Source organism: Argopecten irradians, chromosome 2, assembly GCF_041381155.1.
Source record: "Argopecten irradians isolate NY chromosome 2, Ai_NY, whole genome shotgun sequence".
Taxonomy (NCBI): Eukaryota; Metazoa; Mollusca; class Bivalvia; order Pectinida; family Pectinidae; genus Argopecten; species Argopecten irradians.
The window spans coordinates 6,994,462-7,052,046 of NC_091135.1; the positions used below are offsets into that span (position 1 = coordinate 6,994,462).

The following is a 57,585-nucleotide window of genomic DNA, read 5'->3' on the forward strand; positions in this document are numbered from 1 at the left end:
AAGAAAATAAATTCTACGTTATCTTTGATATTATAGCGGGGGACCCATTTGTGTTGTAAATATGAACCTTATCAATTAACAATGAGGACAAAATGTCTACATATGTGTCATTACCACCATCAAAACCTATTAATATTAAATTCAGTATTTCATACCAGTGTTATTCGTCATTTTGCTGAACAAGAAGCTGCATACAAGTTTGAATATAATGCCTTTGTTTGATAAAGTATTCAATGCATGTATATTGAAATTGTATCAAATTCCAAACACTAATTATTGATGTGTATTCATGCATATAATGAAATTTGTGGTTAGAAAAAAAAATTAATTACAATGTTTATTAAAATGTACATCAAAATATAAATATCTAAGCATTTTTTGATAGTAAATATGGCTAAATGCGTGTAGATTCCTTTTGAAGTCGTGAATTAAACCACTTAAGTCAATAATGTTTCCCTTCAAAATTTGGGTATTCGGTATTAATTGTTCAACATGAGATTAGTGCAGTGTTAAACCTCTTCTTATAGTCAAATATAAAAATAAAAACTAAATAAGTTTCAACTTAAACCGTTTTATCAGTAAACGTAATTAAATGCTGAGCTAATAAATCCAAATATCATTAAATCACATCGTGCTTAGACAACGCATCCTTGAAATGCTTCAGAAAATAGGGAAAAATTCATTACACGTAAAAGAAAAGATAAAACCGTTCTATCCATGTAATTCGAAAAGTTATATAGCTCTTGTTGATATTTTGTGATTATAACTACAATGGAAATTTGCATCGTGTTAACGTATTCAGTTTTTGTTGATTAGTTTGAGTCGACAAAGCGTCTTTGTGCTGTCCCTGAGAGGTAAGATGATAGCTTAGAGTCACAAGGCCGACAGGTACAACCGAATGATGGAATAACAGGTAAGACCCATTCAGCGTAAACTGACAATAAATAAAACGGCATTTAGGCAGTGTTTATTTATTTCTCATAAGCCAGGTAAATAACGGAGAGTCAGAAAGAGAGCTTAATACAGTCAATAGTTTGCGTTTACCTGACTAAACAGCTACTTGACAATGACATGTATACTTTTTTTAGCAAGAGTGACAGTGAAACTATGCGAAGTAATAAGAAATCTGAAAGTTTGTTTTTCATCAAACTCAAATAATTTGAAATCTAATAAGTGTGAACTCGACTTTCTTCTCAACAAATAACAATAAAAAAATTAATAGGTTTTATTTCTTTTGTATTTTTATGTGATGGATAATAATAAGGAAATAATTATTAGTCAAATAACGAATATCTATGATTAAATCGCATAGAAACCGTTTTCTTAAATACTGACATACATTAATTTTTTAATGATATGCCATAAATAATTTTTCTTTTTACTTTATAATTATTATTATTTCATTTTTATTAATTTTGACAGCAGAATTTTTTGCATGTTAATAATGCCTTGGCTTCCGAAATATTATATTTAAACATTACTTGAACATAAAAAAATAATCGTAAAAATTGTTTATTTGTATATTAATTTAACATTACTTTAGCGATATCAACGATATAAATACAATATTATAGAAGGTACCTATTAGTATGTATCAAAAATACTAAAACCGCATACCCCATCCATCATTGTTGACAATATTGGACTATAGAAGGTCCCTTGACGCCTTTTTAGCCATTGAATTTTCCGCACTGTCGCGCAAAGAAATAATCTATGATGTATACAGGCGAGGGTGGCCTTTTATTGGCCTTGTGGATCCATGTAGATATAATGTGTATATATAAACCACAAAGTCTTCACCAGCTCTCTTCTCACCTTCCGTTTGTGTGAGTCTGTGTGTGGGCATGTCCTGCGGTACATATCGTACACCTGTAGGTCGATCATGTTGTATATACACCTCGAGACAGGTCCACAACTGTTTTAAATATGTCGTAATGTAGACTTTATAACGTTTAGTAATTTTCTGTAAAGAGGGTATCGACAATATCTTCAAGGCATACTTAACGCATGAAAAACCGTATGGCAACTCAATATGCATTTCTCTTCATAAAAGTCAGTTTTGTTGACTGTGTGTTGAATCTGTTATTGAAGAACAAGTGTGTCGAGGAAAAAATGATCGGAGCTATAATTTGATTATTGCCCAATAGTGATAATGCATACATGGACCTTTAGTGGATCTAAAATACCGTTGCCACGTATTGGAACAAAACGTTCTTAGAAACAATGAATAATACAAAAATATGTAAACAGAAATGTGTGCAAGTGTTTTGAAAAAGGTGTAATTCATGACAGTCGCATTAGGATTCAAGATGTAGAGATACTTAATTGGTCATTTTTTGTCGACCAAGGTAGCTTATTGCAACTTAGTCATACTGGCAAACTTAGAGCATTGGCGATACCAATATAGTAACGCATACTACTATCTAATTAAAAATGATAAATAATTAGTTAAATCAAGTTTTACAATATCATGACAATGTTCTTCTGGAAAGACTGACTCGATCGATTATCTTAATCGAATCTGCTTCGTAAAGCTACCAGGTTATCATATTAATCTCTATACTCGACACCAGTCAACGTTATTTAGAAAACGTTCTCTGCTGAATTGTGTTGCTAGATTATCCCCTGACTTGAAACAAAGGGTAAATCTCAAGACAAATACAATCTAGCAAAGTTTAGATTATAATACTAATATTCCTGAGACTGTTGTTAGCCATCAAAATAAATCCGTGTCTGTGGTTAGGTTCTTGTCAGTATGGCTGAAGAAGTAGACTGATCCTTCCAGTCAGAAGTTGACTACAACTCATAAGTGATACTGGTTTCCAAACGTACTGATCATAAGACGTTATCATATTTTTTTTCATCAAAATCTAGAAATAAGTCACATACATGTAATGCACCTATGGATTAAAAATGATGTTTTTTTTTCTTTTTCTATATTTCAATGTGACGAATCAGGGTTGGGGGATTCTTTCAAATCTTGTTCAGACTTAAGGTATATTTTGAAAGGATACTAAAATATATTAGTTTGGTTAATTAGATTACCGTCCTGTGTAAATCCAAGGTCATTTAAGCCTCGTTTTAAGGGTGATCAAAGAGTTCAAGTACGTTCCTTACACTTTGTAGAGAGGCGACATTTACCATTTTTCACTTAAATCGCATGTGCGACGGCATTTTTAGTCATATTAAGTTCATTTTGAATGTACATCTTTTCAAAGTTCGTTGTGGTGAAAATATAAAGCATTAAAGTGTGAAATTATAACAAAGGGGTCTTTTTATGATAATTTGTCAGTGTATTTAAATGAATTTGAATGTTTGGCAAGAAATGCTTGAAAAATAACAAATATTCTGATGGTACAAACATCAAGTACACTGCTTCTAATCTATATGGTGGTTTTAGATACAGTAACTTTTTTCTGAACTGAAAATTGTGAAAACGCAGTATTTTCAACTTCCAAATTTCGGGGGTTGGGGTGTCATATGCTGCTATTCTGAGCAATGATAGTGACTTAATCATATATTACTATTATTTTCTTAAATATAGCACTCATTTTGTCAATTATACAGTATTCATACCTATCAGATAATTAATTCGGAAAATATTACTTAGCTTGTCATTTAATGATCAAAACGGTGATATTTATGTCAAATCACATATTGTGTGAAATAGATATCATTGGTTTACAATAAATAAAATAAAGTACATTTCCATTAAAGTGAGGTTTTTTCAATTTCAACTTTGGTATGAACTCCTATTTCTAAAAATCTTTATTAGAAAAAAGTTAGTGATAAGAAAAGTTCGACTTCTAAGCAGAGACGATCCTTATGGACGGCCCCCGTGTGTGTAATGTGTTGCGATGAGTGGATGTCTGTATGTTTGGGAGACTGCGGTATATTTGTGTTGTGTCTCATTGTAACAGTGGAATTCTTATCCTTTTTATGTTGCTTTTATAGACTTTGTTGCGTCCGAGCAAAGGCCCGGAACATAACACAGACGCTTCGTAACAGAGGCGCGAGCGCTCAAATGAAGGCCAAACGGTGGTGTTAGGGGGGACGTTGGAAAGAACAAAGTCAGATAGGTAAAAAAAGGTCCTAAATTGAGTCGCCTTTTACAGGGCTATAATTACAGTTACAACGCCCTATACCTGCATATAGTATGACTGAAGTGGCATTCCAATACACTATACTGTAAAACCAACTTATTGTCATGGATACTTTATTTCGCGTTTTCATGTCAAACTACCTTTCGCGAGGATTGACTTTCGCGTCATATAGTTTTACTATACCTGCATTTCAAACATCTTGGCTGCTGTGGTTACATTTCGCAAAAAAAGCAAAATTTAATAGAAAGTGAAAAGATGTGGGTTTACAATACCCTGACTCGGATACTTCTCTCTATCAGCAATTCTAATGAAATTATCTGGTGATTTTGTCACCATTAAGTTCATTATATAGTTCTCCATCTCATTGAATATTGTGACTTGACTCCGAATTGCATGATTCTCAAAAAAATTGTTCCAATCTTGAGATGATTTTAACGATGTCTTTATACATATAGAATAATTATGATTAAATGAAAATATGAAATGAATAGTACAGTTTTTCAATTGGTGTACAAGACGAGAAACATGTAACACATTGAGAAAATCTTCAATGAGTCCACCAGCGCTATCTTATAAGGGCGTTTTATTGTAAAAAATATAAGCAATCATAGCGGCGATTTAATTCGAATTTGAAGTTCCGAGAGGAAAAGAAGTTCTTGGAAATTCTCATAAAATAAATAGAAATGCGATTAATTCGACACGCTTTCCAACTCGAGCTTCATAATTATTGTATAGAAATCCAATAACATTTCAATACGTTATCGTGATCTATGTAAAAATGAATTCAAACATTTAACAACATTGGTGTGAGACAGCAAACTTTCTGAAACTATAGAAATAAAGTTTTGTATCAATACAACTCCTTAGAGACTTACATAACTTATCTATAGATTAATGTCTTCATAAATAAGTTCAAATTAGACTTTGTGTTCAATTAAGTACATTGACATTGTTAATATATCTATAATTATCCTAACTTTACATTATCGCAATGTAGAAAGATAACAAAACTATCAAATAATAGTTTCTATATAATGGTTTAGGTTTGGCAACGAATACGTTAAATGGATGCCAGGAAATGATTGCAATGACATCGTTATTAAACAAAAACCACATGTGACTGGCATCAGTGCAATAATTGGTTCTTTCAGAGTTGTTAATATGTAATATCTTATTCATGAGATGGATGTCATACGAACGAATCTGATATATTTTGCATTACGAAGTAGCTAACTATTTCTTTGAGGCATGTGTCATGTGTGTATCGCCGCCGGGGCAATATGTGCTAAACTTCGAGTGTGCAGAAAACATATCTCCTGAAATAATTATTTGTGTATATATAAATGTACTTATCCTCTACTACACGCTGATAATTTCGGAATACATCGAATAACATTAAAAGTGCATGTGTACTTTTAACATGATATATGGGGGTTCCTAAGGGGAAATGGTGAATTCTAAATTAAAATTACATAAAGCTGAGCTGCTGTTTACTGCTAGCTTTAACAACGAATGATCTTAACAATCGCCGCATACCTATTTCATTATTATGTATATTGGTGCTTTTAAATCACACTATTGATTGACGATAAGTCAATATATTAATATTGAAGACGCAGCACTGCTGGATAATGTGCATGCTATGCCAAACCTAAATTGAGATTGTCATCAATTGTTTACAACGGCTTTCGTTCGATACAGATTCGCAAACCATTCATCACATATCTTATGTCTGACAATAGCATGTGCAGTGATAGTTTGTGCTACAAAATGGAAACATTTGCATTAATTGTATAACTTCAAATAATAAAAAACGTAATTTTGATTTGGGAATATGAACCCATCTGCTGATATATCATCACGATTTCCGTAACTTCATCCTAATCCTCCAAGGACAGAAGAACACTTTAAATGGATGTTCATAAAACTGCAATCAGTGAACTTGGGAAGCCATGGACATATATCCATCTCATGCATAATATCTTAATAATGAGACACAGTTTGCTGCTAATAAAAAATACCATGCATTCACTCTCGAAATGCAAAACAGAGATTTCTGGCAAAAATATAGCTAATAAAAACAACACAGTGGTCTTTGTGCTTTCACTTAATCATAACGGGGCAATTTTCAAATTGTTTAAAATTGCTTTTACGATTAGTAGTTATGGTACCAAAAAATCATCACGTATTTTATGAATTATGTTTTCGACCTTTGTGAGTCGTACCTGTCAATATGTAAGAATGTTTCTCTTCCATTTATGTTCGCGTATAACTGTGTGGAAAATAAGCCGGATCACTTGTGCTTAGCTCTACTATTACGTAACACAGTCAGAACTAACCAATAAAGCATGTGTTTGCTTCCAGGCCACACCAACTCACCATGGCGTCGAGTTAAAAGTGTTTAAGTTCAGAGATCAGACAACTGTAATAATTGATCGAGTCCTATTCGTTTTCTGTAGATAAATGTGTATTCCTACGCAGCCAGCAATGATAATGTCCTATCCTTTGTTCTAGTCTGTCGCTGGGTACCGTGATATCAGTAACCTTTTTCATGGAACAGTCTAATGAATCTGCTTGCAGTTTAGCACTAAATATCTCCAAACACATCTCCCTTCCCTATATGAAATAACGGGGATTGGCTTGCGTTTTTTATCAGATGGTGTGTAGCCAGCAAGACGGAAGTTTAGTTTTTTGTCTAAATCTGTAAAATAGTTTCCAGATAACCATTAGCGGCGGATTGTTCGCAGATCACACGTCGAAGTTAACCCTAAATAGGTGTAATAAGTTGTGATGATACTAAATGTGTATTCTGACATATCAAATTAATTTTCAGGAAAAGGAATTGATATCAGCTTTTAGCTTGTTTTCCCATCCTCGTTGTATGTATTGGTGTATAAGTATGTATATCTTTAAATAAAATATATTTAAACTAAACGAAAATTATTTATTTCATTTACAAATATCGTCATTTGCATTAGCAACAATTGGGAATGAGGAGAGTTTCAAGTTTGGAAAAGTCCTTATCTTCTGATACGAAACGATTTCCATGACTTGATATATTACTCAAGAAGGTAAAGTTGAAATGAAAACAACCTAGTCCCGATCTATACTTCTACATCATCCAAACTCAATAATGTGTCATATCATTAAATTAGGTGTATACTCTTCAGTGGAAGTGGGTAAACATGTGATTGATCAGAATGATAACAATTCTGATCCCAGAATTGATGACTAAGTCCGGCTAGCGTTACGACAGAGTGAATGGAATTCTTCTACTATCGCCTGTGTGGGCAACATATTAGAGTGTAACCATCTTTACATCGGAACGATTTTGTTAAATTGGCGGAATAATGGTTTAAAGAGTTGCAATGTAATTAATTTAAAAAATCATACAAATTTGTGTTTGGTATTCCCGCTAATGAGAAGCCCAGAAAACCGTGTTTTACAACGACCTATTTCCGAATGGATCTGTAGTTATGATGCTATTGCCATTTTTATCACGTCGTTCATAGTCTATTGAAAAATGAAATGAACTTTCTCTCTCTCTCTCTCTCTCTCTCTCTCTCGAGAAAATCTTATTGTGTTAGCACTATGACGAACACTACGGTAAAACGCTTGAGTATGGAATCGAGTGTTCTATTGTCTGACAAATGGTTGCAGCAATACCGAAAAACATTTGGTTACATCTTTCTTTTTCATCACAGTTCACGTCGGGAGCATGTATACATGTATATCGTAAACAACATCCGCCTTTTCCGTCTAACCAAGTTTTGATTAAAAATCCTTTAAAATATTACATATTAATATAATAAATAGATATAAATGATAAACAAAAGATTTTATTTTGAACTTGGCACCACAGCTTATTTTAATTACGTTTCTGTCATCAACATTACACTTGGTAACAATATTACACTGGAGTATCACATTGCACAAACATCACGTGACCTATATACAGCACATCAATCACGTGAAATATGCATCACGTGACGGAAAAGGTAATCGAGCTGGACGTCAACGTATCACTTAATATTTTATCACATGATAAAGAAATCAGGCGACAAAGAACATATCGGGGTATTGACAGTTATTAAACTAGGAAAGGAACACAAACAATTGGTAACAAAACATCACAATTTCAACATAATATTGAAATTAAGAAACGTAAAGATCACGTGACTTATCACGTGACGTAAACATGTTGCAAAGTATGTCTTAACATAAATATCAAATGAAAAACATCGCAAATAACATCAAAATACTCAGTACAAGTTTAAACATAAAATCAAATGTTACCATAAAAGTTTCTTGGTCCACATAATAGCTAAAAAGAGTATACGAGTGTGCAAACATAACCAAAATAGTTTGTATAGAGTTCATGACATGACAATCAACAGCGTATTTCGTAACATAAGCAATATTTTTGCATACAGCTGATTCTAGAAGCACTACTTGTGCAATTTCAATATAAAATGAAGCATGTAAAACAAGGCAAGAGTACATTTAAGATAACAAAATGACACTGTATCGTCTCATGTTACTTGCAAACATACGTTTCATTCAATACATACGTTAACTAAGTAAAGATGATTTAATCATTTATCCGAAATACACAGAAGTTTTGTTATAATTTTTACAACATTTATAATTATCAAAGTTTTATCAACTGTTTCCTCGGTCAAAAAGCTGACTGAGTTTAATGAACATATTTTCAGTGCGTGCATTTGATATTCACAACTTGTCATCTAAATATACAAAAAATATAAGAAAACATTTTTTTTAAATTTCGAATATGACTATTTATGGTTCAGATAGAGATACCACCCCATTACTGCAAAACATTAAATTCACATTCTAAAACCGCAGACCATTTTCCCTGTACCCAGGGTTGTTGTGGTTCTTTATCTATAAATAGCCATCACGGGTGGCATGTGTTCCATTTTATAGCACAACCATCGTTAAAATGCTCTAAAAAGGTACTTCAAAGAAAATTGATCTGTCTATAGCAATAAAAGAATTTTCGGAATGTGTACATGAGTGGTGAACAGGTGAATATGTTGTAAAGGTGGAAACCAAAAGGTCAGCGTATTTCTAGATAGCTGCATGATGCCGTAAGGCTTTCTGGTTATATCATAATAAAATTTTTAGCATAGACTTCAGAGCACTCTGTTTTAAATATGATGTACCTACCACGATGTATCTTAATGCAGTATACATAAAGGATGTTCACTTATCGTTCAATAACAAGCTGAATCCGATACACTTTCATTTCGCATGATTATTCCGAAATATTTCCATATTTCATTTCTTAATCCCCTTCTCTCAGGCAAAACAGCTGATTTGTTGATGAAATTTATTTATAGTCCATTTTATCTTGAAAAATATAGATTAACATATATCATGTAATCAATAATTACTCACGGTAGCTCGTGTTTACAAATGCATATTTGTTCGTGCGTTTTATAATCATTATTCATTTAGAACCAGATGACTTTGTAGTTGTCTTCAAACGAAAGTGTGTTATTGCATTGCAGTAAATATCTACTTGTAAAAGAGTTAATAATACACCATAGTTAACAATACACCATGGTAGCTCTCTCACTCTTCCTTTATGATCGTAAATAAAAAATAAAATGCAACAAAAATGTTTAAGAAATGCAACTTGAAAGGAAGCTATTCTACAAAATAAACGACAGAAATATATATTTATCGATATTAGAAAAGTATCAAAAGAAATATATGTTTAAACTTTCATCGGATCCGAGGTTATTTGTTTATAAAACCATTCATCCTCTGTCTTGTAAAATCGTAATGAATATATTTTAAGATGTATTAACCTTTGTACAAATGAATTTTGGAAAGATACTTTTAAAGCCTGGTATAAAGTGAACAGTTCCAAAGAAGTTAAAGATTTACAAAATAAATCCTTTTTAACAGAAAGTATCTGGCATAACAAAAACATAACTGTTGTGGTAAACCCGTTTTCTACAGGGCTTGGTATAGATTAGGAGTTCACACAATTGCTGATCTTCTGAAAGATCAAATAAACATAAATTTTTACTCTTTTGAAGAATTTTTACAAAAATATGATAATTTACACACCAACTTCCTTCAATTTCAAGGACTAATATCTGCTGTTCGTAAACGTCTGCCTAACCCTCAGCCACAAAATCTATTACCACTTATACGTCCATATGTTCCCCTAAATATACAGATTTTCTTTTCAAATATAAAAAATTCAAAATTTCTATATGCTATTCTTAATAAGTCAGAAACTGAACCTACAGGTAAGCAGAAATGGCAAGAAGAATTTTTATTAGATGAAGAAGAGTGGAAGCATATTTTATAACATTCCTTTTAAAGTAACAAAAAACACTAAACTTCAATGGCTTCAGTTTCGTATTTCTCATTATATTCTGACCACCAATTCAAAATTATTTAAGTATAGTATAGTAGCTAGCCCTATGTGTACTTTCTGTAATTCAGAGAGAGAAACAATAATTCATTTAATGTGGGAATGTCGAGAAGTACAAAATCTATTGCAAAACTTTGAAACTATTTTAGATGCTCTTTATATTCCTTTTTCAATTAACAAACAATCCTTTCTTCTTGGTCTTACAACTAACAACCTTAATGCACCAGTTGATAATGTTATACTTTTAATCATTAAACAATACATTTTACAGAACAAGATGTTTTCATAAAACCTTAAATATAAACACATTGGCAAAAAATATAAAAGAATATTATAATATTCACAGACACATATCAAATGGTCAAAATGATTTTTTGAAAGCAAAATTTATAAAAAGTTGGAGTAAGTGGACACCGTTTATACAATTTGATATATGAACTCTTTTTACGAAAATAAATTAAGAACCAAGGATAATTAATTTTAAATCCTGACAACTTACCGGTATTACTTTCAACAAATTCTCTACCATTAAATAAAAAATACATATTTCCACATCTCGACTCTATCCTCCTATACAACTTTTTCCTCTCTAACCTATCTTTCTTAACCTCTTATAAATGTCATGTATGTCTGAACGAATGTGGGTGTATGGAAACCTTTGAATGTATATAATAATTTAAGTAAACTCTTTGGTATATGTGTGAGGGTGAGTGTTTGTATGTGTAAAAGTATAAATGTGAATGTCATGTAAAATTGATACAAATGAAATACTTTTGTTTTTGTGTGTTTATGATGTTAAATTAATTGTCTTTGTCTGTATTGTCTGTAAAAATGAAAATGATTTCAAAAATAAAAAAATTATAAAAAAAAAAAAAAATCGTAATGCTTAATTAAAATAATTCTTAGTAGTTAAATTATAATTTCATCGTGGATATATCATTTACATTTAAGACAGAAATTTTAAAATTGTTATTGAAGCATTTCAAAATTATGAAGAACACGAAAAAAGTGTAAATTATTGTGGATACGAGAGTCTATATTTCATCTCATATTTTAAGCAAATTTAATTCTGGTCGTTGTGTGAAATTTCAAACTGTAGATATTATACCAAACAAATAACGTAAATAAATAACTGAAGATTTTAAAACATTTTGTAGTTGATACAAAATGGTTTTATGATAAGCAATTTCAATCTTATTGACAAGATACTTTGAGAATTTAATATAACCTAAGTGAACTTGCTTTGACAATGCAATTTCTTAGAAGTCGTTAAATGACAATCTCAGTTAGTTATAAACCATTATCTCGTTATTTTCAAGAAGCATCTAATTTGTTGTAAAAATGCAGCAAGACAATCTTCCATAACATTTCCCCAATGTAAAAATTGTGCTAATATTACACATGAACATAATTTGTGTCATTTTCTTTTAAAGGGTCCTTGAGAAGAAGTCAGAAAATACTTCACTTAAACGAGCACAGAACTTCATATACTTGTAATTTAAATAATAAGAGGTTTAATGTATTCAATACCGGGTATCAGCATGAAATCCATCAAAGATGTTTTTTCGAAAAATAAAACAAACTTGCAAAAATAATCACAACAAAGCCTACTGCAACTAAAACTGAAAATTGTCTGAGGCTTTTCCCTTCATTTAGCCCAAGCATTTAATTGTTTTTTGGTAGTTTTTTTTGAAAATAACAAACTTCCATTCGTAAAATTACACAGGGCATGGCAATTAAATTGCTCAATAGACACAACACACATTTAGTCGCCCATGTGTCCATTTAAGACATGATGCGTATAAATGCCGTTGAATTTCGACGATTTCACTTTTCCTTTCACACTAAACAAACCTTGTTTCTTTTCTTTTGGTATTTTGTTACTTTTAGTATAATCTTTCGTTACCTTTGGCTTATTTGTAATAATTTTGTCCTGAAAGCGTGATTCGGCTATGTAAGAGAACTTCCCACTGCTAATTTTCTTTTTCTTTCCAGCAGTTTGTTTAAAAGCCCCTCTACTTCCGTTGCTATCGTCCACAGAGGGCGCTGTAAACGCTGGTACAGGACTATCGCGGCCATCATTAAAGTCATAAACACTTCCGCCATTGTTACTTAAACTGTTCACGTCTTCCAAAGGTTTGCATCCAGCACTATCTATGGAGAGTTTACTCAAGAGTCCTTTGCCAACAGTGGCGGGTGCCTGGCACGAAAGTCTGTCCAAATATTTCGATGTGTTTTTCTTGATAACTGGGGCACTAACGTCCTTTTGCGTGGAATCCTTCTCGGATTGCTGCGGTGGTAAGGGAGATTCGGTTATATGTTGTGTTTCATCTCTAGTCACAGATGACATCGTCTGCGCAGGCGCGGGCGCTGACGCAGTCACAGGAGTGGCCTGTGATGGTGGACTTGCTTCTGTCGCTGTTTCCGTAGGAGATGGGTCTTTTTCTTCCACAGGTGTTTCTTTCCGAACGTCCTCTGGCGTTGGTGAATGTTTCTCCATACATGGTACTTGTGTATCCTCACGTTTTCGTTTGTAGTTTCTGGCTAATTCAAAAACTGTGTATACCAGTCGTAAGGGCGATTGCTGTAAAACAATATGAACAAATGCATTAATAAATGGCTTCAGATAATTACAACACAAACTTATAGCAAGTGTTAAAGTAAACGATCATCAAAACTCTGGAAATCGAAATGATATTCTCCATATTTTTTTATTTTTTATAGTCTTCACTGTTCTTCTCGGTTATACAATACAATCGGAATAGCACAATAACTGTGGATAAATAGTGTTACATTATTAAAGTGAACACTGTTAACGATACCGGTATTCCTCAGGATTGCATTTACAATGACGATGCGTGCAAAGCAAGAGCATAAACGATTACAGTTGTGGAGTTTTGATCGTCTTAGCTAGCGGATTACACACAGAGATCAATGTTGAACTAAAACTTTAGGTGGTGAAGAGGGTTTTCAAGAGATATATTACACCTTTTGCAATATACCTTACTTTTATTCTGTAATAAGGAGATAACAAGTAGAATTCACCCTCTACTCCAGAAGGGCACATTTTGTCAAAAGTGAAACAATCATCGGTAGATTATCCTAATGTATTAATTAATCCCGAAAGGTATTATAAACACATTTTAAAGATGCTCCACCGCCGACAGAGCATAAATGACATTCATCATTTTTGGTGTTTAATCGTGTATAGATATGTCTAATTAACACACAAAAAATATAAATTATTTATTTTGCCTTTGGTGCATGCGCAATCAGTACTTCATTCCATATAGAATATAGTGCCACTGAATTTTTTCGGGATGCAATTAATTTTTTTTTTACCATTTTTAACTTGAAGTAAAATTAGAAGCTCAAACTTTTCGATGATGGTAATGGTGTGAATTAAGTATCTTTTGTAACTGAAGAAAAATACTTAATCGTCTGCTCCTGTTTTTAATAGTGAAAAATACCATTTGTAAGCGGTGGAGCATCTTTAATCAAATAAAGCGCATGCTACAAGTTGAAAACCCTTACCCTTCTCCATGTGTAGATATAAGCCACGTCCATAAGGGTAAAAAGATCATCCAGAGGTTCGAAGGAGTGGAAAATGTCGATCTGAAAATGCGCACATCTATGGTTAATAACAAATGGTAACAATTAAAGCCAACAATATGCGCATGTTTGAATTATTCTCTATTTTAGTATCTCAAACTCAAAAACAAAACAAATCATACCAAATGATAATTTTTTTGTTCAACCATAACTTTTTTTTGTTGCTTCTTACCTTGATATTGAATTTATTTTACCATAACTCTGAATGGAATATAAATGGCGTACCTTATAGCGAGATGGCAGATCAAATTTCATCCGAATGAATTTTTTGAGATGACCAATGGTCACAGCAGCTGGACATTGTAGATACCGGACATCCCGTTTCTGTAAAGTAAATAGCTATACGTGACTGAACCGTTCATGAATAAGCCAGACCAAGGAACAAAAAAATCCATAAAGGTAATGTTGTGAGTTACATAATGGTAACCGTATGGAATAGTCAAGAAATAACAAGAAATAACAACATAAAGTAAGGATTTGGAATGGAAAGATGAGATGATAGAGATACAAGACATTATTCATTTTAAATAATTTTACTCATACAAATCTTTGAAATATATCATTTTTTGAAACGTGAAATTTTAATCTAGACCGTCTCAAGCTATCTACTACCATCGCAATGTAGTATATATCCATAGATTTTATATATATCACATCTCTTACAGTATTTTCCTTCACTTTTTCAAATTGACAATGAACTCTTGAAGCCAAGTTTGCGTTTTTAATTTTCGTAATCCGAATATATGATGACTGTATCGTAAATTTTGCGATTTTCCCCTTTGTTGAACTTACTTTCATTCTATCTGGGTTCTCTTCATCGGGAGAAGAATCAATGACATCTTCTGGAATACATCTTCAACGAAAATACGATATTTATTCAACACATGTGTTTCTACAACAATGTAACTACAGAACCTTCATTATTTAGCCGTCCATAATCTTTATGACATTACATTTAAAATTTTAATCAAATTTGTACAGACCTTAGCATACTTGTAGGAAATATTCTGCGAGTAACTCGTTTTTTTTTGTCTTTTTAAATATCGTTTTAAACAGACGCATACTTTACCATGAATTACCAATGTTGGTAAAAAAGCGTTTAGAAGAATAATATTTGAAATTATAAGTAAAATAATTTTCAAAGATATCATGCAACTTCAGTTATGCAAAGAACAAAATAATGTTATTTTAAGTTGTGTAAAACGTCCAATGCTTACTCAGAATACAGTTCAAGCGATAAGCTTATCTTTTCGTCGTATGTGTAAATGAGCCTATCCTGATCCTCGTCGCCCTTTTCCTCGCTAGGCCCAGTGCAATTGTGAGCTGGCAACGAAAATATATCAATGTGTCTCTATTTTCTTGTATATACTTCACATACAATGGATTCGTATTCGATTTATTGCCAATTTATATCATGTCTAGACGATATTCCAAACCACTAAGTAAAACATATAGGTGTAGGGAAGGCAAGATTCGATGGTCTATAAATATCCCAAGAACATATTGGCAATTCGTCCATTCCATCAAATTTTTTAGTTTTTAAATTCATGTCTGTGCTCAACTTGGGAGCAATAAATTTAGCATTGATTTAAATTACGTCTATCTCATTAAACATAACCATCCATTTGTTTACCTATTTGTTGAGTGGACGTTATTTTGTTTATACTTATATTAAATGGATTCCTATAGTGAAATTAACCGCCGATTAAAGTTAAATGATAATCCTTTATTTATCTATCATATATAATGTTTAACCGTCTTCTAAATATTTGTATTACAAATATTCTTTTCATTTCTTTTCTTTTCTTTATTATTCATTTTTTTTTGCCTTTTTTAATATTTTAAACATTTAACAATGAATATATATATAATAAGCCATATAGGTTGTCACTGTAACAAGATTTGGTGTCAGTGCGCCCACATACTTAGAATGCAGAAATTTGACATCACCAAGTCGAAAAAATAAGTTATCCCTAAAATATATGTTCGTATGCAATATGTTATGCACCGAGTCATAGGGTGTAAAATCTGACAGCCTGGGTGGTGAAAATAACACCGATCTAAATAGGACGTCCCAGTAATTAATCATCACTCAATGGCTACGTAAACTGATATCAGGTTCCCAACGACACACATATCACATTACGTAACGGCTTGGATATGTAAACAAACGATTTGTCATACTGTCGTAGCATAAACAAAGTTAAACCCGTTCAGGCGAAAGTGTCAAAACAATTATCTTTACAATGCAACCTTTTTTTAGTTTATGTAATTCGAATCAATTTTTTTTTTTTCAAAATTAAGAATTCTTTTTCCATTAATGGAATTCTTTCAATGGCTTCAGCAAATAAACGAGGGAAACTATATCAATTTATTTAAGTTTGTTTAAATCTTCTATAACAAAATAGAGAATGCCCTTTTGATGATATATGTCTTTTCGCAATTGAAACTTTATTTTTGTATTTTTCGTTTATGTTAGAAGAATTCAAGACTAGTAATTCTTTGAAGTCGGCCTTACTTGCTTCAGGATGGGCATGGTATAGGTCCCGTCTGCGCTTCATTTCACCTGTGACGATACAAAGATTATAAGAATCACTTTTAGTAGACAATACCCATAGACATTGGTGGATGTTATATGAAATAAAAAAAGAATTGTACAACAGAGACAGCATCCCCTTGATTATATTTAAACAACAAAATATGGATGTCGCTATGGGAAAAATAACTGGATAACGGGATATAAATGCACAACCAAAATCGAAAGATGAAAAGGCAAAACAAAAGAAATAAACGTTGAAAACTGCAAAAATGCCGGACATTTAAATATTTGACTATTATTCGTTTCAAATATTACTCAACAATTTTGATCATCTATATCTATCTATATAATAAGTAAGTACTAAGTTTTAAACAAAGGGAGCAATTTTTTAATATAAAAAGGTATATATCAGCAATATATTGTATTATCTATTGTAATGTAGCTGAGATGTGTGTTCTTCGAAACAGCATAATTCAATAGATATCAACACTAGGTTTATATAGGTACTGAATTATTGGAGGCATTACACATATATGAAAGACACCAACATTTAACGCAGACCGATATCGTTTACATATATTTTTGCCAAAATGGCCAACCTACAGGGACGGCCCAATTAATCATAGCTGACAGGTAGTGTTTCCTACCGCTTTACACTGCACTGTGTGTAATCGACTGCGAATGGACAACCACGAATCAGTTTGAAAGAACACATGTATCTTCTACAAAGCTTGAATGACAACTCGCATTAATTATGGGTCATGGCATGAGACGGTTCGGATATGTTTATAAATAGTCAAATCCCCTTTGGTCGGCTTGGCGTAAATCACTGCTATCTGCTGTACACAGTTAAACATGCTTCATAATGTAGGTAATTACATTGTGACAATACATTTGATGGTGGACGTTACTGCGTGTTTACAAATAACAACAAATCCGTCGCTTTCCATGGCACGGTTATTGACAAGCACACCTTTGCTGGACAAATAATTATATATAAGTAATCTGTTTCGCTAGTCAAAATGGGAGTTACTTTAACAAGTTCTAAAATGCTTAGTCTACAATTTGAATGGGAACCTACATTATGTTTAAGTTGTTTAAATTCGTATATGCTATTCAATTATTCGTATATGCTATTCAATTATGACTATTCGATGTATCAATAGTATTCACATGTACTCACTATTTTAATATCAATTTACATTTATAATTAATACATTAGCCTTTGTATCTTCTTAGCATAATTTCGTAGTTTGGTTTCATCAAGTCATAATTACGTCATAGTTATTTTTAGTAACACACTCGAAGGTCTCAATAGTGAATTAAACGCTGTTCTTGAGCTCAAAATACCTATTGTGCATGATATATTTTAACAGTGGTCATATGATTGAACAATCAAAGTTATTATGCACTGAATACAGTTTCACTTTGTATTCCAGGTTTTGCGTCAACATATTTTTCAGTAAGACATTATGGAATTTATATGAATGTTGACCATACATATTTATTACCAGTAATTAAAAGCGGAATTTACAAAATTGAAAACAAGTTCGTTAGATACTTATAATAATTTTACGAATTCGTCATTAGAACCCAAATTCAATACAAAATCGAGTGTTTTGCAAATCCATCAGCAAAATGAAAAATTAGAATTTGAATTCACAATGTATTTTGTCCTTCTGAAAATTAAACTATGCTTGAGAAATGTAAAGTACTGAAATAAAATGTGCGGTGTCACCTTAATCCAAAACATAGCTTGTACAGGGGGAAGTGTATCATGTAACTCCAGCACTGAAATAGAAACTTCCGGTGTTCATTTCAATGGACGTTTTGTTATAAAACCAATTACAACACCTGATCCCAGTCACAAGTTATGCTCGTATGTAGTTTTTGTTTAATTTTTGTATCTCAACTTTAAATACCTGTGTTTATTTCCTTCAAATATGATAAGATGTTTATGTAAATAGAAGAAGCACATAAGCTAAATTAAATGGTGCAGTTTAGCAAGGCTGGTTCATACATGCAGTGATTGAGATGAAAGTAGGATATGTTTGCTCTGTCAAAACACTACAATTTAGTGATATCATGAGTTCCAATAGGAAACAATGGATACAGGACTGGCGTGTCCAAGTTCCATGAAATACAGTTAATTTGTGTATGAATATATGAGTTATATGAGTATATGTTCATGTGCGAAATGTTATAAGTATTTGTAATATATTTCTTTAGAGTTGCTTACTTTTGTACAAACCAGAAACTAACTTGTATACAAGGTCTTGTAGCGTTTTGTCCGATCTGAAAGTTAACAAAATAAACCATGAATATAAATCATCAATGTTATTCTTTTGACTAATAGCGAAATAATGTTACAAAACACTTCATCAATATATTCCATTTAACAAGTGCCAAGGAAATAAAGGTCATAGTTTTAAGTATGCATTTTTTCGTTGTGTCTCCTTTAGACATTGATATGTTTTCTGAACATTTTCACTCACATCTAGCAATAGTCTACTTCCGAACATTTTTAAAATGTACTTTAAAATGAAGGATAGCTTCATAAACGTCTGTGACGGACGATCGGGTAACTTTAGAACAATGCTTTCACGTCTCAGTGTAAATGATTTGTTCCTTTATTCCCGGAGTAGTATGGAACCTGATGGATTGAGAGACTGAATACACAGCACCTTTACAAACACTGCACAGAAATCAATTTTCAGTGCAGTACATTTGTTGTGGTAGGAATGTGAATTACTTACTTTACATTCTGTAGTGGTTTGGTCTTGTGAACCATGACATCACAGATAGGACAATATTTGCTCGATTCCAAGTATCGAACGATACATGTTCGGCAAACTGAAACAAACAGAGATGCATTTGAAAGAATTTAGTGTCCTTTTCAAAATATATATGTGCTATAGTGGCGAAGATGTTTAAGTGACCTTTTAAGGCAAATCAGTTTGTGGGATATCATTGTGAAACATCGTAGAAATGCTGTTATTGCCGCATGATAATGCTGCATCACTGAATCGTAAGACCGACAAGGGGCAAACAAAAGAACCATGGGTGACAGTATTACCTATAAGTATTTAAGCACTTTATTTCATAAGAGTAACAAGTTTTCGCCTACTTTTGTGGGAGAGATCAAACGCGAATTTAAATGTTAACATATATATGGATATTCGATTGATAGCAAACGTTCAAGATCGCGAATTTATGTATTCGCAAATACGTTGAAAATAACGAAAACGCAAAATATTGTACGCAAAAATAAAGTGCTTTACAGTATATACAGGAATAGGATTAATTTGATCACTGGTGATTAATATCTCCTCGACCCACTAAATATCGAATGACATCAATACGAAAATGTCTGCAGCCAGTCTATCTCAACGATAACTGTTTCCCTACATAAAAACACTGTTGCTACTTATTTCTCGTTTCTCTTTAAATTTCACAAGAAAGAGTTAAATGTATACATTCTTATATATATGAAACATCATGGGATATTGTTTAGTCGATAGCTCCCTTACCTCTGACTTCAGTTCACCTAATAAATCTTTGAATATTTCCTGTTTTGACATTTGTGTAATAACATTTACCATACGTTAAAATTTAAAACCAGACGTTGTCAGGACAATGGTACTAGCATATTACTATGACAATACCACAAAAATGAAACTCAGCAGCTCGTAATATGTAACTTGTTCTAATGCCACCAGAACAGTGGTAGTATACTTACATGAGTGAAGACATTCTATGATGGTAGCGGCGTCGATGTAGTATCCCCCACACAACACACAGATCAGGTGGGGGTTTAGTTCTGTTATCTTTATCCGTGTCGTCCTATGCATCTGGAAAAGTAAACAAAAGTTCATAAAGGGAGTGGGACGACTGGTATGTCCGTTCCCAGTGATGTGTTTTCGGAGTTTTGCGCTGTACGTTTAATTCTGTGTCTTTGGCGACATGCTTTCGTCACGAGTTTTGTGTTTTACGTGTAATTCTGTGTCTTTACCGACACGTTTTCTTGACACTATACAACGTAAGAGTCTCACTTTTACAGAGAGGACACAAAACGAATTGATTTTAATGATAGTTTTATTGTCATAAATCAATGACAACAGGATAAACGATTAAACACGTTTATCTAACGATTAAACACACGTTTATCTAACTTAATGACGTCCTCTTCCGAACGATTATACCAGAACCTCCCAAAACATACAGATATCATATATCAAACATGATTCCTGACCTTACAAACCTATGACCTTCAGTAAATCGTACACAAGTAGAAAATTTATCAATAAGTATATCGAACCTTCGGAACTATATGATTCTTCTTAAAATGGCATAACGTGCCCAGAAAACTTCGCAATATAAAGAATGGCATTTGAAGCAAAATGAGGTACGTACGCGTAACATCAACATGATCAACGGCCTTGACCTTCAGTATTCAATCATAATCGTAAGCCATTGTCATGGATATCTAACAACCATGATAAACTACAGACGCAATGAATACAAAGAATTCTAGATAACAATAAAATAATTCCTGTAATAACAATGTTAATTGGTGAAGTGTGAAGATAGTGAAGGAATTGAGACATCCGTGACCCATGACCTTTAGTTAATGACATTGCGGTTACAATTCTTTAAGAGAGAAAGCAATTGACAGATAACGGTCTTGGAATACCATAGCAGTTTAAGCACGACTTTGAATATCGGTCTCTCATGACCAAAATGTCCTTATATTACTATCACGTAATAATTTTACTTTCAAAACGACTTTTGAAAAAGACAAATGATGAATACATGTACTGAAACCTAAACCACGTAGTCATGAATGTTAGCTTCGTAGTATCGAATGGAATACACTAAATAACGAAAAGAATCGACCTTCAGTATTCTCTAAAACGCAAAGGTAATATATTTCTGTAAAATTGACAATTTTATATCAGACAAGAGAAAACAGCCTTTTAAACAAATTACATTCAGCTTCTGGGGGCTGTTACAGAACAGACGGACCATTTTTATGACATTTCGCCAAATTCCATAAAAGAACGGTGTCTTAACTTGAGTTAGAAATGGAAATTCGTGGTTGGAAGCATCATTTTCCGTGAAATTACTATGTCAGCATGCCAATAGCTGGAAATTGCTCCCAGGGGAGTTGACAATAGCACAAAAAGTGCTATTTATCGAAGCTCTGGCGTTAATTTGGTTTGGTTTACGAGGGCGTCACTAAAACGCGGAACCAATTATCGATTGGTTTCGTCCGGAAAAAAATGAATAGCTGCTCCCGGTTTATTTCTTAAACACATGGATTTGAATTTCAAAATCTCTGTTGCTGTTGCATACAGCTAAGCTCGTCATAATCTTCCTTTCTTTTAACCTACATTTTAGCTATTAAACTACGTAAACGCACAAGTTATCAACCAGAAGAAAATGATGATTGTAACACTAGGTGTAAGTTTTGGTGATGGAGTCGTTTAATTTTGTTTAACTGACAATGAAGTTCTTTGTAACCTATTTGACAATATACTATTTCTATTAAAACAGACTCATTAATAAGTACATTATTCTATTTATATCAAGAATAAATGTTTGGAATTATTAGCTATGTGCGTCTCGTAACTAAACCTTCCCATCCAATGTACTAAAGCGAATCGCTATTGGTGTACGCTGACATTAAGTCATTATTCCTTTAGTTTGGCGATTACGTAAGAAATGATCTTAAAGTTTATCTAAATTGGTCAGCGAGTACGTCTGATTATACATATCATCTTATAGTTCTTGATGAAAGCATCATTGTCCAAGCCCATGTTCTGTGGTCGGCAATAAAGTGCGAGACGTTACTATCAAGAAAAGAACCGTTCGATTTAAATACCCAGCATGTATCTTCGTACATATTTACGGTATTTAGACTTGTTTTTAAAACCATTCAATCAACCAGTATACTAAATTTGAAGACAGTTATTTTATGTACAAATACCACCTTACTTCACTACTAACCTGACACGACGATTTACCACCTCTTCGTTGATCGGCCTCCGCTGTGAAAGTAGTGCAAGAGATTTATACGCTAAATAGAACCCCGGCTTACATCAGGAGAAAAATTTCCATAACATAGAACCCTAAACATGATGAATAACACCGCTATTAAATACAGCGAATTTGAGATAATAAGCAGTGGAGTGACGGGACATGAAAAGTCCCTCGATATCACTTTTATGATAAGTTTTAAGCTATCATGAGAGGGAGACTAGCTAGCTAGCTACTCACGAGATGTGTGTACATATATTTATATGTATTTTATCTTTTTAATGGGTTTCCTCGATGGCTGAGCATAGCGAGACACAGCGCGTTTAGGCTACATACACAGGGAGTAACGACTCGTGATTTCAAAAATTTACATAATGACGATTTTTTCCATTTGTGGGGTCGAGCGCGTGTGTGGTTTAAGTCGGGGAGACCGTATAGTAATATACATATAGGTAAAGTCGACTCTGGATATGGCTCATTACACTCCAGGACCCATAACCCACAAACATTCACAAGAACCCAAGGCTATCTTCTACTAACTAGTACCATACGTTTTACTGAGAATAAACAGCTACATAAGAGGTATGTTCAAATGGTTCTCGTGAGTTTTTTAAAGAAAAAAAAAATCCCTGATTAATGTTTGTTTCAATTGACTTCAGACAGGCTAATTTAAATTAAAAATACATTTTTCAAGAAAAAGATAAAAGAAAAATGTAGTCATTTCGCTGTTTGTGTTTGTATTTTATGCCGAGAGTAAGCTTAATGTTCGGAAGTAAAATATATAAGGAATTACTGTCGACCATTAATCCTAAGTCGTTTCACTGCATTTTTTTGTCACACATTTATTTTTTACCTTCAAATATATTATTTCCTCCCCTTTTTTTACTTCTAAATCTGACTTTTACAACTGAATTTACGGGAGAGGATGGTTCATAAGTTGTTCACGTGTGCCTAATTCCATATGTATATATATGCAAATAAAATATGTTTAAATCAAAATCATAAAGTTTGTAATTTCTGATGTTTCCAAAGAACAGAGAAATTCCTGACTGTACAAGCAGTAAATTGCTTTACGTGCTATATTGTCAAAACATACTGTAGGTAATGTAGCTAGATTTTATATATATCTGTCATTAATTTTGTCATGTATACCATACTTAATGACAGAATCCCAACTTCGAATATGAACTTCCAATGTAAATACATTGCGAATATTAACAAAAAATTCATTCCCTAAGGTTAATTATTAAATCAATTAATGATTTTCATAAAATTAAATTATTAATATATCTCATTTCATTAAGTACACAAAGATTTAGCAGTGAATTGATATTTATTTTGAATCTTCAAAATCCATCATAAATGAAATAGCAAGGACAATCTGGACTCTGGAGCAATATTTTGGTAACAAAATCATATGATATGTCTGTAAAGATTGGTTGACATGTTGACTTTTTGAAATAATACATTTTATTTGAACTATCATCTATGTGAATCCAATGTGAATCGTCCATCCTAAACAATTATGAGCAAACTAAGCCAAACTAAGTCTCACCAGATACATTAAGTTCAAGAAAATTTATGAACATTTTAAACTGCATGGTACTTCTATGAAATACCAATCATGTGAATCTAACTTTAGAAACACTTTTAAAAAATAATGAATAGTCCATGATTGTTTTTGAAGATTTTTAAGCAGGATAACTGATGTGCAGTTTTGAGGAGCATAAGAATTGATCAATCTTAAAACAAAAGTACTGTACCAACAACATCTATGAAAATATATATGGAAGCCTTTTATTTTTCTTTACTAACTCTCTCTTTTTAATTCAATTATTCCTCATAACAAATCCTAAATTCATGAAATATTAATTTACAACATAATCACAACCTTTTAACATTTTGCATTTCATCATGATTCCAGGACAAAAACGGTTTAACTTTAAACTTAAGTTTGTTGTATAGTTGGTATCAAAAGCATGGCTATGGATAATAGATTTGAAAACATGCATGGAAAATGTCCCTTTTTAATAAATGCAATATTCATGTTATATTTTGAGCCCATGTTATTCATTGGATATTTGTGCTTTGTGATATGTGAAAATTTATGAACAAGCAAAATCTAATTGCAAAATAATTTGAACTTTTCGCATATTAAGCTGCGAATCGATCAAATGGTACATCAAATATATCTTTGCACTTATTTGTCATTTTATTAATATCAAATATAATTTATGTGTTATAATAAATGGAGGATAATTTTGGTATATTTAAAACAGTCTGTATTCAGATTGTCAGTGTATTTACATTGAATGAACTATCTACCACCAATCATGAAAAATGTTCCAAATCTATATTAAAACTACTTAAATATTGGTCTATATTTTGAACTGTCTTTTTATCATACTTCTTTATTAAGTTTACATTCGATAAATTGCGTTGCAAATGACATTTCAGCGAGGAGAATGTAAACTCTTTGATAAAGGTAACAGATTTAATTATACGATTGGATCAAGCACATCCTATTTTAAAGCTGAACCTGAGGATTTCTCTAGGTCTTCATTCATCCATGACACAGGAATGCTCAAAAAACAAGATCTATTTCAAACTAAATACCTGCAACTGGGTCCCTTGATTCACCTGTAGGTTCTTTGTGGAGACATTTTCATACCATTAACATTTTAAAACCACAAAACTCATAATATATTTCAATGCCATTCCAAGTTTATGAAATAGTTCATCAACACAACGTTCGATCTGTGCAAATTACAGTTATGCAAATTAGGCATTCCAAGTAAAAATGCTGCAATGTATGAACAACCAATCAAATTCAAAATCACTGGTCACGTGGATCTTCTGATATTTCCATATTGTTCACTTTACCGTAAACATGCACCAACGTTTGTTGTACCATGTAGAAATTTCATAAGTGGAAAATAAATAGAGAAATATCCGGAGATTCGTTGTTGGCATTCTTCATAACACACGTGGTATATTTTGTGGTATGGTCACTCGCGGTGGAACCACTTCCTAATGTCGCTTTGACTTGACCACCCTGTAGTGGCAATGCATTAAATTCCCATCTATCATGTCACGTGACCTAACAACTACGCCGATAAAACGATAGCGATCTCTTTTTAGCAGAAAAATCTAACCACAAACCGGCTGGGTCGTCTCCGGACTCCAATTAAAAGTCTGAACGTCAACGATACGTCTCTGCATATATACTGTATAAAGAATAAAAATTGATCTACTCCATTATAATATTTACTCCATTATAATTTCTAACAGAAATTTTATATCCCTGATCAGAGACGTTTTAACAGTGCTAGTTTAGAGGGCGATGTCATGTAAAAGCTATTCCTGTTATCGATATCACGTTGAACATAGAACTCACGCATGGTCAAATAGCATACATCAAATGTCTCTTTTGACGCAAAATTAAACTGGTTTGTAGAATCGCTTTTTATAACGAAATGCATTGTATGAAAACTAACTGCATGTTAAGGTCAATGAGATGGTTGGATGACAAATGTGTTTATTGAATGTCAGCACAACTTAATATATACTTCTCTGTATCCGGAAACGTAATTCACTTCAAATTCTTATCACTTGTGGTATTTTTCAGGAAGAAACGCGAATATCAATTAATGCGTGAGTTAAGAAATTCATAGCAGATACGAATAAGGAAGTTACATCTTATTTATAATATGTAATTTTATAAAATTATCGAAACATACTTTACAGTCCGGATTCGTGTTTTTAATTTCATTTTCAACCCAAGAGGTCAGTTGAGGTCATGACATAAAGATCATAGTTCAACAATGGTTTCCAGCTAGGCTGACAAGGGGGGTAGTCTTTTGTTGTGGCCATCAATTAGTTTGTTCTGTCGTTATCTCATGAATATTTATGATTTGTCATACATCGAAATCTATCTTTCTAATTAAGCACAAAATAATTCGAGAGTCATTTTGTATGCCTAAGTTGGATAAGTTATGGGGTAGAAATGATATCAGTATTTCAAATAAGAATTGTGTATATCTATAAGGTTTCAAAAATACGCTATATAATGTACCCAAGATCGACGATTAAAATACAAGACAAGTTTTCTTGCATACAAAACATATTTCTGGTGCTAAAAATATAACAATTTAATTCCTACCAAAAAAACTAAGATACGGTTACGCTGTACAATCACTTTAAAATAAATATATAGAGAGTTTACGTGTGTTTACATAATTATACCAAGGCATTTAAATTTATCAACAGAAAGCTGAATTTGAGTCGGGATTAGATTCAACAATGGTAATGCTGAGAAAGTAAACACATCTTATATGCAAATTACCCTATGAAGCAGATGTCGGTCGTTTCGAGGAGGGCCCTTTTAGAACTTGGCGCTGATTGGCTAATTTCTATGTATACGCACTCAGAAGCGACATCAGATTCCTGTCGGTCACACGCCACTGATTTCATAGAAATGTTTATAATACTTGGATTTAAATTCACTTTGAGATAAGATTTTAAGACTGTAAACTGACCATGTATTTAGTAACTTGATTCATTAAATATTTCATTACTTTTGCTGTTTGTTAGACATTTAATTCTTTTAGTAAAAAAGTCAATTGGATAAAAAAGGAAAAATTTCACAGAATTTAACAAGGAATTCATACTTGTTTGTATCAAATGTATCTTATTTTCCACAATTCTTTATTTCTTTTGAATATTAACACAATTTTCTATTTGTTGATAAAGCTATCAAAATATTAGTTTCTTAATATTTTTCTTTCATGAAAAATAAATGATGCTAAATTGTTGTATTTTAAGAAAGAATGTTTATTTTGTGTGTGAATGTAAGGTGAAGAATATTTTCACAATTGATACAATTCAGAATAATTTGATAATATTTTAAGCAATCATATTTTCTAGTACAAAAGTTAAGCCATATATTTCATATATATTTTGCTTAATTCTGCAAGTTTATTTAGCTCATTTCGTTTACATTTATGCATCTCTTTATTTTTTTAATATCATAGAAAAGATAAATTTGGTAAACCTCATATTTTTACACCACCCATTTGAATACCTTTCTTATTACAGTGTCCCTTTTATGGAAGAATATCAGCTTTTCGTATTTCACTATCTTATTTTAGAATTTTTGTATTATCTAAATTCCATTTAAGCTATATTTAATTATATTTTTTTATTTCAATGTAAACCACTTTCGTTTAAATAATAACTACATTTTGTATATCCCATCACAGAAACACATGTACACCAAACTTTATTCATTTCATTGAGATCATCTTTCCTGATGTAACATATTTAAAATAGATATACTAAGTTATATAATGTAGTTTAGTGGATTTGGTGGTATGGAAATTGGATAAGAATTAAACAATTTCACAAGAGACAAACATAATTTGTCCAGATTTGATTGTCTACAGTATAAATTATGACATAAAATTCATATAACTTTATGTTATATGCTCATGTCTTATACACAGTGATATTAAATTGATAAAATTAGCACATTTGATACCTTTCAGTCCATCATTGTTTTCTTTTTTGCTCTGATATTTATGCTTTAAATTAAAACAATTACTGTATTAACCAGGGCCTAATTAAACAGGCATGGATTTAAATTTCTCAAAATGGTCCTCAAACCAAATTATTAAAATTTTGGTATTGTCTACTAATGGTTTTTTTTCTTCTTGGTGTTTCCTTTTGATGTGAAAATTTGATGTAATGCATTTCTGGAGGATTTTTTAAGTTGCCATTTAGTTACTAAGTCCAGACATACACATAAAATGATTTCCTTTAAAAAAAATCTTTAGCAATTAATAGGCAATTTTGCTTCTTGCTGTATATCAAAAATATGGGCTTAGAACAATAAAGCATTCAGAATGGATCTGGAAAAACCCTAATCCAACCCATTCTTTCATTTCATTAATCATTCTTTTTAATGATTGGCCATGCTATTTATTTACTGAAATGAAATTTGTCTAACTACTTTACATATAATAATATATTTCAAAACAATAATTTTAGCAAGCTGATAAATTTATCTCATTTTTTAGTACATTTACTTATTCTGATAAATAGGGGTAGTGTAACATTTTATTTCAGTCATTTCCAAATTGGTTTACTTATAACTCATCTTAGTCATTTCATCAATTGAATGATTTCACTGAAGGAATATAAAACGGTTTTGTCAAACAGAGCCAAAACCACTGCACAAATAATTAATTTATGGATTTACTAGTACATATATCTGCAAATTTTAAGATATTTAAATTTCTTCTTTATTAATCATAATGTGAACTTAAAATCTAAAATAAATACTATATTTGCATAGAATCTGATATTGTATATAAATATTCCGTACACAAATTTAACTTTACATTTATTTATATAAAAAATAATAATTAAGTATATTTTTCCCCAAACTATTGTGGACGTGTAATAGTATTCGACTCGGAAAGTAATCTTTTTTTTTTTAATTCCGGAAACAATTAACCCGCCTTTGACAAGACCGACATTTAGCTAACCACTTTGGATCTGTCAAGGCATGTAATTTGATCATAGGCTGGTGTTACGTTAAGTAAATTACATAATGTTAAAACATGATTTATGACGCTCCCGCGTACACAAATATGCTTGTAAAGTACCGTACTGCCGTATGATTTACAAGCGTTTATGACGCTTAGATGAAAAAGTGACGCCTATTTAATGAAGTTGGTTACGAAGTATAAGAAGCCGTGTGTCATGATATTTACATGGGCGATAAATAGGCCATTATTCTCACACTAAACCGTCGACATGGCGACGACCGGGTCAGCCTCAAGGTGGTCACGTGACGGTCAAACACACACCACCGAAGGGGACATGGACAAATTACAGTTGTAACGAACCACGTGGTCTTGCTTGCGTTTTCCGTAAACAATAGAAGTATCGTTATAACTTGGATGGTAAACGTCTATATTGCCGCGGTACAACGCTAGATGACAAAATATTCATTAGTAAAGATGCTCCAGAGCAGCCGTGGACGACGTTATTCAAGCGTTCTAATGATATCAAAATGGCAACGTAACGTAACAATACGCAGTAGATATTTTGAGTCTAATAGTTCGGCGCGTGATTGTACAGTATATGTTTGTATTTTAAGTATTTTAAATTGATTGTGACAGATTTAACTTTGACCCGTTTTCTAATGGTGAAACAACACAGAAAATTATTTGATTGCTTACATTATTAGTTACATATCTTAAGACCAGTACAGTTTTATATATACTGGATACGTGCTCTAAACATCACAGATACATTGAGCTGATACGGAGTTAGAACGGAGCCAAAGACGACATCACTATCTATCTAAGACTCTATCGAGCTACTATATATTGCAGCTAATACTGAATTGTTTCAAATATACAAAGTCTGGCCGTATTCCGTAATGCCGCGCAACAAAAATCAAAACCAAATTTGACATACTTCAACTCGAATATCCGATACCAGCTGAAGATTCGATTAGTCGATACGCAACTGCGGCAGCAATGTATAGACTAGTCTGACTATCTATAGACTGTAGGACTATTAGAATCAAATCACCATGGCAACCATAATACACTTGTCCACATTGAGATGAGCTGTTACAAACAATGGCACGAACGTGACGAGTACTTATTTTTTCACAATTGCTGCTTTCGTTTTGAGAGCTTGTACATTATTGCAGCGACTAGGTCACAAGTTACAACAGTAAAGATCATGATCGCAACCGCCAATCTAAGGTCACCGTAACAACAGTCCAAGGTCGTGGTCGAAACATCTCAGATTACGATCGCAGTAGTTTAGGCCACAGTTGCAATATTCAAGGTCATGGTCGCAACAGCAGAGATCAAGATCGCAGCAGTTAAGGTCATAGATGCAATATTCATGGTCATTGTGTTTACAGCATAGGTCATTATGGCAATAACGGAGGTCAAGATCGTATCAACCAAGTACTCGATTTTAAAGTGTATACAGAATGGTTTGGTATATAAGGCCTGATAAATGCTGATAAAAGGTCAGGGTCACAACTGTTAAAGAGTCACAGACGTAAACCATTATACAACACAAATATTCATACCATAACCGTTTGTACACTGTAACTACCCATGTCTCACACCAGAGCCGTTTGTACACTCTTCACATCAGAGCTGTTTGTACACTGTAACAACCCATGTTTTACACCAGGGCCATTTGTACACTGTAACAAACCATGTTTCACACCAGGGCCTTTTGTACACTGTAACAACCCATGTTTTACACCAGGGCCATTTGTACACTGTAACAAACCATGTTTTACACCAGGGCCGTTTGTACACTGTAATAACCTACGTTTCACACCAAATCTGTTTGTACATTGTAACAACCCATATTTTACACAAGGGCTATTTGTACACTGTAACAACCCATGTTTTACACCAGGGCCATTTGTACACTGTAACAACCCATGTTTTACACCAGGGCCATTTGTACACTGTAACAACCCATGTTTTACACCAGGGCCATTTGTACACTGTAACAACCCATGTTTTACACCAGGGCCATTTGTACACTGTAACAACCCATGTTTTACACCAGGGCCAATTGTACACTGTAACAAACCATGTTTTATACCAGGGCCATTTGTACATTGTAACAACCCGTGTCTCACACCAGGGCCATTTGTACACTGTAACAACCTACGTTTCACACCAAAGCCGTTTGTACACTGTAACAACCCATGTTTCACACCAGGGCCGTTTGTACACTGTAACAACCCATGTTTCACACCAAAGCCGTTTGTACACTGTAACAACCCATGTTTCACACCAGGGCCGTTTGTACACTGTAACAACCCATGTTTCACACCAGGGCCGTTTGTACACTGTAACAACCCATGTTTTACACCAGGGCCGTTTGTACACTGTAACAACCCATGTTTTCACACCAAGGCCGTTTGTACCTGTAACAACCCATGTTTTACACTAAGGGTTTGTACACTGTAACAACCCATGTTTACACCAGGCCATTTGTACACTGTAACAACCCATGTTTCACACCAGGCCTTTGTACACTGTAACAACCCATGTTTTACACCAGGCTTTGTACACTGTAACAACCCATTTTACGCCTTTGTACACTGTAACAACCGTTTACCCAGGGCCATTTGTACATGTAACAACCTGTTCACAGGCCTTTGTACACTGTAACAACCTACGTTTCACACCAGGGCCGTTTGTACACTGTAACAACCCATGTTTCACACCAAAGCCGTTTGTACACTGTAACAACCCATGTTTCACACCAGGGCCGTTTGTACACTGTAACAACCCATGTTTCACACCAGGGCCGTTTGTACACTGTAACAACCTACGTTTCACACCAGGGCCATTTGTACACTGTAACAACCCATGTTTTACACCAGGGCCGTTTGTACACTGTAACAACCCATGTTTCACACCAAAGCCGTTTGTACACTGTAACAACCCACGTTTTACACTAAAGCGGTTTGTACATTGTAACAACCCATGTTTTACACCAGGGCCATTTGTACACTCTAACAACCCACGTTTTACACCAGGGCCGTTTGTACACTGTAACAACCCATGTTTCACACCAGAGCCGTTTGAACACTGTAACAACCCATGTCTCACACCAGGGCCATTTGTACACTGTAACAACCCATGCTTTACACCAGGGCCATTTGTACATTGTAACAACCCATGTTTCACACCAGGGCCGTTTGTACACTGTAACAACCCATGTTTCACACCAGGGCCGTTTGTACACTGTAACAACCCATGTTTCACACCAGAGCCGTTTGTACATTGTAACAACCCATGTTTCACACCAGGGCCATTTGTACACTGTAACAACCTACGTTTCACACCAAAGCCGTTTGTACACTGTAACAAACCATGTTTCACACCAAAGCCGTTTGTACATTGTAACAACCAATGTTTCACACCAGGGCCATTTGTACACTGTAACAACCCATGTTTCACACCAAAGCCGTTTGTACACTGTAACAACCCATGTTTCACACCAGGGCCGTTTGTACACTGTAACAACCCATGTTTCACACCAAAGCCGTTTGTACACTGTAACAACCCATGTTTCACACCAGGGCCGTTTGTACACTGTAACAACCTACGTTTCACACCAGGGCCATTTGTACACTCTAACAACCCATGTTTTACACCAGGGCCGTTTGTACACTGTAACAACCCATGTTTCACACCAAAGCCGTTTGTACACTGTAACAACCCACGTTTTACAACAAAGCCGTTTGTACATTGTAACAACCCATGTTTCACACCAGGGCCATTTGTACACTGTAACAACCCATGTTTTACACCAGGGCCATTTGTACACTGTAACAACCTACGTTTCACACCAAAGCTATTTGTACACTGTAACAACTCGTGTTTCACACCAGACCAACACCAACGCACAAGGTTAACAAACAGATTTATTAACCTCCTATCTTTTACGAACGATAACATAGTGTAAACATTATACAGCCTTATGCAAAAGGACTTTGACTGTCGTTTACACACATAAACGAGACCCGTCGTTTGTTATTGGCAGTTTGAAATCTCCAGAGAACATTGATGCGGTACGACCTATTCTCAGACAAAGATGCAACAAAGAAGCCTATGGGCTATACAGTTGCCTGCATGGAGCATTGCAAAAGCAAAGCAATGGACTTGGTGGTGAACTATGACGGTGTAGGTTTTACAATATTTTAATCTGCATTGCATAGAATACTTGAACCTTACAACATTCAGTACCGCGATTCATTGACATCTGATTTGTAATTATTTTTGTTTTTGTTTTAAGTCAAGTATATTTTAAAAATCAGATTAACATACGTGCCATTTAGGGTAAGTGTGATCCTTGTTATAATAAAGTTTTGTTATCTATTTGCGATCAGTTATCGATCTCTTCGGGCTTGGAAGTGACATTTTAAACACTTTTGAAATTTTGATTTCTCCATATTTTATTATCTCAAATTAAAAATTGAATTAAAATTGCAAATCAAATATTTGACATAATTATGCATATACACGTTTCAAAAAAAGTTTACGTTTTGTGAAATTATCGCAACTATACACTTTTATTCTTTTATTCTCGTGTATTGAAATGGTTGGCGATATTCTTGGCATTGTGTAAGTAGAGAGTTTAGAATTTTCAATATTTTCAAATCTTACTGAATACTCGATCCGTATCGTACCGACACAATTTTTAGAATACGAGCGAGAAATTCTGACACACATATACAGGCACGGATCCAGATTGAATTGTCACAATATTTATTTATCAATTATGAACCTTAAACGTCAAATTAAAAGACCTTTAACATGTATATGATATGTAATCAACATCAAAAGCATATACTTCATATATAGTACATGATATTGAAAGAAAAATATTGGACTTAGGACATCACCTTGAGGAACTCAACGTTTGGACAAAAGTGCAACTTTATACAGAAACGTCATCAAACAGGTTGTGACGACATATTATAATATTAATTCGGCGTTCCTAAAAATAGAAACAATGACACCGACTTGGTATGCAATATGTATTGACTGTACATGTATCAGCCTCTTTGTAATTAAGGTGTACAGCACAAAATAATGGATATGGATAATGTATAACAACTAGCGATCGGTTGACATTCACTAATTCGCTCAATTTAAAGGAAAAAATGAAATTATATCTCCAAAATATGTAAACACGAAATACGTAATCTTTGTGAGAAAAATATCTACCCCTACCAAGTAAAATGATTTGTTTTAATTAATTAATATACCCAGATAATTCGTAATTGTAAATATGTAATGATATATTCCCTGGTGTAAATGTTAAAAACATGTTAAATCCGGTTCAAGGTTATAAATAAAGCTAGCTTAAAATTGGGTTTAGTTCTATAACAACCTCACACCTCATAAATTTGATCTATCCGTCGCCCAGTTGGGCTGACCGCTCGCGCTGAAAGAGATAGGGCGATGTCCAGCTGTGTTCGCAGCCCACCCATACAATCAATTACCGGACTGAAACTCTGAATGGTGACGTCAGGGGCCACATTCCGACTCAAATTTCATACGATTGATTTTCAAATATACTGCGAAAAATATCATGAAATTGAGCCAAAAAGATTGAACTTAATCTAATTCCGCAATAGGTATTGAGAGTAGCAGAAGCCGTTTGTTCTATGCATAAGTCGAAACGCAAAGACCCACACGCTAGCACATGCATGGTTCAGACCAAGAATAGGCGTACAAAGACTCGATTATACCGGGGAAGTATTTTTCGAAAGAATCCTGATTTTTTAAACTAAGAAAAAAGAACAATTATATAATATAAACTATTGTGCTCTCAGCGATGTGAATTTGTTCTTAAATTTATAAGTATAACTTTAATTTGTCAATAATAACAATGAGTCTGTCTGTTAGAGCTTTCTATCTTATATACATGTATGAATACTGATGTTTAGAAGTTCGTGTCAGGTCCCTGTGTGTTAGTGTACGTAAGGCATCAGGAATCTGTACGGTACCGATGATCCCTATAAAATTGTATTATTTCTGTGTAGTTGCTTCCAAGGCTTTGGATTAGACTTGATTTGGCACTGTCATATCGATTCGGCCCCAAGAATGATTTTTCCGGTAAATCGTGACGTCATGAAGTTCGAAATTACTTCAACGTGCAATACACAGCACACAAGAAGTGTGCGTTGCGATGCAGAAATTGAATATTATCAGACGGAGAGACTTCCCTTTACAAATAAGCTATCAAAGCTATATCTTACGATTTATCAAAACTGCCAGTAGAATAGAACCATTTATTTGTAGTTTTTTGGCTGCACGAGATAACCCCATGCACCATGTGCGCCGGTACGTCGCTCTAGCGGAACGCCATATTACGTGATCATGCGCAATCAGGCTGCTCTGCATGGCTCTGCTGCATTATGTTTCCATGGTAATGCAAGGGTATATTGCATTTCGTTTTTCAACCGTGAAAGATAATTTTTAAAATTACAACGATAACATTTGAGGGTAGCAGGTAAATCGTAAGAAAATTGTATTTAAACATCTCCACGCAATTATCATTCGTAGCATTACGACATGCCATCCTTGAGAATTCTTACTTAAAATGATTTATGATAAGAAAAATTAAAATATATTTCAAAGTCAATCTTGTGTACTTAGTGTGATTTTTGTTGAATATCTATATTTCTCACAACATATATATACACACCAAGGTTATAGATTAATCATCCATGAACTGTCAATATATTCCATCAAAATGTCTTTTTTAATCCGACTTCTCATATTCAACATATTTTGATATCTATTCAATAAACGTGTACGTGTCAACATGTCCCTTAATCCCCTATGGGTGTCTACGCCACACCTGTCTACGGACAAACATCTTCTCGAGTTCGCTAGATCTCAACCCACATCTGTTCTTTTATAATCGAGAGGAAGAGCGAGACAAAAATAAGCAAAATTCGTTTCTAATTTCGCATTGTGTGGACACACGAAAGCCCATGGCTTCACATTCAATACCGGACTGGGATGTCCGTCGACCTCTCCAGAGAAGATTGCTGTCGATTTTACTAACAGCACAGCTGTCATTTATCACGAATGGGCTGTTCGGTTTGCTCTGCTCGCCCTAGCCGGGTCGGGGGCCTTCGGGCGTGGAGAATTTTTGTCGAACCTAGAGGCTGTGCGATATAAAACGTCACACTTTGCATCGCTCTACCCCCCGCGACGTTTTCCTCAACAGATATGACCTTTAATAGTTAGAGTACAAACGGCTTTTAAAAACATTCGATATATTTTCTGTCTGTTCAAAAATCGAGTATGACGGCCATTTAATTAAATTAACCTTTAAAATATCACTTTTTATGCACAATATCTGTGGTGCAATTATGCAGTCAATTTTTTAAAAGATTTTTTTCTTCACCTAAATCACATTACCATTATAGATGTTCTGTTCCTTTGAAATATATAATTCACCAATACATGTAGGAGGACAAATATCAATTTATATAACTTTCCTTAAGAATAAATATATTCAGAAAATACATTTAGATATATATATTACTGTTTTGAATAATATCTTTTAATCTTCTTCAAAATTTCACATAATTTTTTTCTAATTTTTGAATTAAATATTCAGGTTTATTATGAATGATTTAGATGTTATATTATGGTAATAATGATACTGTAATAAATTTATAATTTCTGATGACATTTATTTTACATCCGATTTTTATATATTTAATTTACATGTAATAACTTCAATTGTATAATTGAAAATATCTATGTGTTATTACACATATATAAAAAATTCTTTTTATCACAATAATATTCATAATTATATAAGTCTCTCCATAGTCATTGTAAAATACATTTAATTTAAGATATATATTTTCACATGAAAGTGTAGGTTTTATACCAATGACATTTACACTATAACTAAATTATACACCCAAATACATAAAACACATATAATTTGAGTGGTACATGTATACTCTGTCTTTCTTTTGATATACACACGATATAATCTAAAACGAATCTAGATATTTTTAAATCTTCGTGACGTAAATGACGAGTTTCATTTTACACGGGGGCCTCTTGTGGCTAAAACCTCCTGTTGGCGGCTTATAAGCTTGATACTTCGGTGTGGTCTGGTAATACATGTATATATATATGTACAGCCAACGAGAGAATCCAAATATTACACATATACACATGATTCACACATACCGAGACACGCATGTATCTCTTTACGTCAGGTAAGTATACACGATATCATGTCTAAATTCTACTGACGACAAATATTAGCTGACACACACAAAGAAATGCCTCGGTCGCTTTCTAAACACTACGAACTACCACTCCACAACTGACGCCATTTTGAAGCGTTCTGATTAGCGTGTGTGAGGTCAAATTCGCTACGTTGATCAGAACAAGATAATTACACATGCAAAAACCAAGATTTTACGAAATTAAGAAGAACATTTGATAACAAGTAATCTGTCCTTACCTCAAGTTCCGACACCGATGACAAGATGGTAAAAATCACACTGAAATATTAAACGAATTTAATATACTCCGGGCTCAAAAATTTTGCTGGCGATCACGTGACTGTGTCATTATCTTGGGGGTATAATGTGCGCTGTGCCGTTATTTATAGAAGATTTTCCCCACGGACCAATCAGAGACGAGCAAGAAATCGCCAGCCATTCATATGTCGGCTCGGCGTAAGAAACAAACAATGAAATGCGGCCTGGTGTAACTGTGCTTGAGACCTAGCTTTACGCTTCGTCAATTTCCAATAAAAACATTACTCGGCGTGTTCGCGACAGTTTCGTCGGGCGAGTCGAATCGACCGAGTGGAAGAAAAATGGTTTATTTAATTATATAGCTTGTCACTTCGGGGAAATATATACCTGAATAGCCACGAATTATATATCACAACTATGGCGAGTACACACTTATATTACCAGGAAAATAACTTTTAAAATATAGCTTTATTTACTTATACCAAATTTCTTAAAGGTTTTATATATTTAATTTGATTTATAAATTTCTTACAAATGTCAATTTCCATAAAGACGAAATACATACATTATTACTTACAAATTTAGTAAGCAAATAATTAGAAATTGTAGTAGTGATATATTTGTACACAAAGTTTTATTTTTGTTATAATTAAAAAAAGTTTTTTTCATACAACAACCAAGTACAACATATCAAAGACATTTTTAGAATTCTTCTTGGTTGTATAATATATGCTAACTTTTTCTTATCTTAATCTTTAACCAAAATTAGGTAAAAAAATAAAAATAAATATTTGCAATATTAATACCAATACACTTGGCAGTTGAAACTGATAAGTATGTTTACATGTATGATAATTTTAATAGTTTGATAAAAAGCAAATGTAAGATACTTTTTTCAAGCTGAAAAAAATAAAAATAATTTAAAAATTATACATGAGATAATGGCATATAATGTACATTCTGTCATGTTAAGATTCTTCATTTAATGTGTAGAATTTTATTTGGTTTTTTTTTTTTCTCTCTTATATTTGATATTCCTTTATACTTATCTACTTAATTAAAGAGAATTATTAATGGAAATACACAGAAAGTGTTTGTTTGTGTGGTTATATTTGTTTTCTCCTGCTAAAATAATTTCAAAATATTTTACAAACATTACCAGAAATTTGTACAGAATTTTTTAACACTTAGAACTTCTTTTTAAAAACACATTAAGCTGGTATATATTTAAATATAGAACATTCCATAATTAGTATATTTATTGCAATCATATGAAATTATTTACTATTATTTATGAAGACAAAGAGATGTGAAATACAAACTAAAAACAGAATTTAATCAATCTATAGTGACAAATTAACTTAATTTACTGAGACACTCATTCAGAAAAGTGTTTGTTTTTTATTCAAATATTTAATCAGATAAATTATGAGTCTTATAAATATAATTGTTGTCTCATTATATGTCATTACATTAAATTTACAAGCTTTTAAGGAGTGGAATCAGTTTTGATTCAAATAAAATCATACAAATTATATGTAAAAAATCTACAATCGTGAATACATATTTGAATACGCAAATGTAAGTTTACTTTTATAAATTGCATGATTTAAGAAGGCAGTAAGATTTTATCAGAATGCATAGGTAGATATTTATCCATCCGATCAACAAATTTGCCAAAAACGTTGATAAATGTCGAAGATAGTAAAATAATTTATCCTCGAAATATGGATTACAGTTTGTATTTAATGTGTTCTGAATTAAACATGACATTATAGTTAAAATGTTAAAGTATCCGACAGTCACGTGATGTAAATTAAATAAGGTCACTGAGAAGACACATGCAAATGCAGATTTCTTACAATGGTGATATTTATATGTATGTTTGCACGTGTGGAACATTATGATTTCCATTTTACACGCATGAGCTAACATATCATGTTATATATATTGATATTCATGCATTTCCGGTAGTTTCCGGCAACAGCCGGATCTGGCACCATTGATGTATTTGAGATGCATGTCAAACATACCGTACGTTATAAATCGAAATTGATAAAATTATGCACCAATATGCATGTTTGACATATATCAGATACACGTGACTGTAAAATGGATCTAGGTCACGTGATCATGTTTACCATTACATCATAAGTTTGTGATGTAGTCAAAAAACGTAATCATCAAATTATGTGTATCACGTGGTCGAGAGAGTGGCTTCCATGACAGAATTCAGCATTGGCAATTCTTTGTAGGCAAATGATTACTGTGAATCTGCAATTTTGAGCCTTGAAGAAATGGTTTAGGACTCGGAAGAAAACCATCGTCACATCATCATACACTTTTGAAAGAAAGACAGAAATATAATGAGTGATTGTCATTTGAAACGATGTTTTCGGTATGATGGGTAGTTGAGAGAATGTATCTATATAGAAAGGTGCAGGGTTGGAGTTACACAATGTAATAATATTGTTGGAATTTTATAATCATTAGAAATTGGTATATGGGTTCGCACATCCTCTCTGGTGAATCTAGTCATAAAGACCACATTCAAATGGACTAGAAACATTTAGCATGGAAAGAGTGTTACCCTTATACCAATCTACATATTTAACACAGTATTCAAACAAACGCCAACAATAGTCACATCAAATTGCTATCAGTGGCGAGCGAAATCTCGTGACCTGACCGAATTTCATATAATTTATCAATACACATTTCTACGATTCGACGCAGTGTTAGTATCGTAATCTCAACACGCTTTGCTACGGTCGGTGGATTTAGACACCATGTTTGTATGTCATGATATATTATGTCGTTCACATATCAATGAATGATGGTTAAAGTGTCTGACCTAATAACACGAGGTAAGCGCCGGACTCCTGAGTGCGGTCCTCGACCCCGTGTGAGGTCGAGTGTTGCGTACGCAATCTGCGGCGGAGTCTCAGTTTCGCATTTGACACGTGACACGTACAAGCTCCGCCCCCCAAATCGTTAGCGATTACCGATAAATACTAGTGGAAATATACAGCTACATAACCTTGTTAAACAAATAAACAACAAGATAAATTGTATCGAAGATATAAGTAATAAATGTACGTAAAGACTTATCATATACATAGATAAGTTTTTAATCAGTATATCTAGTACTTACATGGCAGCATAAAACGTTGGTGAAATAGATCAATCGCAAAGCAAATGTAGCATGTAGATAAATATTTGTTTTTACAATATTATAGAGATAATACTAAATTGGAGATTTATCTTTGACAAAAACATTTAAGGAACAAATACAATATTTTTTTTTCTGACAAGAATATATGTAATAATTATATAAATAAATATTGCATTGCCAGCTCAATAAATAAATATAAAAAAATTTCTACAAAATTTACCATCTTCTTAACATAAATCGTATTTCTACAAAAATAAGAATATTGCAATACAAATATGTGATATGAAAAATATCTGTTTTTTTTAAATTATATGAAAAATAACAGATTGTATATTACCACATACAGTGTAGCACCAATTTCAAAAATCTTATTCAACCGAACAAGCATCTGTATCATTTTTTCACGTAGATTACTTGTGATCAAAATTACAGATATAACATACATTACCGACATACAAGTCACAGTGGGGATGAAAATACAATATTATATCATTGATTCTCTAAAAATTCTTGTAGCTCACAACCTTTCTTCATTGATCAACATGACATTTCTCTTTCCAATCTGATGTTCGAATAATCAAATTATTCTCACATATTCTCATGATATTGTAAGCCTCATTATAAGGAAGAAGACCAGCTTATGCACATGCGCACGAAGAAGTTTTCTGAACATGCTTGCATATTGTTGAATTTGATAAAAAATATACTGAAGTTCAAAACACCTGGTAAGCGAAATAAAGTCAGTTTTGCATAATTGATCATGAGTGGTCAACGAACATGAAAAACAAAATACAAACCTTTAATATTTTATTTCATATTTGTATGATTTGATGATAAGGGCATATGCAATTATCATGATTGTTGACTACAGAATAAAGAATCATATTGGCACCGATCATGCTACTATGAATTATTTACCAACAATATGGCTGTCTGGTGCAACGGTAATCTTTAACGTTCCAAATATCAATAATGCCTTTTGAATATCTCCAATATCTCCTTCAGCAAAGTACATGGTATCTGTTTATATATGTAAAAAGAGGAAAAGGGTTACAATACGTGTTCAGTGATATCTAAAATGTGGCATATAGACAACGTAAAATGATAATGACAAATTGATAAAGGTATGGTAAATTTCAAAGGTATCTACGCATTATGTGCATTTTCAATTTTGTAAGTGTTCTATCAGAATTAATATTGTGAATATTTGCTATAATTTATGTACTATGTCCTACTTAAAAAAAATTGAAATTGTGATGATAGCTTTGAAATTTATCGTGACACATGCATTGTTTAGGATTATCATATATCATGCAACTGATACACTGCAAATCACTGACCGTAAAAGAAAATTGTCTGAATCTAGCAGGTGCAATAATATCTAGGAAATACAAAGTTTAAACGACAGATTATATTTGCTGTATTTGACTGTTTTCAACGAAATGCACAGTTAAAGTATATATCATTAGTGATGAAAAGCTGAATATCTATTATGAATACGTTTCATTGTATTTTTATTTCTGGACATGTAGGAAGTCAATGTTACTCACAGTATGTTCTTTTCCTCTACGCATTTCCTCATAAAGTAAAGGTGGTTAATAATAAAATATTCTATTTTCTGATAACCGTTGAATATTGATAACTATATAACTTGATGGTATTTAAAAATTCATTAGTATTATTATATGCTTACTATAAAAGTGCTTCGTGCACCTTGTCACTCAAGGACTGCAAGGATATGGCCATGACGGACTGAAAGTTCAATTCTGGAAAAAATACATCCCCGTGACATTACCGTAAAGACAACAGTCTCTTTTCTTGCATACGACAGTCTCTTTTCTTGATTTATTTAGAAATTTCTACTCTTTTCATCTCCATTTGAAATACAAAAATATAAGTAAATAAATATATGTTTATATCTTTGTTTCACTAAATATCCAGTTACGCATGAATTGTGATTGGTAACGAAATTTGTAGCACATATTTCTACCTATTGAATTTAATCGCCAGTAGTTTTGTGTTTTATACTATTAATATGATTATAAACTAGCAATATACCTGTTTGATGTATTTGAAAATGTTTCAATATTTTTTTTTCGTGTACACATTTCTTAAAGTTAAAATCAATGATTTATAAGTGAGAATACAAAATGTATATACGTCCATGGACATAATATTTACTCTGTATTTTTAAATAGGTATACAATTAAGTATAAGAATGTGTGTTCTAAAGGAATGTTATGATAACAAATTATACGATTTGTAAAATATTCAACGTATATGTAAAGTGTGACATAAAACTACTATGATATGGTATTAAGATATATTATTGAATTCCCTACTGTGAATGGCAGTATTTATCTATTAAAAACAGGAGCAGATAAATCAGCATTTTTCTTCAGTAGCAAAAATTACATATAGATACTTTACACTATTATCTTCATTAAAAAAATGAGTTATTTATTTTTCTTCAGAATACAAGTATTCGAAATAATCAATTGCATCCGAAAAAATTTATGGCACCACTACCTATATACCATAAGGTACCGAATATACAAACAACAAACGCAAACCATATTATTGTGAATGTATTTACAAACAAATGAATATCAATACAAAGTAACTGTCCAAATGACATTTATTGTTTATTCTCTGTTTGCGGTGGAGCATTTCTAACTCATAATATCATTATTTTGATGAAATATATAATGGTATATATATATCTCACTATATCTATGTACGGGATAATGTAAATTTTATCAACATTTGTATTACAATGATTCTGGTTGACTGCATGTATATGTTAAGAACAACACTGCTCTTTGAGCTTTAGTTACTATGCTACATTTTACTTGTATAATGATGCTATATTATATGTCAAATCCTTGGTATAAATATGTGGATCGTCATTGTTCTTACCCCTATAGTCCTTCATGAGATGTTGATATTTCAACAATAGTGATGTATTATATTAAAACGAAGATGAGGCTAATTTCAACCTTTATTTGACAATGGATTTAATATTTAAGTATTTATGGGGGGATATTGTCTCCCGACTTTGATGAAGAATGCATTGAAGGGTGTCATTGCGTTTTATCATTAGAAAACTTTCTTTTGATTATAAATGATATCAAACAGCTTTGCGTTTTCACTTTTATATATTGCAGATATTTTGCCATTGGTAGTAGGGTATAAGAAAGCGATTTTTGTATGATTTTTCCATATACATAAGCATAGCAAACTAATTCGATGGATGTGTCTGAAGTATTAATGATTTTGTCTAAAACTTAGAGAGAAGTTGTTAGTGTGGTACATTTATTTTCTATTCAATAACGTGAGTTATTATACGCTGTATTATTTAAACAAAGCTAAATGGACTTCAGGTATGTAGCTTTCAACGTCCGAAATAAAATTAAACTGTAACAACATACCACTTATTAAATAATAATAAATATGCCACTTTTATTGCAATGATACATGTATAAATTGTTACAGATTTGCTATGATTAACTTGTGAATAAAATTGCTATATTAATGGGCGTTGTATATTTCATATCTTATTGAATATCTCATTTACATTATAGTATTAAATTTCATTAGTTATATTCAGGATTGCTTCGTGCATGTTCAAGTACGAAGATAATTTACCTGAGGACCTGAGGGTATCTGTCAGGTAAATGTTTACTTACCTGTCCTTTGTAACACCAGGTATATGTCAGGAACACAAATAGGCGGTACAATTTGTCTTTGCAACCGAGTCTTAATGCTGTTTGTCAAATCTGTCAGTCACGTACACAACAGCTAAACCCTAGGTAATATTGTAACAGGCAAAATGCTTTACAATATAACTTATTTAAATAAGCTGTATTAAATATGTCAAGATAAATTGCAAATGAAATAAAATAAATAATAATAATAGAAAATAAATTAATAAAATATTAAGAGCAAAAACTGCAAAATATTTGTAATATTAGATTTAGTTGTATCATTTTCTTATATGATTTTCTCTGAACATGTAATTAGTTGAATAATGATCTTTTTAAAATGTAAGATAATATGTTTATATGTATGCTGATAATTGTTTTATTGTGAAACTGACTGAAATAGTTCAATGTTTCATTTATACACCTTTTAAATGTTTCAAACAGGATGTCATGTAGACATTCACAATAACATTTTGAACTATATAATACTTGCTTTATCAAAGAGAGTTTATTGTTCATTAATTTCTAGAGTAATATTCATAAAATTTCTAGTTGATGGTCATAAAGAGAAATTTTATTATTATTTTTTTATTATTTGATATAAGCTCATATCTCTGAACTAATGTATGCATGTAACAAAACCATCGCATGCATTGATTACAATGTGCATTTTGTTTGATATATTTGCTTATAACAATATACAGTAATGAAGCATTTCAGTAGTAAACATATATTATCAGCATTTAATTAAAAATCAAATCAATATAACTTTACAACGATAATTGCTTTTAAAATGCTATATAATTATTTGTCAGTGATAATTGGTTTTCGGATAAAATCTTCAAAAGCTCAACGACTAGTTTCTTCAATATTTCCCTATGGTGCCTCAGTAACATAAACATGTCCAATAAAATCACGGTTGATTTCATACCGTACAATTTTATCTCGTTACAACACTGCAATACGCAATTTTATCCTGAACAGTAGCTCGAGCTATAGACTGGTAGCAAGTCAAGTCGTAAACGCATATTGACCTAGATAATGACCGACTCTACGGAAATAGAATTTCCTTCAGCAAAACAAACATAGAGGAAAATAGACGTTAATAAAATTCCCCTCAGCCAACACCGCTCTGACCCCCGCTAACAAAAATATGACCCCCGAATGCACTCGTTTCTTTTGACCTATATACGTCAACTCGGCATTCCAGTGTGGCCAGCCCTCTGTATTTGCCAGGGACCCAGCACCGACTTTGTATCTAGTGTATGTGTGCGTTATGTGTGGAGAAGCTGGTATACTTGTACGTGTTTCCATCCAATTATAGCCCCTAAACGCTTTTGGAGGACTATAAAAATGGTAATTGTTTGCAGCTATGCATGCTGCAGATAATTACATTGATATTGAGGCTATGGACGCAGAAAATCGTGCCGCTGTAATAACTGGATTCATATGTGTACATAACAACATGTACAGCAGTTGTCCATGTAACGAATGTCTCCCGGCATATGCACAATGTCAGTTGCGATATGCAGTGTGTATAATAGGAATGGCCGCGGCAAAGTTGTTCAGTGCAAGACCCTCTGCTTACAAAATCCAATGCTACTTTTATTACATTATTTTAAATCAAATATAGGTTCGACAAGGCTGTATTTGAGGAGGGCATACGCAAGGACATTTATTTCATAACAAAAATCACAATGTTACAGAAAGATAATTCAATAAATAGGTGTATGGATGGATGAATGCAATGTACATGTTGTGATGGGAGTAATATTAAATACTATTTATCATTTATATATTTTCTATACATATAATGTCACTGTTTTAGCTATTGCTAAATTAATTGTATATTTGTATAAACATAACAATATTACAGCTGTTAGGACAAGGAACAAAATATGTTAAAATATAAATTTGATATATTTATGAGATTTACATAAGTATACCATTCTGTTGTTAGCCAAATACAGTGTGATTGGTTTGTTGGTATACAATGTAATTCAAACATAATTACTTTGTTTCAATAAGAAATGATGAAGTGGAATATTTCCATAGAAGAACATTAAACTCTATGCACAGTCTCTTCCAAAGGTATATTATTACACATACATTGTATTACTATATGAAGCGAAATGGGATATATGCATGTGTTATACTTTACAATATATTGAGCTGTTCCCCATCGTGTGCAGAGGCTGTATATAAATGGTATTGGCATACGTCATACTTGTTAACACTTAGTAGATGGGAATGGGTAACTTCAATGTACAGTATCGCATACAAAGTAATAATACACTACAATACTTACATTAATAAAACAAAGAAACGATATGCATTTCGTAAAATGAAGTTTAAACAAAAGTTGCATAGTACATAAAATAATCAAATAACCAAAATACAAAATAAATCAAAATAATGCCATTATGTTATTTTATAAATACAATCTAATACAAAATTACATCTCATATCATTAAAATAGACGAATACACTATGTAAGCCTTCATTCAATAAATGTTTACATTTACCAACAGTATATTGATAACAATTATAATATTTATACATGTTTATTGTCGGATTAAGCCAAACGATTATTGTACAAACAAGTTCATTAGCTACCAGTTGTAATATTCAATGCAAATTGAATTTCAATACATACATACATCCAGTGTAATATTTCTTTTGCAATAGTATCCTCTTCCTGTTTTAGCCCGTTTTGGGTGACCTACATATCTGAAAATGCAGCGTAGTAATAGTTTAGAAAATGTAACAACTACAAATAATAATCAGGTTTTTATAGATCTTGATGTTCCCTTCGTTGGACGTTAAGAAAGCTTCTAGTACATGAAATAATATTTCACCATGACAACTGTTGTGTCAAACTAAGACCAGAAAATGATCAATGGTGTTATTGTAAATGTGTTGGATAAGTGTTTAGAGAAATAAGATAAATAATGAATAAATAATGAAGTAAAATAAAATAGCTGCAAAATGGCTATATATTTAAACAGTAAGTGTTGATTTTCCAATAGGTTTTACGATTATTAAAAATAATAAAATAATCCTTGTTCTAACTTTGTGGTATACTTTTTTATGCATACATTACTTATTTTAGCATGTCAGGTTATCGGTACATTCTATATAAAGTTAAATAAAACACACAATGCAGTCATATGTCGACCGAAGCATAATAGTTAAGTTCTGAAAAGCTGCAATTCTGCCATGCCAGTGCCTTATGCATAGCATCATATTCTAATTAAGGTCTCTTTAATCAATATTGGTTACACTTAACTAGGTCAATTTAGTTAATATCGGTAGCACCTTTAAAACCTTACATCGATGAACGCTCCTCTGCAAATACTCGCTATGTCGTTATAAGTTATTTTGTACAAGATAATCTTTTTAAATGCCATTCGACATTATCAATATACAGTGAAATATACAGAGTTTCTCTCAAATATACCTTAAAACTCGTGAATTGAAAAATTGACTCGAAAATTGATGAACGCAACTTCAGAGTTTTCACTGTATCACTGTAAAATATACATAATAAAATACACTTATAATACCATTATCTTACATACATACAATGTAATATAAAAAGCTTGTTGGAACTGGTTATACCTGCCTGTGGTATCTACGCGAGATCAGAACTGCGTCGTTCTGTTTATTTAAGTTATGATGATATATTACTAAAGTGAAATAAATATTCGACGTCGAGGAAAGTCAAAACTAAAATAATTTGTTGATGAGAATGTAATCCAAATCCCCAAAAAATCGGAATGTTGACAAGCTTTTACCAGCAACTCTAATGATTCTTTTAAAGATGCTCCACCGCTGACAAATGGTACTTTTTCTCTATCAAAAAAAAAACAGAAGCAGACGGATTAGATTTTTTTCTTCAGTTACTAAAATAACTTACTTTACACCATAAGTTCGAGCTTCTAGTTTTACTTCAAGATCAAAATATTAAAAATTATTAATTGCATCCTGAAAGAATTCCTTGACACTATGTCGTATATGAAGTACTGATTGTGCATGCACCAAAAACAAAATAAATTATTTCATGTTATTTTTATGTTAATAAGTCATACATGTACACGATTAAACACAATTATTGATCAAATGATGAGTCTCGTTTATGCTCTGTAGGCGGTGGAGCATCTTTAACATTTTAAGTAAAAGTCATTTAAGTACAAAGCATGAATTGTTTCCTTTTCTAGTTCGCCCAATTTGTCTTTTGAATTCAGCTGAATTACAATATAGCGACTATTTGTGTTTGGTTTTAATGTATATACTACAGGAGGTAGATTCCATGATAAAAACAATTATAACTGTCATAAAAATATTAAAAGTAAAGACATCATTGAAATTGACGAGAGCAAAAATGAAACTATGCCTCGTCATTCAAATATTTATCCTTTACAATGAAGACAAAAATAAAGCACCCGAAAAGTGCAAATTATCCAGTATACTGCAATTAAGTTTTAGAACAATAAACAATACATTATAATATTTACCAGTTCCATTTTAAGTTTACTTTAAATAACGAGATAATTTAATTGGCTATAACTATTTTGCTAGTTACGTTTTCATCAAGAAAGCTTAATAAAAACATCATAAGATTAATTAGTTTGCATTAATGGTTCTAATGTTTTAACGGCATAGCATTGGCAATGACTTTATTCTCATAACATACAATTTAGAGGATACAAAATTATACATGTGCACTGCATTCATATTGAAATAATCACAGTTTGTATAACTAATATACGATAATGGGTGCAAATTAGTACCATATTATGGTATTCGTTTATTGTATATTAACACCTTTACACCTGTTCTATAAATCTATATCTCAAAATCAATTCCAGTTATATAAGTTATAGGAATGATAATACATCACTTCCTTCAGCAGCGATAGGGTTCTCTCTTTTTTCATCACTTAAATAAAAATTGACATTGACCTTTTATTCCACAAACCTTTATTAATTACATGTCATCCTAGCAAGCTATGCATTACATTTACTCACCGATATACCTGTAAGTAAATATATATGATATCTGAATAACCCTTAAAACCTTACTATTATGGTCGTATGAAATGGAAATTACTATATTTAAAATAAAATCACATAAATACAGATAAAGAACCAGTATGTGAAAAAGCCACGTTTAAAAACCGTCAGCAAATTATATATATACATGTACTTTTAAACATCTATTAAAATGGTTTCAATGTTCACAAGAGACAAAGAAAAACCTTTCAAAAATCAAAATTGAAACAATCAAAAATAAGTTACTGACTAGATGACTGTAGTTTACGTAATCTATGGCTGTTAAAATATTTGTCAATTGAAAAGAAATATTCGTCTTTGGGATTTGGATCCCGGTATACCGCGAAACACCCAATTAGCAAACCATCATTAACATATATACACCGCAACTAATCAACGATTATTGCGTTCAGTTATGGTATGTATTATGCTGAATGTAGCATTTTCCAACCTTTTCACGACAGTTAAAGGCCCACTACCTTTCCGAAACGGCTTTTAATTTTTAAAATGGGAATGTAAAACAGGATTTATAATTTTGTAGAGTCAAAAAAGTTATACCTTTAATACTACGCGTATCATCACCTTCTGACAATTTGATGATAAGTAAATAAAATGTTAATATTCATAACGCGGGTCGTCTTATATTTCCCGCCGTTTTCCTTAATACCGCGCGGTAGTTGACTATATATATCATTGCGCAATACGGAAAAACAGCGAAATGACTCTCCACTGTTATCATATATTACGGAGGAAATCTTGCGTAAGGACATCGGTATATATTTTCTGATGATATTAATGTTTTAAAGAACCCTTTTTGTCTTACTCCTGAAAGGTAGTGGACCTTTATATTCTCCGAGTTTTAATGAAAACTATGTTTGAACTGTTAGTGATTTTTGTCGCGGTGTTTTATTTTAACGAATTCGTATTGGTCGCGAAATATAATCGCACGTGGAAATAAGTTTGATCACAGTATGACCTATAATTCTGCACTACATGATTCAATTGCCCATAGGGTATGTTATTGTAAGTATCAGTCATTAACGAATTTCTTAATAAATCTGTGGATATTTTTTTACAATTCCTTAATAAATTATAAAAGGTAACAGGAAGTAAAAAGTTTTAATTTAATTACTAGCTGTTTCATAATATGAAAAGCGAATACATTTTTTCTTCTAATACAATTTGAAGTGTTAATAATACATTTTGTTCTTTTGAATTTACCCATAAATAGTGAACTATAATACAATATTGATTCTAAGATCGATTAAATTTTTTCACCACTATAGTAATGTTGAACATTAAAAATCTAAACGCGAAAAGAAAGACAGCCCATTGTCACCTATTCATGTTATCGATAATCTAATTTATGTGCACAACATTTGATAAATTGGTTTTCAATATGCCTATGCACCTAGGCTGATAAATCATTTCTTTGTCACCACCGAAGAATGTGCCCTCTTATGTGTGTATCCCTACATGAAAACCTGTATTTACCTATTGTAGTTTAATCCTCGTCACTGTGGTGTGCGCTGTCAAACAAAGCCCATAGAGGGTGACCTTGAATCGGCATTATGATATTTTTCATTGGCGGAGCAAAATCCAACGCTTGGCTAGGTTCGCGTTTCTATACGAGGAACGGAGTACTACTACACTGTCAAATTGACGGTAGTCACGCCCTTGATTTCAGCACTGAGGGTGGCAAAAACTCATTAGGTATACAGGGCCCTCCCGGCTGATTTAATTATTCACAAGAAGAGCTTTCCATGCCTATGAGTCACCATTTGCCACATTATAACTGTGTGTTTACTAAGAGTTTGCCAAGAGGTATGTCTCGCTAGCAGACGACACCTTTACTCTGACTATCTTGGGCACAATGCCAGTTCAAAATCAGATCAAGATTTCATCTTTCCGTTCACATATCTACGCACTGCTAACCACAATGGGAAAATTACACATGTGATCACATGAAAGTAAAATCTGGGCTTTATAACGAAAAGAAATCATTAAAATTTATATTATAATATTGTTGGTAAATTACTACCCTCAAAAGTAAATAAAATAAAACGACTATATAGGAAGTCGTTCGTTCGATTCCTGTAGTTTTATTCATAGAAATTCAATAAATATATATTTAAGGTTTCATTGAAGAATTAGCATATGTGTATATAAGAAATTGTAAAATAACCCAAAATCGTTTTATTCGATGAGGTGTGTTTATAGACGGTATCCATTCAATGGGATATCATATTGAATCTGTAGGGAAATGTAGCATTTTTTTGTTGACCTAAGGTTTTTATGATGGTTTTATTATACAAATGCCGCTAAGAATGTTTCCCCTGAGACCATACTATGTCTACATACAAGAGTCGACCTGCGTAATATATACCACAAATACAAATCACATGTATAAAGCAGACTATTTACTCGAACAAACATCTACATGGTACATATTTGTGTGCAGAAACGACCTTCTATTAAAACTATAGGAAATGTATATAATCTAGCATATGCCCCATCTGGTCACTTCACGTACAACGCTTACTTCTAGCACACACGATATCTCTCTCAACAGTAGACATTTACCAAAACGTGATGTTAGAAAATCGATACGGACAATATTGCCAGCTATCTCAGTAGAATTCCTGGCAGTGAAACCATGTGCTCGTGTGTCCTTTGTTATCGCTTGCCAATGACCTCATTTTGGTACACACTATGGTACCAGCAAGATTCCGAGGTATCTATCAATGGAAGTTTGTTTTTCACATTCCGCTCAACAATGTCTTTTCTTTCCTTCACATAACTCAAGAAACGTGTGTGTCTTAACCTAAACATGTGAAGCACATATGTTGTGAAAAGTTCCCTTTAACCGCTACCTCGCAGAATGCAAAATGGCGTGTTGTTAATTACATATATATATAGTATATACATGCATATTATATGAAAACACTGCATACTGTTAAAGTATTGCTTTTGATGGACCAACACTTCCACTTCGTCACTCCCGTAGTTAGCCTTTTATTAAACTAATACATGTACAATGCAGTTGCCTTGCTCCATTCATGATTTGCGTTGTGCAACGTGAACTGGCAAGGGCTTCATGAGCTGATTTCATCCAAACTTTAATATTTCCTAATAACAATCTCAATAAGAAATGTTAGGGCACCTAGGCATATGAATGTATTTTCTCTAATCTTAGAATTAAAAATATATATATATCAAAGAAATTGAAAACAGAAAGTAAAGTAAAAGTACATTTTACTTTTATTTGTTATTTTACGTAGTTCATTGTACCAAGCATCGTTCATTACTTTAATAATAGTAATGAAAGATATATAAGCCACATATATCTCTTCATAGCATTTTGCAGGATATATTTTAATGTACATGTTTATCGATGCATAATTACAATAACATCTTTATTGTATTATGATTATCACACCACCCTGACAAAGGCAATATTTTATTCCAATAAAAAATATATATAACATAAACTGTTCTCTCGTACCACATGGCTTGTAATTTTATTGGGAGAATATTTTTGATGATTTTTGCGTAAGATGGTCTCGAAATACTAAGTCATAGTAAGATCAAGCATATTACATTTTTGCTGAGTCGCAACAATAACCGTCTATGTGGAATTATGTATGTGTATTTGTTAAATCTTCGATTCACAGTTTACAAAAATCATCATCGAATATGTGGTTTATTTTTAAAGGTTTTTTGCTTGTAAAATAATATTGATAGTGCTTTTAATTCAATCAATTGATTTTATTAATAAGCGGTTATGGATTTTTTCTGATAAACGTGCATTTATATTCAGATTTTATACAATTACACGCGAAACATTTGAAATCATGGCCGAGCTCTATCGTGTAATTTCGCGAAAATTTGTATCTTATGAAAATGAAATGCATTTACAGTATGTATGCAATTTAATTATTTTTGGTTTATCACACATATCAGAACAATACCTTAGGTATATTAAGGTTTATAATAGGTTTATTTTCAATGATTTAGCAAGTATTACACTTTGGTATAATATTGCATATATATGCATACTCATGATAATAGATTTAGCACAACATTGTAATATCAAACATTATGTTAGCTTATCACGAAGAAGAAACTAGATAAAACATATTTATGAATATGCTTAATTTAATAAGAAAACCCCCCAAGTTATATTGAAAAAGTTTCGTATCAGTCGTGTCTTCTTGTTAACGAGATGTGACTGAAACGTGATTTAAAAATCACCATTGAGCGATTGCAAGTTGAAATGTAACATACATGTATTATATGTCGTAAAATATGTTTATGGTATATTTTGATAAAAACTACCTTACATAAATGCACCTGGTATTAGCTGTTTGCATTATAAAAATGCCTGCTTTACTTCCCTATCGCAGTATATCAAATTGCTCTTACATTGCCTGGTTTACATACACAGAATGATTACAGATATACGTGATTGAATATCACTTATGTTGACGAACAGTTTTATCCAAAGTAGATCCGTCGCATCTTTCTTGAAAATCATGATGGCATTTCTTTATTCGTAGCGATCAAGTACAGAGTACAAAATTGGCCTTTTCTGTCATACACCATGTGATATATATCTTAAAGATACGAAATAACTTGAATAAGTATAATTGTATAAGTATTTAAAACTGACATTTTATACTGGGGAGTAGTCATATTATTTCCCCGTAGTTCAATAGCCCTTAGCCTTGTTCCATTAGTCTAGTACAGTAATTATGGTTTTATGCTTCTTCTGTAAAGAAAATGAACCTGTCATTCTTTCTAGATTGTCGTTCGAATTTGTTGTTTTTAATATTTTTATGTACTGCAGTCTGAGGTAAATCCATAAAAATGTTCTACGATATACATTGTTTAAAAAATGTGATATGCATCAACGCCTTTTCAAGAAATCACGTTCCCTTCCTCTTCATAATTTATTTGCGATGATACTCTTTGGTGGTAATGAGGTGAAAACAATGCTCGTAAATTACCCAAAAAATACACACACAAATTTTAAATGTTAAAAAGGTTCAATTGTTACAGAAACCTGATATGATAAAATATGACCTGTTTGCTTTTATTCAGTTTTTTTTTTTCACCTTTCATTTTTTCAAGAATTTAGGACATTAAAAATCTTATCATAATAAAGTTATCTCCCTTTGTTTTATATATTCCACACAATTTATATAATTCTTGTTAAAATTTTTCCTAGATGTCAATATTTTAATCCTATAATAAATAACAATATTTACTCAATATGTATTTAACATAAAGTAGAAAAATAAGGTTGATGGGGATTCAATGTTTTATGAAAAAAATAATCTCTTCATAACATTTTCAAGCGTCTGCTCGAAACATGAATTGTCTCCCTTACTTTAAGCTTTATTTAAATGATATCGTTTATAGTATTGGTAAACGAAGACGTCTTAACCACGTCTGATATATGAAAGAAAGTTTTAGACAATTGCTATAATTACTACATGACCAATAATGCGATTAATATAATCTAAACCTGTTAATACTTCGCATATAAAATGATATTTATTTCCCTTAAAAAAAGATTTTTTTTTCGTCTTGAGGTTCAAAGGATTTAGATGTTTTCTGTCTGTTCAATGAATCCCATACTACATAACAATACAATCAAAACGGAATGTGTAACATAGGTTCCTGGATTGAAAAATATAGTTCACGCAATTGCTGTAAATCCCAAAAGTCAATGATAAAAGTGTGACGATGGATCCACGCGCCCATTAATAGTAATTGTGATTTTGTGATTTTTTTATCGGAATGGTATATCATGCAACACAAAGTATCTATATATGATATTTACAACACATTTTCTTGTAAAAGGCATCATGGAAAATCCTCATAATGATCGATGCTTTTTAAAGACATACGTGAAAGGAAGATAATATGCAGATATCCTTATGAAATAGTTTTGAAAATAAACTTCAATGAATTCGTTATGTAATCAAGATATGGTTTCCTTTACACAGAATTTAAAATTGATGGAGCTTTTCGCTGACGTTGTTATGGTACTCAGACGAAAACTGCAAACAATGGAGATGGCAAAGTCATTACATTTGTCTGGCATTCCACCACAAACCCTCCAACCATCGCATTCGTAAGGTAGCAGGAAAGTATCTTTTCTCCAGGAATCGAGCTTTCTGTTACTCTCAAAACCTTATACACAAAGACCATATCCCTATGCAGAAAGAGAAAACGGTTAAATATACAAAATTCAAATACAAAATCTGCTTAAAATATGATAGATATAAATCAACATCAAATCTATACTTAAAACGCCTCTACTAGCATTGTTCTGTTCGATCGATCTTAAATTACAATTTTAATTAAGATTTCAAGATATTTATTGATGATCTCAAACCCAGGGAAATGTGTTACATGAACACATATTCATTATACAAAGACTTATTACTGAACATGTCTTAGACAAAAATAATATGCTTTGTATCTCATTGACAGGTATACTTCCTATCACCAAGTGGCGTTTCGCACCCGTGCAAAAATGAGTTTACCAGAAAAATATATTTTTATGGAGAAAATATCCTCCCATGCAGCATTGATCCAAACGAAATATTGCCACCGAAAATCTATCAAGCCTTATGAAATAAACGGAGCTGGACAAGAAGGCCCTATTAGTCCTAAGAAGAATTGTTAACTTCTAATTATTTAAAAACCGGAGTTCACCCTTAAAATAAGGAAGAATGGGTTAAAACAAAGGTAATATGCCTAATAACATTAAAGCTTGTTTGTAACACCATTTTTAAGTACATAACGCCAAAAAGATACTATTATATTTAGCTATGTTATAGACTGTTTTTCACGATCAGGTCTTTCTAAAATGATTTAAAAAGGTATACATTGTACAGATATCTTATCAAGTAAATAGATATCATCATAACCAGGGATTACTCATGAAATAACACGTGTCTTTGAATAAGGGCGCTCTTTATAACGTTATTATGCAGATTCCATCACAAGTGTCCATTAATAAGATCATTTGATATCTCTGACGAAAAAAGAATGAAAACACATGTAAAATTAAGATAACTTTATCATAGCTGTTATATCTAGACGTCCAACAAGTCACAATATAAATCATATAGTTTGTATTGCCCTTAGAAGTTCAATGCAGTTAGATACCTCCCGCATCATTCGCGTTTATTAATGGTGGCTATAGAAAATGTACGGGCTCCGTTATATTTATGTAAGAAATGAAAAGTTAATTTTGCACTTGCCACTAGAGGTTAACCTGTATGGATATTTCACCAAAATATGCACAATACGTATCCGATACACCTATCTACTTAAAAAGCTGTCTTCTCTCATGAATAATGTATTACCATGTAGAGTTCACTGACTTCGCAGTCATATTTCAGTGCATTTAATGCTTACATTTCAGAAATCTCACAAGGAACATTGTTGTTAAGTATTATCGATTTCCTTATTAACTATATAATATGTCCTGTAAGGTGTTAATTTCGTACTTCAAATTTAAACATGTTAAATGTTTTATTAAGAAAATATTTTTCAGCAAATGACATTCAGTAGACCTATACAATACCAATAATATATTTATTAATGTGCTTTTTAAGCGACAATGGCATTTTATCGTCTTTCGTTCGGGACATGTTACCCAAATATATTGTTTGTTTTATTTACAATTCTTGTATTTAGTTGATGAAGTATTAAACGTTTTTTAATGCGCGAAAAGCCTGTCCATAAGAGAGATCGTTGTTTAAAAATTAGCACACATATGTTTATAGAACAATGCAATATTATTGTTGTCGGCGTTGTATAAT

The 57,585-nt window shown here is 32.4% G+C and overlaps 1 protein-coding gene and 1 long non-coding RNA gene across 4 annotated transcripts; both read right to left on the bottom strand.

Annotated features, from left to right (window-relative positions):
• Positions 1-7,940: 7,940 nt before the first annotated feature.
• LOC138314288 (uncharacterized) lies at positions 7,941-9,924 on the bottom strand. Its single transcript, XR_011207351.1, has 2 exons — positions 9,687-9,924; positions 7,941-9,644 (listed from the first exon to the last, which is right to left on the bottom strand). It is a non-coding gene; the product is annotated as an uncharacterized lncRNA (long non-coding RNA).
• Positions 9,925-11,309: 1,385 nt separating this feature from the next.
• Positions 11,310-37,917, bottom strand: LOC138314287 (polycomb complex protein BMI-1-like). Of its 3 annotated transcripts, none has more exons than XM_069254550.1 (10): positions 25,325-25,821; positions 20,409-20,520; positions 19,426-19,522; positions 18,909-18,964; positions 16,649-16,696; positions 15,348-15,453; positions 14,923-14,983; positions 14,356-14,454; positions 14,053-14,133; positions 11,310-13,102 (listed from the first exon to the last, which is right to left on the bottom strand). In XM_069254550.1, the coding sequence occupies exons 2-10, from the start codon at positions 20,518-20,520 to the stop codon at positions 12,284-12,286; spliced, it is 1,479 nt and encodes a 492-aa protein (XP_069110651.1). In that variant the 5' UTR covers positions 25,325-25,821; the 3' UTR covers positions 11,310-12,283. The 3 variants fall into 3 exon arrangements, with proteins under 3 accessions (XP_069110651.1, XP_069110652.1, XP_069110650.1); XM_069254551.1 differs by lacking the exon at positions 25,325-25,821 and adding an exon at positions 22,679-22,932; XM_069254549.1 differs by lacking the exon at positions 25,325-25,821 and adding an exon at positions 37,790-37,917 and having other exon boundaries at positions 11,312-13,102.
• Positions 37,918-57,585: the final 19,668 nt, after the last annotated feature.

Excerpts from the sequence above, each read along its gene's own strand:
- LOC138314287 (XM_069254550.1), bottom strand. The coding sequence starts at position 20,520 with ATGCATAGGACGACACGGATAAAGATAACAGAACTAAACCCCCACCTG. Across the intron at positions 15,454-16,648 it reads CCATGCCCATCCTGAAGCAA|CTCACAATTGCACTGGGCCT; the intron begins GTAAGGCCGACT and ends TTTCGTTGCCAG. Across the intron at positions 14,455-14,922 it reads AGAACCCAGATAGAATGAAA|AAACGGGATGTCCGGTATCT; the intron begins GTAAGTTCAACA and ends TTTACTTTACAG.